Genomic DNA, 72,089 nt, shown 5'->3' with positions numbered 1-72,089 from the left:
ATGTCAAGGCAGCTGGGACCATAGTCACCAAGAAAACAATTGGTAACACACAACACCGTGAAGAACTGAAATCCTCCAGTGCTGGCAAAGTCCCCCTGCTCAAGAAAGCACATGTACAGGTCCATCTGAAGCTTGCAAATGAACATCTGAATGATTCAGAGGAGAACTGGGTGGAAGTGTTGTGATCAGATGAGACCAAAGTCGAGCTCTTTGGCATCAACTCAACTCGCTGTGTTTGGAGGAGGAGGAAGTCTGCCTATGACCCCAAGAACACCATCCCCACCGTCAAATATGGAGGTGGAAACATTATGCTTTGGGGGCATTTTTCTGCTAAGGGGACAGGACAACTTCACAGCATCAAAGGGACGATGGACGGGGCCATGTACCATGAAATCTTGGGTGAGACCCTCATTCCCTCAGCCAGGACATTGAAAATGGGTCATGGATGGGTATTCCAGCATGACAATGACCCAAAACACACGGCCAAGGCAACAAAGGAGTGGCTCAAGAAGAAGCACATTAAGGTCCTGGAGTGGCCTAGCCAGTCTCCAGACCTTAATCCCATAGAAAATATGTGGAGGGAGCTGAAGGTTCGAGTTACCAAACGTCAGCCTCAAAACCTTAATGTCCAAAGAGGACAAAATCCCTCCTGAGATCTGTGCAAACCTGGTGGACAACTACAAGAAACGTCTGACCTCTGTGATTGAACCAAAAAAGGGTTTTGCCACCAAGTACTAAGTCATCTTTTGCGAAGGGGTCAAATACTTATTTCACTCATTAAAATGCAAATCCATTTATAACTTGTTTGAAATGCGTTTTTCGGGATATTTTTGTTATTCTGCCTCTCTGGTAAAATAACTCGACCATTAAAATTACAGACTGATCATTTCTTTGTCAGTGGGGAAAACATACAAAATCAGCGGGGGGATCAAACGTATAAAAAAAAAATACAAAAAATGGGCAGACTCAATGGACTATTCAGTCTTTTTTCTGTCGTCAGTTTTCTATGTTTCTATGTTCTTCTCTGTGCACAAGCACCGGGGGATGGGGACACTTTAACATATTTTTTTTTAAATTCTTATTTATTTTATGAAAATTGTTTTATTTTTACACTATCCATTTATTTTTTTCATCACTTTTATTGCTGTCATAAGAAATGTAAACATCCCTTGTGATAGCAATAAAGCATGACAGGTCCTCTTTATGGAGAGATCAGGGCTGATTCACACCAGGTGATCAACACAGACTAAGGGCCGCTTCACACCATAGAAACGCCGTCCGGAACGCTTTTCAGATGCTTTGTCTGCATGCGCATTTGTGATGCGTTCCAGTGCGTTTTTGGTGTGTTTTTGGTGTGTCCAGTGCATCCCCCCCCCCCTCTTTTTTTATTAACCTTAAATAAGAACATGTGAGTTCCAGTGCGTTTTTTTTATTGCTTTTTACAGCATTCCAGTACAGTCCAGTGCAGGAAAAATGCAGCAAGTTCTACTTTTTTTTTTCTGGAATTGGACAGCCCTGGAACTGAAAGCACTGGTGTGAACTATGCCATTGAAAACCATATAACCTACTACTTTCCATGCGTTTTTGATGCAGAAAAAGAAGCGCACTGGACTGCATGTGGTGTGAACTGGCCCTAAATGCAAGGACACATAAAAAAAAAACAATTATTGTTTACACCATACAAGTGTATTGCAACCTGCTTTAGTGCACAGATTTGAATGGAGTGTGCGTTTACTAATTGTCAATAATGTTGATGCAAACAGTGAGAGCTCAGTGGCAGTTAGGTTGCCATGGTGATGCCCAGGGAGGTGGTATAAGAAGGTGAAGGCAGAGCAGAGCTCGGTGTTATATAAGACTTCAGTATAATCCGGGATATTAGTACAGAAACATGGGGGGGAATTATAACATAACAGCTGCTCCATAGACAGACAGCAGAAGGAGACTGAAAAGTGACAGTTAGAATCGGTTGGCTCTCATGAGATTAAAAAAAATAACTAACTGTCAGTTGGCTAATAAAAAAAAACAAACTCTTTATTCCTATATTAACTACTTGCTGTCCAGAGCAATTTGGATAATCTCCCATTATCAGTATTTTTTTTCTATATGCTAGAAACATACTTTGAACCCCTCAGAGTCTAATGAAGTGTGCGTTTGTTCGCTTTAAATAAAGTTGAAAAATTGAAAAAAAAAAAAAAACGGTCCGGTGATGACATCACAGAGGAAGGCTTGATAAACAGCTCCAGGGAGGAGCAGAGCTCAGTGTATTTTCTGACTCCGGTCTGTGAACACACCTCTTTGCTTTCTGCTGCAGAAAGTGCGTTTTGGATTGCGTTTTTTTAAACCGATCTTTTCCTATTTTGATCTTCATTCATTCTACTCATTCAAGTAAGTCTTTTTTCATCTTTCTATATTATCTTTATGATTTTTTTTTTTTTCAAATTTTTTTTTTTTTTTTCAAATTTTTTTTTTTTTTCAAATTTTTTTTTTTGTCCTTTTCACACCAAATACACTCAGACATCTCATCTGCCTGGCAGCACAGCAAACCCAATCACCCTCCCACAATACACAGGGGGCATCAAAGTGACAGTTATATCCAATGAGATTTGAAATGAGCAAAAATATGAATATAAAAATCTTTCTTCCTATATCAAGGATTTCCTAATGAGGTCTATAGTGATTTTAATGAACCAGAGTAAGCTGGGTTTTTAGTAAAGATTCAGAAACATTATGGCTGCTCCATAGACAGACAGCAACACTCCAGCAATGGGACTGAAAAGTGACAGTTATAGTCAGCTGACTCATGAGATTCAAAAAATAACTGTCATCTGGCTATAAGAAAGACTCCTTGTTCCTGTGATAAAGTCTATTTATAGCCCCCAATCAGCATTAACAATGAATTTATTCACCCCAAAGTATTAATTCACCTAATTCAATTAATTCATTATTAATTACAATTAAATATCAAAAATAATTCTAATTAATATTAGAATTATTTTTGATATTTAATTGTAATTAATAATGAATTAATTCTTAAGTATTATTTACCTAATTAATAATTAGAATTATTATTCATATGTAATTGTAATTAATAATTGATTCACTCTTAAGTATTTTTTACCTAATTATAATTTCAAATTATGGATATTTAAATGTAATTAATATTTGATTCACTCCTAAGTATTATTTACCTAATTAATTTATTATTATTATTCATATTTAGTTGTAATTAATAATTGATTCACCCTTAAGCATTATTTACCCAATTATTAATTAGAATTATTATCACATTTAATTGTAATTAATAATTGATTCACTCTTAAGTATTTTTTACCTAATTTTAATTTAAAATTATGGATATTTAAATGTAATAATTATTTGATTCACTCCTAAGTATTATTTACCTAATTAATAATTAGAATTATCTTTCATATTTAATTGTAATTACTAATTGATTCGCTCTTAAGTATAATTTATCGAATTATTAATTCAAATTATTATTCCTATTTAATTGTAATTAATAATTGAGTCATCCTTAGATATTAATTGCGTACATGGGCAATTTTAAAGTACTTTTTTGTCCGTTTTTACACAAAAAGTGCCATAGGGATCCTCTTTGGGGCAGGATTGCGTGCACTAGTGCAAATGCACCGATAGTAAAACCGGAACCTTCAGACTTGGTTCACATATGTGCGGGCTGCTTTGCAGTGCGATTTCATTCAGCGGTTCAGGTGCGATTCTGAACTGAAAGCACTGGTGTGAACTATGCCATTGAAAACCAATACAACCTACTTCTTTCCATGCGTTTTTGATGCAGAAAAGAAGCGCACTGGACTGCATGTGGTGTGAACTGGCCCTAAATGCAAGGACACATAAAAAAAAAAACAGTTATTGTTTACACCATACAAGTGTATTGCAACCTGCTTTAGTGCACAGATTTGAATGGAGTGTGCGTTTACTAACTGTCAATAATGTTGATGCAAACAGTGAGAGCTCAGTGGCAGTTAGGTTGCCATGGTGATGCCCAGGGAGGTGGTATAAGAAGGTGAAGGCAGAGCAGAGCTCGGTGTTATATAAGACTTCAGTATAATCCGGGATATTAGTACAGAAACATGGGGGGGAATTATAACATAACGGCTGCTCCATAGACAGACAGCAGAAGGAGACTGAAAAGTGACAGTTAGAATCGGTTGGCTCTCATGAGATTAAAAAAAATAACTAACTGTCAGCTGGCTAAAGAAAAAAAAAAACTCTTTATTCCTATATTAACCACTTGCTGTCCAGAGCAATTTTGATCATCTCCCATTATCAGTATTTTTTTCTGTATGCTAGAAACATACTTTGAACCCCTCAGAGTCTAATGAAGTGTGCGTTTGTTCGCTTTAAATAAAGTTGAACAATTGAAAAAAAAAAAAAACGGTCCGGTGATGACATCACAGAGGAAGGCTTGATAAACAGCTCCAGGGAGAAGCAGAGCTCAGTGTATTTTCTGACTCCGGTCTGTGAACACACCTCTTTGCTTTCTGCTGCAGAAAGTGCGTTTTGGATTGCGTTTTTTTAAACCGATCTTTTCCTATTCTGATCTTTGTTCATTCTATTCATTCAAGTAAGTCTTTTTTCATCTTTCTATATTATTTTTATGATTTTTTTTTTTCAAATTTTTTTTTTTTCAATTTTTTTTTTTTTCAAAAATTTTTTTTTTGTCCTTTTCACACCAAATACACTCAGACATCTCATCTGCCTGGCAGCACAGCAAACCCAATCACCCTCCCACAATACACAGGGGGCATCAAAGTGACAGTTCTATCCAATGAGATTTGAAATGAGCAAAAATATGATTATAAAAATCTTTCTTCCTATATTAAGGATTTCCTAATGACGTCTATAGTGATTTAAATAAATCAGAGTAGTAAGGGTTCAGAAATATTATGGCTGCTCCATAGACAGACAGCAACACTCCAGCAAAGGGGGCTGAAAAGTGACAGTTATAGTCAGCTGACTCATGAGATTCAAAAAATAACTGTCATCTGGCTATAAGAAAGACTTCTTGTTCCTGTAGTAAAGTCTATTTATAGCCCCCAATCAGCATTAACAATGAATGTATTCACCCCAAAGTATTAATTCACCTAATTATTAATTATAATTATTATTGATATTTAATTGTAATTAATAATGAATTAATTCTTAAGTATTATTTACCTAATTAATAATTAGAATTATTATTCATATATAATTGTAATTAATAATTGATTCACCCTTAAGCATTGTTTACCCAATTATTAATTTTAATTATTATCATATTTAATTGTAATTAATAATTGATTCACTCCTAAGTATTATTTACCTAATTAATAATTAGAATTATTGATCATATTTAATTGTAATTAATAATTGATTCACCCTAAAGCATTATTTACCCAATTATTAATTAGAATTATTATCACATTTAATTGTAATTAATAATTGATTTACTCTTAAGTATTTTTTACCTAATTTTAATTTCAAATTATGGATATTTAAACATAATTAATATTTGATTAACTCCTAATTATTATTTACCTAATTAATAATTAGAATTATTATTCACATTTAATTGTAATTGATAATTGATTCAACCTTAAGCATTATTTACCCAATTATTCATTAGAATTATTATCATATTTAATTGTAATTAATAATTGATTCACTCTTAAGTATTTTTTACCTAATTTTAATTTCAAATTATGGATATTTAAATGTAATTAATATTTGATTCACTCCCAAGTATTATTTACCTAATTAATAATTAGAATTATCTTTCATATTTAATTGTAATTAATAATTGATTCACTCTTAAGTATAATTTACCTAATTATTAATTCAAATTATTATTCCTATTTAATTGTAATTAATAATTGAGTCATCCTTAAATATAAATTGCGTACATGGGCAATTTTAAAGCACTTTTTTGTCCGTTTTTTTTTACACAAAAAGTGCCACAGGGATCCTCTTTGGGGCAGGATTGCGTGCACTCGTGCAAATGCGCCAATATTAAAACCGGTACCTTCAGACTTGGTTCACATATGTGCGGGGCGCTTTGCTGTGCGATTTTAAAGCCCGGTACGGTGCAATTTAATTCAGCGGTTCAGGTGCGATTCTAATGCGAATTGTAGCGTATGGGATTAGAAATCACACCTGAACCGGACTGAAATCACACAGGACTCTTTTTCAAAATTGCACTGCGGACGGCCCGTACAAATGTGACCGTACTGTAAAAACTCACTGAGACGCACATGAAAACTGATATCTCTGTAAGTGAAATCTCTGCGGTTTTCCCATCAGTTTTCATGCATGTATGGTGTGAACGAGCCCTAAAAAGACAGTCACATGACACTAAAAATAGGCATTGGTAATTGGTATTGGCGAGTGCTTGAGAAAAAGTATCGGTACCCGTAATCGGTCTTATAAAATTGGTATCGGTGCATTCCTATTAAATATTGATTATTATTACAATTAAATATGCATAATAATTCTAATTATTAATTAGGTAAATATGTTGGAATTTATTAAACTCCTCAACTAGGAAAAATCAAATTTTTTAACACACTAGAAACCCTTTTTTGTTATAATTTCACATGGTGTAAAATCACATTATTAATCTTGTCTCTCTTCTCTCTATCCCACAGAATGAATAGAATGCGGTTGGCCACCATCTTTCCTGCACAAATGTGTTACGGAAAGACCAGGCGGATTAAGACCAAAAGGTCTTCGTGCAAGAGAGGTAAGTAAATATTTTAGACTTTTTTTTTGGCATTATTAATATCTCAGAGCTGATATGTAAGCAATAACCTCATCATATCACGTGTGAGACTGAATTGTATTATTACTAGACATGTGCAATTCCTTTCGTTCCGAATTAGTTTTTTAACGAATTTCGACAAATTCGTTAATTCGGAAATATTAACAAAAACCTATTTAACAAATTTTTCCGAATATTCGTAAATTCGAATATTCGAAAATTTGTAAATTCGTACATTCGTAAATTCGTATATTCGTAAATTCGTACATTCGCACATTCGTAAATTCGTACATACGTACATTTATAAATTAGTTGATTTGTAAATTCTGAAATTTGTAAATTTGTAAATTCAGAAATCTGAAATAATAATTAACTAATAATAACGTAACTATTACTAACTATTAAATCATAGGTATTGTAATTTCCTTTCAAATGTGGCTGTTTGTGAACGTAAAAAATCAAGAAACATCGCGCTTGCTCTGTCAAAGCAGCTCACACACAAAAAGGAAATTTGTAAGGAATATGGATATAAATAGTGTAGCGCTAATATTGAACAGAATCTCAAAAAGCATAATATCCAACTATGACCACCATAGATCTAACAAGTACTACCATAGAGGTTTCAGATGAATGTATATTCACCTCTAAGGAAATCTAAAAACCAATAAAAGCTCAGATTCCAATGGTGATGTCTGTACATTCCATAGCTAAATCAAATGGGACAGTAGGCAGAAAAACAACAAAGAGAATATATATGTGGCCATTTGATTCATAACTCTATATATTCTAAATGGTACTGGAAAGAGTCTCTATAAGTGTCTAATTTATATAGAAACTGTAGAAGTCCAAAATGGGTGATGATATCCCCACGTCACATAGAATAAAAAGAGATGGTAGACACTGATGGAGGCTTACCGGAACCGTTGGACTCACAGAGATATATATCCCTTGAGTCAGAAAAGCTTGTGTTGCCACCGGGCAATATAGTGAGATGTCACGCTAGACCAATGCGGAATCCGGATGCTGTGTCCAAAGCTCCTATCAGACTTCTTCCGTGCTTGACCAAATTTCGTAGTGGCTCATAGAAAGTAAAAAAGGGGGCCACATAGTGTAATACCGTTTAAAAGAAATAAAATTTATTGTGGTAGAAAACTTACATGTTCCATGATAAAAAAAGCGCTTGAATTAAAATTAATGGCAGGCAGTGGAGTCTCCCGACGCGTTTCGTCTCATTAGACTTCCTCTAATGAGACGAAACGCGTCGGGAGACTCCACTGCCTGCCATTAATTTTAATTCAAGCGCTTTTTTTATCATGGAACATGTAAGTTTTCTACCACAATAAATTTTATTTCTTTTAAACGGTATTACACTATGTGGCCCCCTTTTTTACTTTCTATGAGCCACTACGAAATTTGGTCAAGCACGGAAGAAGTCTGATAGGAGCTTTGGACACAGCATCCGGATTCCGCATTGGTCTAGCGTGACATCTCACTATATTGCCCGGTGGCAACACAAGCTTTTCTGACTCAAGGGATATATATCTCTGTGAGTCCAACGGTTCCGGTAAGCCTCCATCAGTGTCTACCATCTCTTTTTATTCTATGTGACGTGGGGATATCATCACCCATTTTGGACTTCTACAGCTTCTATATAAATTAGACACTTATAGAGACTCTTTCCAGTACCATTTAGAATATATAGAGTTATGAATCAAATGGCCATATATATATTCTCTTTGTTGTTTTTCTGCCTACTGTCCCATTTGATTTAGCTATGGAATGTACAGACATCACCATTGGAATCTGAGCTTTTATTGGTTTTTAGATTTCCTTAGAGGTGAATATACATTCATCTGAAACCTCTATGGTAGTACTTGTTAGATCTATGGTGGTCATAGTTGTATATTATGCTTTTTGAGATTCTGTTTGTGAACGTAACAAATACAAATTTGTCCGAAATAACGAATGCCGTATCCAAGCGAATGGAACGTAATGAATTAATAATAATAAATAACAATAATAATAGTAATAAAAACTTTTTATTATTATTATTTATTATTAATTTGTTCCGTTCCATTTGTTTATATGTGGCATTCATTATTTCGGATGATTCGTAACTTGGGATAAATTTGTTTTTGTTACGTTCACAAACAGCCAAATTTAAAAGGGAATTAAAATACCTCTAATTTAATAGTTAGTTACTATTTCAGATTTTCTCATTTTCGGATTTTCGAATTTCCAAATTTCCGAATTTTCAAATTTACGAATGTACGAATTTACGAATATACAAATTTTCTAATTTACGAATGTACGAATGTGCAAATGTACGAATTTACTAATTGCGATCATAACGAATGACCCTAAAATCGAAAAAAAAAAAACAAATAAAACGAAAACAAACTATTTTTTTGGCAGTGCACATGTCTAATTACTACATTTGGGCCTCTACCTAGAACAGGGATCTTCAATCTACAGCCCTCTAGCTATTGCGGAACTACACGTTCCATTATGGCATTGTAAAACCGACATTCACAGACATGACTGGGCATGCTGGGAATTGTAGTTCTTGAATAACTGGAAGGCCATAGTTTGAAGTCCCATGACCTAGAAGAATGGAAAATCTAAGCGGATATTCACTTAAAGGAAATTTTTGCTGAGGGAAATATATTGGATGTTTTCACTGAACTCCTTATGAAGATGCTAATCACCTGTTTGTCATGTCAGAGGGCAAATATCCCATCAATTGACATTTTCAAAAGTTTGCAATGAAAACCTACTTTACTGTCTCAGCACAGGCTTCCTTGAAATGAAGGAACAGGAATGTAAAACAACTATCATTGTTCCAATGAGAATTTTGTGTATCATGAAGAAAATTGTATCATTGATTCTTATAGGAAAATGTTTTCAGAGTTACCTCAGAGTTTTCTGCATAGGCGTGCGCAAGGGGTGTACCAGGTGTGCCTGGGCACACCCTAATCCTGGGGTTGGCAACCTGTCAATGGTGGGCAGGTGACGGGTAAACCACAACCCTTCCTTGCCGACCCTCAGAACCTGGACAGGAGAGGTGGCGTGGGTGGAATTTAGTAGAACCAATCCGTATTTTCCTCCTACAGCAGCTGAAAGTAGGCTTCTCCTCTCCCTTTTGTCAACATTCAGTTGCCACAGGAGGAAAATATAGGGGATTGGTACTAATATACCCCTTATTTCCCTGTTCCTCTTCCTTCTGTTGCCCGGGTCTCCCATGTGCTCCCCCTTCCTCCCAATGTTTCAGGATGGAGAGGGAAGAGGCCGGTAAATATGTCAAACGCATATGTGCTGGAGCTTTGGGTTGCACACCCTAATGCAAAAGGCTGCGCACACCCATGGTTCTGTGATATACACCCGGGCCTTGAGTTTTAATACAATTGGATTAGATTGTGTGCATCCTCCAATATTCTTGTAGTTTATAGGAGGGGGCGCAATCTTCTTAACATAGAAATACTTAGAATATGAAGCCAGTATCATTATAGATGTGTCTGTACAGTTCCAGATTGACTGATCTCTTGTTTTATCCGATTTTGCAGGAAAGAAACAACCTTCCTCCAGCACAAAACTACCACAACGTGAAGCTGCTGTCCATTTAACACTCCAGGAGGACAGCGCCATTCTTTCTACCGTTGTAAATGTACCATCACTTTTTGAAACAGCGGCTCCACAACATCAAGCCATTGAGCACCCAATTATCCAGGAGGACAGCGCCATTCTTTCCGCTGTTGTGAATGTACCATCGCTGTCCGAAACAACAGCTCCACAACATGAAGCTGCTGTCCATTTAATACTCCAGGAGGACAGCGCCATTCTTTCAGCTGTTGTAAATGTACCATCACTTTTTGAAACAGCGGCTCCACAACATCAAGCCATTGAGCACCCAATTTTCCAGGAGGACAGCGCCATTCTTTCTGCTGTTGTAAATGTACCATCGCTGTCCGAAACAACAGCTCCACAACATGAAGCTGCTGTCCATTTAATACTCCAGGAGGACAGCGCCATTCTTTCAGCTGTTGTAAATGTACCATCACTTTTTGAAACAGCGGCTCCACAACATCAAGCCATTGAGCACCCAATTTTCCAGGAGGACAGCGCCATTCTTTCTGCTGTTGTAAATGTACCATCGCTGTCCGAAACAACAGCTCCACAACATGAAGCTGCTGTCCATTTAATACTCCAGGAGGACAGCGCCATTCTTTCAGCTGTTGTAAATGTACCATCACTTTTTGAAACAGCGGCTCCACAACATCAAGCCATTGAGCACCCAATTTTCCAGGAGGACAGCGCCATTCTTTCCGCTGTTGTAAATGTACCATCGCTGTCCGAAACAACAGCTCCACAACATGAAGCTGCTGTCCATTTAATACTCCAGGAGGACAGCGCCATTCTTTCAGCTGTTGTAAATGTACCATCACTTTTTGAAACAGCGGCTCCACAACATCAAGCCATTGAGCACCCAATTTTCCAGGAGGACAGCGCCATTATTTCCGCTGTTGTAAATGTACCATCGCTGTCCGAAACAACAGCTCCACAACATGAAGCTGCTGTCCATTTAATACTCCAGGAGGACAGCGCCATTCTTTCAGCTGTTGTAAATGTACCATCACTTTCTGAAACAGCGGCTACACAACATCAAGCCATTGAGCACCCAATTATCCAGGAGGACAGCGCCATTCTTTCCGCTGTTGTAAATGTACCATCGCTGTCCGAAACAACAGCTCCACAACATGAAGCTGCTGTCCATTTAATACTCCAGGAGGACAGTGCCATTCCTTCAGCTGTTGTAAATGTACCATCACTTTCTGAAACAGCGGCTCCACAACATCAAGCCATTGACCACCCAATTTTCCAGGAGGACAGCACCATTCTTTCCGCTGTTGTAAATGTACCATCGCTGTCCGAAACAACAGCTCCACAACATGAAGCTGCTGTCCATTTAATACTCCAGGAGGACAGTGCCCTTCCTTCAGCTGTTGTAAATGTACCATCACTTTCTGAAACAGCGGCTCCACAACATCAAGCCATTGACCACGAGGACAGTGCCAGTCTTTCTGCTGTTGTAAATGTACCATCGCTTTCTGAAACAGCGGTTCCACAACATCAAGCCATTGAGGAGAGCGTGACTCTTCCTGCTGTGGAAATTTGGCCTTCACTTTGGGAAGCAGCAGCTCCATACCATCAAGCTGCCGTCTACCCAGTCTTCCAGGAGGAGAGCGCCACTCTCCCTGCTGTGGATATTTGGCCTTCACCTTGGGAAGCATCAGCTCCATACCATCAAGCTGCTGTCTACCCAGTCTTCCAGGAGGAGAGTGCCACTCTCCCTGCTGTGGAAATTTGGCCTTCACCTTGGGAAGCAGCAGCTCCACACTATCAACCTGCTGTCTACCCAGTATTCCAGGAGGAGAGCACCACACTACCTGTTGTGGAATACTGGCCTTCAGCTTCGGAAACCGCAGCTCCACACCATCAAGCTGCCATCCAGCCAGTCTTCCAGGAGGAGAGTGTCATTTTCTATGCTGTGGAAAATTGGCCTTCGCCTTGGGAAGCAGCAGCTCCATACCATCAACCTGCCATCTATCCAGTCTTCCAGGAGGAGACCGCAACACTCCCTGCTGTGGAAAACTGCCCTTCAGCTTGGGAAGCAGCAGCTCCATACCATCAAGCTGCCGTCTACCCAGTCTTCCAGGAGGAGAGCACCACTCTCCCTGTTGTGGAATACTGGCCTTCAGCTCCAGAAACCGCAGCTCTACACCATCAAGCTGCCATCTATCCAGTCTTCCAGGAGGAGAGTGCCACACTCCCTGCTGTGGAAAACTGCCCTTCAGCTTGGGAAGCAGTAGCTCCATTCCATCAAGCTGCTGTCTACCCAGTCTTCCAGGAGGAGAGCGCCACTCTCCCTGCTGTGGAAATTTGGCCTTCATCTTGGGAAGCAGCAGCTCCATACCATCAAGCTGCCATCTACCCAGTCTTCCAGGAAGAGAGCGCCACTTTCCCTGCTGTGGAAATTTGGCCTTCACCTTGGGAAGCAGCAGCTCCACACCATCAACCTGCTGTCTACCCAGTCTTCCAGGAGGAAAGCACCACTCTCCCTGTTGTGGAATACTGGCCTTCAGCTTCGGAAACCGCAGCTCTACACCATCAAGCTGCCACCCACCCAGTCTTCCAGGAGGAGAGTGCCACTCTCCCTGCTGTGGAAATTTGGCCTTCACCTTGGGAAGCAGCAGCTCCATACCATCAAGCTGCCATCTACCCAGTCTTCCAGGAGGAGAGCGCCACTCTCCCTGCTGTGGAAATTTGGCCTTCACCTTGGGAAGCAGCAGCTCCATACCATCAAGCTGCCATCCACCCAGTCTTCCAGGAGGAGAGCGCCACTCTCCCTGCTGTGGAAATTTGGCCTTCACCTTGGGAAGCAGCAGCTCCATACCATCAACCTGCTGTCTACCCAGTCTTCCAGGAGGAGAGCACCACTCTCCCTGCTGTGGAAATTTGGCCTTCACCTTGGGAAGCAGCAGCTCCACACCATCAACCTGCTGTCTACCCAGTCTTCCAGGAGGAGAGCACCACTCTTCCTGTTGTGGAATACTGGCCTTCAGCTTCGGAAACCGCAGCTCTACACCATCAGGCTGCCGTCTATCCAGTCTTCCAGGAGGAGAGCGCCACACTCCCTGCTGTGGAAAACTGCCCTTCAATTTGGGAAGCAGCAGCTCCATACCATCAAGCTGCCGTCTACCCAGTCTTCCAGGAGGAGAGCGCCACTCTCCCTGCTGTGGAAATTTGGCCTTCCCCTTGGGAAGCAGCAGCTCCACACCATCAACCTGCTGTCTACCCAGTCTTCCAGGAGGAGAGCACCACTCTTCCTGTTGTGGAATACTGGCCTTCACCTTGGGAAGCAGCAGTTCTATACCATCAAGCTGCCATCCACCCAGTCTTCCAGGAGGAGAGCGCTTATCTGCCTGCTGTGGAAATTTGGCCTTCAACTTGGGAAGCAGCAGCTCCAGACCATCTACCTGCCGTCCACCCAGTCTTCCAGGAAGAGAGCGCCACTCTCTCTGCTACCACCGGACACTACGTTACTGTTTCCACAGCTGGCCAACAACTATTCTATATGAATGGGATAATGCCTGGTCAGGCAGCGTAGGAGAAGAAAGTGATTTCCATAAAAAAGGTAAGTAGATATTTCTGTCCAACAAAAATTAAAATTTTTGGGGTTTGAAGAATTTCGATATCATGGTGCTGATATGTTAGCATAACATTATCACATCACATGTGAAAATTATATTATTACAACTGTACCTCTGCCTACAAGGATAAAAAATCTGAACTGTGATAATATCATTGCTGACCTCCTCCTGGCAATGCTGATGGCCTGCTGTTCATGTCATAGGGCAAGTATTACAGTTCATTAATTAGCATAAAAGGAGAGGTCAGCAATGACAACCTACGTAACTGTCTCAGCACAGGTTTCCATCAATAAAGTATTGTTACAAAGTTAGTTAGTTTATTTGGTTGAAAAAAGTCCATCTATTTCAACCAATAAAAGGAGAAAAACAAAACAAAGCAAAAAAAAAGTTTACAATCCAGGAGAAGGAAAAAAAAACAGCACAGCATGATCTAGTTTACTCCAGCAGGGAAAAAAATCCCTTCCTGATCCCCCAAGAGGCAATCAGATATTCCCTGGATCAAGCAATGACAATGTATAACAACCAGCATTGTTCCAAATGGAGTCTTGTGTATTATGAGGAATAATGCATCAGTTTACTCTGATAGGAAAATATTCTCAGAGTTCTGTAACATACATCTAGCCCTGTGTTTTATAATCACCTGAGTGCGACTTCTAATATTCTTGTATTTTAAAGCAGGGGGTACATTCTTCACAATATAAAATTAGTACACAGTATAATAAGTCAATATCTTTACAGATAGGCCCATGAAGTTCCAGATTTGAACATTTCTTCTCTTGTCTTCTGCAGGAAAAACAACATCCTTCCAACAACCGGACAAGTCCATTGTCTCTATAGAGCCACAACTCATGTTCATCAGTAAAATGATTCAAGTAGATCGTTCCATCGCATCAGTTTTCACACTGAGCTGGGGGGTTTGCAGCTTGTCAACTGGAGGGGTTGGTGTGGTGGTTGCAGCCTGTCACCTCGAGGGGGAGAATGCAGCTTATCACCTGGGGGGGGGGGGTGGTAGTTGCAGCCTGTCACCTCGGGAAGGGGAGGTAGCGGTTGCAGCCTGTCACCTTGAAGAGAAAGGGGGGGTTACAGCCTATCACCTCAAAGGGGGAGGGGTGTGGTGGTCAGTGGCGTAGCGTGGGTTGTCAGCGCTCGGGGCAAGGCAAGTAATTAGTGCCCTCTAACCTGCAGACTTTTAGCACGTTCTGAGTCCCTTCCCTTCCTACAATAGTACTGACCAGCCAGTCTGTAGTGTAGTGGTCAGTGTAGTGTAATGGTCAAACCCCCCCCCCCCCAGTTGACAAGCTGCAAACCCCCTCAGCTCAGTGTGAAAACTGATGTGATGGAACAATCTTCTTGAATAATTTTACTGATGAACATGAGTTGTGGATCTATAGAGATAATGGACTCGTCCGTATGTTACAAGTTTGGTTCCATTTCACTCGGGGCCAGCAACACTCGACTCTCGTGAGGGAATCTCTTCTGCTTTTTGTCTTTCATCTGTCTGGAGGAAAAGGAGAAGCAGCGGGCCAATATCTATCCTGTACCAATGTATGAAAGAAACAACCTTCCAACAGCCAGAAGAGCCACGACTCCTGTTCTTCGGTAGAATGATTCAAGAAGATCGTTCCATCTTATCAGTTATCACACTGAGCTGTGCCATCACTTCACGTCTACAACAGAATTGGACCAGGAGCTCAGTGATAGCTACGGACAATCCCATCGTTGCTGCAATAACAACTCCCTGCTAGCCTTTAGGGGGTTTACAGTACATTACTGTTCCGCAGCTGGCCAATATCTATCCTGTACCAATGTATTAATGCTGGGCCAGGCGGCATAGTGGAAGAAAGTGATTTGTGCAAGAAATGTAAGTAGATATTTCAGGCCAACAAAATTGTTTATTTTTTTGGTTTGAAGAATTTTATTATAACAATGCTGATATCTGTTATGTACAGAAAATAGATAGTAATTTTTATATGCTCTTCTCTCCTGCAGGAAAGAAACAACCTTCGAACAACCGTAAGAGCCAGAAGAGCCACGACTCCTGTTCTTCAGTAGAATGATTCAACAAGATGGTTCCATCTTATCAGTTATCACACTGAGCTGTCATCACTTCACCTCTACAACAGAATTGGACCAGCAGCTCAGTGATAGCCAGGGACAATCCCATCATTGCTGCAATAACAGCTTCCTGCAAGCCTTTAGAGGGTTTACCAGTACATTACTGTTCCGCAGCTGGCCAATACCTATCCTGTACCAATGGATTAATGCTGGGCCAGGCGGCGTAGTGGAAGAAAGCGATTTGTGCAAGAAATGTAAGTAGATATTTCAAGCCAACAAAAATGTAAATTGTTTTGGTTTGTAGAATTTTAATATAACAATGATGATATCTGTTATGTACAGATAACAGAAAATAGATAGTAATTTTTATATGCTCTTCTCTCCTGCAGGAAAGAAACAATCTTCCAACAACCAGAACAGCCACGACTCCTGTTCTTCGGTAGAATGATTCAAGAAGATCGTTCCATCATATCAGTTTTCACACTGAGCTGTGCCATCACTTCACCTCTACAACAGAATTGGACCAGCAGCTTAGTGATAGCCAGGGACAATCCCATCATTGCTGCAATAACAGCTCCCTGCTAGACTTTAGGGGGTTTACCAGTACATTACTGTTCCGCAGCTGGCCAAAAGCTATCCTGTACCAATGTATTAATGCTGGGCCAGGCGGCGTAGTGGAAGAAAGTGATTTGTGCGAGAAATGTAAGTAGATATTTCAGGCCAACAAAATTGTTTATTTTTTTGGTTTGAAGAATTTTATTATAACAATGCTGATATCTGTTATGTACAGATAACAGAAAATAGATAGTAATTTTTATATGCTCTTCTCTCCTGCAGGAAAGAAACAACCTTCCAACAACCGGACAAGTCCATTGTCTCTAAAGAGCCACAACTCCTGTTCTTCGGTAGAATGATTCAAGAAGATGGTTCCATCATATCAGTTTTCACACTGAGCTGAAAAATATTCTGCATTTTGCAGAGCAGAGTAGAGACTGCCCAGAGAGGGATTACTTTGATATAGTTGGCCAGCTTAAATATGGACTGCAATACATGTGAACTAAAAATCCCTGTTTTTATGTAAAGTTTGCTAAAAAGGACGTATGGCAGTGTGCAGAGGGTTCATTCAGAACTTTAATGCCCTGTACACATGGTTGGATATTCCGACGGAATAGGTGCGATCGGAGCTTGTTGTCGGAAATTCCAACCCTGTGTGGGCTCCATCGGACTTTTTCCATCGGAATTTCCGACACACAAAGTTTGAGAGCATGCTATAAAATTTTCCGACAACAAAATCTGATCCTTTAAATTCCGATCGTGTGCAGACAAATCCAACGGACAAAGTGCCACGCATGGTCAGAATAAATTAAGAGACGAAAGCCATTTGGCTATTGCCCCGTTTATAGTCCCGACGTACGTGTTTTACGTCACCTCGTTCAGAACAATCGGATTTTCCGACAACTTTGTGTGACTGTGTGTATGCAAGACAAGTTTGAGCCAACATCCGTCGGAAAAAAATCCTAGGATTTTGTTGTCGGAATGTCCGATCAATGTCCGACTGTGTGTACGGGGCATTAGTGTGACCAGACCTGAACCTGTAGCTTGCCTACATCTTGTGTTTATTTGCCCCATATTGGCAATATATCCACTGAAGTATGCTGAAAGCAATTAAATATTTTGCAAAGTAGAGTAGGGACTGGCCAGAAAGGGATTACTTTGACGCAGTTGGCCAGCTTAAATATGTATTGCAATGTATGTGAAATACAAATTCCTGTTTTTATGCTTGCTAGAAAGGGTGTATAACAGTGTGCTGAGGATTCATTCAGAATCAGGAGTATACAGTATCTCACAAGTGAGTATACCCCTCACATTTTTTGTAAATATTTTCTTCTATCTTTTCATGTGACAACACTGAAGAAATGACACTTTGCTACAATGTAAAGTAGTGAGTGTACAGCTTGTATAACAGTGTAAATTTGCTGTCCCCTCAAAATAACTCAAAGCACAGCCATTAATGGCTAAACTGCTGGCAACAAAAGTGAGTACACCCCTAAGTGAAAATGTCCAAATTGGGCCCAATTAGCCATTTTCCCTCCCCGGTGTCATGTGACTCATTAATGTTACAAGGTCTCAGGTGTGAATGGGGAGCAGATGTGTTAAATTTGGTGTTATCGCTCTCACTCTCTCATATTGGTCACTGGAAGTTCAACATGGCACCTCATGGCAAAGAACTCTCTGAGGATCTGAAAAAAAAGAATTGTTTCTCTACATAAAGATGTCCTAGGCTATAAGAAGATTTCCAAGACCCTGAAACTGAGCTGCAGCATGGTGGCCAATACCATACGGTGATTTAACAGCACAGGTTCCACTCAGAGCAGGCCTCGCCATGGTCGACCAAAGAAGTTGAGTGCACGTGCTCAGCGTCATATCCAGAGGTTGTCTTTGGGAAATAGACGTTTGAGTGCTGCCAGCATTGCTGCAGAGGTTGAAGGGGTGGGGGCCAGCCTATCAGTGCTCAGACCATACGCTGCACATTGCATCAAATTGGTCTGCATGGCTGTTTTCTCAGAAGGAAGCCTCTTCTAAAGATGATGCATAAGAAAGCTTGCAGTTTGCTGAAGACAAGCAGATTAAGCACATGGATTAGTGGAACCATGTTCTGTGGTCTCATGAGACCAAGATAAACTTATTTGGTTCAGATGGTGTCAAGCGTGTGTGGCGGCAACCAGGTGAGGAGTACAAAGACAAGTGTGTCTTGCTTACAGTCAAGCATGGTGGTGGGAGTGTCATGGTCTGGGGCTGCATGAGTGCTGCCAGCACTGGGGAGCTACAGATCATTGAGGAAACCATGAATGCCAACATGTACTGTGACATACTGAAGCAGAGCATGATCCCCTCCCTTCAGAGACTGGGCCGCAGGGCAATATTCCAACATAATAACGACCCCAAACACACCTCCAAGATAGCCACTGCCTTCCTAAAGAAGCTGAGGGTAACGGTGATGGACTGGCCAAACATGTCTCCAGACCTAAACCCTATTGAGCATCTGTGGGACATCCTCAAACGGAAGGTGGAGGAGCGCAAGGTCTCTAACATCCACCAGCTCTGTGATGTTGTCATGGAGGAGTGGAAGAGGACTCCAGTGGCAACCTGTGAATCTCTGGTGAACTCCATGCCCAAGAGGGTTAAGGCAGTGCTGGAAATAATGGTGGCCACACAAAATATTGACACTTTGGGCCCAATTTGGACATTTTCTCTTAAGGGTGTACTCAATTTTGTTGCCAGCGGTTTAGACATTAATGGCTGTGTGTTGAGTTATTTTGAGGGGACAGCAAATTTACACTGTTATACAAGCTGTACACTCACTACTTTACATTGTAGCAAAGTGTCATTTCTTCAGTGTTGTCACATGAAAAGATAGAATAAAATATTTACAAAAATGTGAGGGGTGTACTCACTTTTGTGAGATACTGTATATTGAACAACATAACACATAGGGTACAGAGGTAAGGAATGGGTAACATACAGCACAGCATACTGGGTGCTGCATTTAGATAAGCTTTAATAGATACTTAGAGCCATAAAGTAGGTCATTGGATGGAGACATCTTAAAGGGGTTGTAAACCCTCATGTTTTTTCACCTTAATGCATCCTATGCATTAAGGTGAAAAAGCTTCTCACACTAACTGGCCTAACAGCCCCCCCGTTTTACTCACCTGAGCCCTTCTCAGGGTTCTTGGCTCTTGATTGGACAGATTGATAGCAGCACAGCCATTGGCTCCCACTGCTGTCAATCAAATCCAATGATGCGGGTGCCGGGGGCTGGGCTGAGTCCGGCATTCTGTGTCTATGGACACAAATGCTGGACTCTGGAGCGCGCCAGCAAGGAAACCACCGGGAGAGCGTTTCTCCCAGGGGGTTTACCTATGCGAGGAGGAGCCGCGACCCCAGAAGAGGATGATCGGGGCCACACTGTGCAAAACAAACTGCACAGTGGAGGTAAGTATGACATGTTTGTTATTTAAAAAAAAAACTGAAAGTTTATAATCACTGTAATGTTGTTGAAAGGCACGTTTGTCATTTGTATTCATAGTCCATCTAATCCAATGGAATCATTCAGTGGTAAAGAATACCTCAAGGCAAAAACCTTACTTAGTTTTGGATAGAGTGGAGAGAGATTAGAACCCGTCACAATGTTACTGTTCGTTTGTTAGGGAGATTCACCCTCTGTCATGTTTACCATTATCACCAAGATTGAAAGAAAATCCCAAATTTTGGGTTGTCGCCAGAACAGGAAATGAGTGGAAATCTTGCAATTGGGGATATTAGTTCTGGTGACAACCAGAGATTTCCTGTTACTTCCTGTTTTGGCTATGGGACAGGAAGTAAAGAGAAATCTCCCCAATGGGACACAAATGGTAAAAACACTGATAGGGGTTATTACCCACCTTTACCCTATACAAAATAAAAAAAAAAAAAAACAAGTTTTGACTTTAGTTCTACTCTAACCTACACTTCCATCAGGCAATCCATACGCCATTAAAGCATTTACTGTATGCTTTGTTCATCATGTCCAAGGTTTACAACCACTTTAACCACTTCAATACCGGCACTTTCCCCCGTCCTGCCCAGGCCAATTTTTAGCTTTCAGCGCTGTCACAGTTTGAATGACAATTACTCAGTCATGCAACACTGTACCCAAACACAATTTTTATCATTTTGTTCCCACAAATAGAGCTTTCTTTTGGTGGTATTTAATCACCTCTGGGGTTTTTATTTTTTGCTAAACAAATAAAAAACGACTGAAAATTTTGAAAAAATAAAATGTTTTTCTTTGTTTTTTTTATAAAATTTTGTAAATAAGTACGTTTTCTCCTTCGCTGAAAAGGCACTGAAAAGGCGACACTGATGAGGCACTAATATGCAGCACTAATGGGCACTGATAGGCAGCACCGATGGGCACTGATAGGCGGCACAGATGGGCAATGAAAGGCGGCACTGATGGGCACTGATAGGCGGCACTGATGGGCACTTATAGGTGGCACTGATGGGTGGCACTGATTAGGAGGCACTGGCAGGCATTACTGAATGTCACTGATTGGCATCTATAATGGGCACTGATTGGCACCTCTAATGGTAACTGATTGGCATCCCTGGTAATCATGGGTGGGCATCCCTGGTGGGCTCTAGTGGGCATCCTTGGTGGGTCTGCACTGATATTCAATGTGATGATTATCAGCGCAGACCCCCCTGTTAAGAGAGCAGCCGATCGGCTCTCCTCTACTTGCCTCTGTCAGTGCAAGTGGAGGAAAAGCCGATAAACATCTTTACCAGCTGATCACATGGTAAAGAGCCTACATCAGAGGCTCCTTATCGAGATCAGAGATGCGGTGTGTCAGACGGACACGCCACACCACAGATCGCCGGGCTGCGCGCCCCCATGGGCACGCAATCGTGGCTTATCCTGCTGGATGTCATATGATGTCCACTCAGGATAATTAAACCACTTCGGTCATATTGCTATATCGCGGACGGGAAGTGGTTAAAGTAGAATTCCAGTCAAATCCTAACCTACTCCCACCCCCCATTCTATCTACCCTGTAACAGGAGGGATGTCTATACTTACCTATTCTGAAGTCACTTCGGTCCGGTCACATGATCTCCCCAGCAGGAGAAGAGATCGCAGACAGCGGCTGCACAGCCTGGGAGATGACGTCACCCATAGGCAAACTATGGGGCATCCATTGTCAGCAGTTCCTCCTCTACACTGAAGCCGCCGCTGGGACCCGACCATGTGACCGAACCGGAGCATCATCAGAACAGGAAGGTAAAGCCATCTTTCCTTTTCAGAGTGGATAGGATAGGCTTTGAATTTAGGTGGGAGCAGATTTAGGTATAGTTAGCATTTGACCGTAATTCTTACTTTAAGATTATTGACTCCACGCCAATCACCACAGTTACCATGATCCATACTTGTGAAAAAAATCAAGACAAGGATAACATCCCTGGCCCTTGTGTTGTTGTTGCAGTGACCAAGTTGTGTGTCGTTGCCCTCAAAGACCACCAAGGTATAGAGAAGTTTTGGTTGATGGTTATTTTAAATGTTATTTACTTAAGTTACGTTAATTGTTAAATAAAAGGTCGTAAGGCCATTTTACTCCAAAACCTTGTCACATCATTTATCAGGTAATTGGGGGGTTTGGAGGTTATTGTATAACAGGTTGGGAAAGAAAACTGGAGGTATCTGTCTGTGACAGAACGTCCCACACTCCGCTTGAGTGCTTCCGTCAGTATATCGCTTCCTAAGTCCTGGAACACGAGTCCAATGGATCTGGCTATAGGAACCAGACAACACCAGTCTTGGAGTATATCAGGAATAGCCTTCTTTATTTGAGATCTCACACAAATATATGCAGCAGGATGACAATACAAACTGTAAACAGAAACCTAATTAACATGAGCTAATTATCTAATCCAAAATCCAGACTAGGTGACTCAGAGAAATTACTTTTAGGACAGACTTGTGGTCACCGAGCTTCACACAGTAGCAGAGTTAATTACAATTAACAATACAAACAGTGATCTCCTCTCCTCCTCAGCCTAGTAGGCAACAAAATATAGTAGGAGTAGACTGTCCGGCTCCTACCCAGTTCTAGAGACCAATGTGATCAGCTCTCTCAACTACTAAAATGTTGAGTTCAGAATCAAACAACCCAAGAATAGTCTTTACATATATCCTGGGAGATATTTATTTTATTTTATTTATTTATTTCAGGTACTTATATAGCGCTGTCAATTTACGCAGCGCTTTTACATATACATTGTACATTCACATCAGTCCCTACCCTCAAGGAGCTTACAATCTAAGGTCCCTAACTCACATTCATACATACTAGGGACAATTTAGACAGGATCTAATTAACCTACCAGCATGCCTTTGGAGTGTGGGAGGAAACCGGAGGAAACCCACGCAGGCACAGGGAGAACATGCAAACTCCAAGCAGGTAGTGCCGTGGTTGGGATTCGAACCAGTGACCCTTCTTACTGCTAGGCGAGAGTGCTACCACTACACCACTGTGCCACCCCATATTGTGGATAAATATTACTGTCCCAGTAATCCAAGATATATTTTCTCACTCACCCTGTGCCAGGATGGCACAGGGTGACTTAGACATAAGAGCTGTATGGGGAGCTGAAACATGGGTTTCCCAACCTTTCCAAGGGATTCTTGGTTCCATGGGCCCTCCCGTCACATCTCTCCCCTTTCGGCAGAAGACTAACACAGGAGGAGACTCCAGGTGGGTTGACTTCGAAGTTAGTCAATAGTTCCAGTCCTCTAATGCCTGTGCCCACACAGTACCCCAAACAAATTGTTCCAAACAGAGTATTACTCACCCAGCCAACCTCTGCCTCTCTCATAGAACATACTCCCTACTGGGGGGAAGTGCGGACTGGTCCTTCCCCCTGGAGTCCCTTTAGCTGCTGGAGAGAAGACAGGGTGTCTGGGCTCAGTCCGTTATGCTGTTGGGCATCTGGGCCGACTGCCCAGCATCCCTGGGGTATACAGGTGGAGACTGAAGTCCCATCCACCTTTACAGGCAATCCGTCCTCTGTTAGTTGAGGGCAGAGGCCAACAGCACTCTGCTCTGTTGCCAGCCCTTCTGCTGGAAACCGCACACCATCTGCTCTGACTAACTGTTGGGGAGGTAGGCTGACTGCCCCGGCTCCCTTGAACTCTGTAGTTGTTGCCGGTGCTGGGCAGAGGTTGGTAGCACTCTGCCCAGTTGCCAGCGCTTCAGCTGGGTTGGTGTCATCATTCTGGGGCGCAGTCTGCTGTTGGAACTCCCTTTCACTGGTGTTGTCTCCCAGGCTGCTTCTCCTCCCTACATCTCTGAAATCCACTGGGAAAGAGGAACCATCACCTTCTCACCTCGGGCCTCCGAAACTGCCACAGGTGTGGGGTAGAGGTCTTGGACCCTCCACATCATCCGCTTCAGCTAGGATGGCACAGGGTGACTTAGACATAAGAGGTGTATGGGGAGCTGAAACATGGGTTTCCCAACCTTTCCAAGGGATTCTTGGTTCCACAGGCCCTCCCGTCACACTGTTCTTCATGTGTCATGTCATATGCTCTAAAGCAGGGGTAGGCAACCCCTAAGGAGGTGGAGATCTACCTGCACAACATTGGAGAAGTCAAAGATCACCGGTGTCACCTCCTCACACCTGATTTAAAACTCTAATTGCCGCACTACCGTGTCACAATCGGCAATTATGGGTTTAAATCAGGTGGTGAGGAGGCAACATATCACCTCCTAACCACCTGTAAAATACACTCAGATCACTTTTCAGAGGAGCAGCAGGGCTTGCTGCACTTGTGAATGAGCCCTTAGTTGCATTCAGCAGCAAAACCCTTAGGGCTCGTTCACACGTAAAGTTGAGGGGGGGGGGGTAAATTCTGTGGTTGAGTCGCGGTTTTACTGTCCCCAGTCCCTACCCCCTTTAGCTGTTGAGGCAGCAGCCAAAGGTGTGTACACATGCCACAGCAGGAATTAAGCCCCTTGTTGCTTTTGTTGGGTGCTACCGCCTGTGCCAATCACGACCCATTCAAGTAATTGGGGCCACTCTGCAAGTGCCCCACAACTGCATGCTTCTGCGGGGTCCAAGGGGTTAAGGCAGGTGGTGAGAAAGCAACACAACGCTGCCTGCTCTAACCCATTGTGTGCTGTACTGCACAAGGTTGCGGGGCACTTGCAGAGCGGCCTCATTCACTTGAATGGGTCATGCTTGGCAGGTGCTACACCCACCAACTATGATAGGGTGTATAACTCCTGCTGTGACATGTGTACAGCCCTGACCACTGCAGCTAAAGGGGCACGTTTGGGGCAGGGGTAATAAAAAAACATCTTAACTGTGGGGTTTTACCACCCCCCCCAACTGCAAATGTAAATGAACCCCTACTGTCTTGAGCCCCCTATAAGGCTGCTTTCACACTGATGTGCTGCAGTTTACCAGCACTCCGGGTGCAGTGCGGTGCATCTGCAATGCTCCTGGAAAGCTGTGCTTTGCCATAGACTTCTATTATATCCTGCAGGCGTTGTGCACTTTCTGACAGCGCACCAGAACTCCTGCATGCAGAAAGCATAGCAAACCCGCAGGAAAGCTGCAGGTACACTGCACTGCACCCATGGTGTGGGTAATCTGCAGCACATCAGTATGAAAGCAACACTATACTATTATGCCTGGTGTATTGCGTCACACTGATCTGAAGATCTCTTCTTACCTGCTGCTGGCACCACTCTGGAGACCACTAGCCGGGATAAGAGGTGGAGTGCAGTTGGTATCCCTCCCCATGGGACAGGAGCCGGCACTACAGAGGAGGCATCGGCTTATGTGGCTCTTGCTCCCTACTACACCTCCAACTTTACAAGTAGCCTCTCTGAATTGCACTCTGTTTGATGCTCTGGGATGGTGGTTCGGCAAGCCCAGACCGCAATCTACCAGTCACCTGTCCGCGATCTACAGGTTGCTGACCCCCCACCCTAAAGGCAGCCATTAAATACTGCTTTGGAAAGCCACAAAGGCTGCAGCAGGCCCACTAAATGGATGCTGCCTGGCAGTGCCAATAAACAGGGCAGGATGAGGCTCTTACCTGGGCATGTCTTCAATAACCGATTAAACTACCTGAGCCAATAAACTGAAATTCCACAACTTACAAGTGATCTCAGGTATAAACAGTAGAAGTAGAAAGAGAGAGAGCGCCCGATATCCAACTGAGTGATTTGGTAGTGGCTATGCTGCTGCTGCAAACACAGCGAACACGATCCTACCAATCCTGCCACAGACACCACAGGTTGGGATCCTTCTGGCTTTACCCCCAACAAAACCTGATGAAGCCATGATGAAAGGGGAGTCCTTTTCCCCAAAACACGTTGACTTGATCACATGTTGCTACGTTCAATAAACAACTACCAAATCACCTCTCAACTTGCACTCCATTGGATATCAGACGCTCCCTTCTCTTTCTACCTCTATTAGTATACGCGGGAACATCTTAAAGGGTGCGGCAGCAGCCCAAGCCCCCAAAAAAGGGTTCACCCCCCTCGGTGTAGATGGACAGAATACGTCGGAAGAGAACTCTTCCAATCCACCCCCACCACCAAGTAAACACTCACTGTATGGAACGTATCCAAAGAGAGGGAGACAAGAGATCTGTGGATTGAAGGAATCCTGAACAGTATAAACAGATAACAACCTTATTATAACTAAGGGGTGATCGATGAATGGTGAGTGTGCACCTGAGTGGGGTGGAGGACACGTGAGAGCAAGAGAAGAGACACAGAATTGTTAACGCATGTCAGCAAAGATTGAACTTTATTCACAGAAGATACAGTGGGGCAAAAAATTTTTAGTCAGCCACCAATTGTGCAAGTTCTCCCACTTAAAAAGATGAGAGAGGCCTGTAATTGTCATCATAGGTATACCTCAACTATGAGAGACAAAATGTGGAAACAAATCCAGACAATCACATTGTCTGATTTTTGAAAGAATTTTTTTTTGCAAATTATGGTGGAAAGTAAGTATTTGGTCACCTACAAACAAGCAAGATTTCTGGCTCTCACAGACCTGTATCTTCTTATTTAAGGGGCTCCTCTGTCCTCAAATCATTACCTGTTATTTATTTTCTGATTAATGAAATATGAACTTTTTATATATTTGTTTTTCTTTGCACAAGTTATTTGGTTTTGCACATTGATTTATAAGAGTTACAAACCTTTGGAGAATTTTGGTTTATAATGTATTGCACATTTTTGCTTTATTATCTTTATAATTTATAAGAGCTGGATAGATTGACTTGCACCAAATTCAGACATCCCAACCTGCAAAAACTCATTTCAGGGAGGTGGCTGCATGTCACCCCCCCCCCCACCCCACCAATTTAACACAACTAGAGGATGATCAAATTAAATGGAATCAGTATATAGTGGGGCAGAGCAGTATACAGGGGAGAACAGTGAGCAGTATATGGGGATGGCAGTGGGCAGTATACAGTGTGGGGGGAGCATTGAGCAGTATATGGGGATGGCAGTGGGCAGTATACAGTGGGGGGGACCATTGAGCAGTATATGAGGATGGCAGTGGGCAGTATACAGTGGGGGGGACCATTGAGCAGTATATGGGGATGGCAGTGGGCAGTATACAGTGGGGGGGAGCAGTAAGCAGTATATGCCTATTCTGGGGCCACTCCAGTCATGTCACATGATCAGGTTGCACCACCGACTTCAGTGTAGAGGAGGGGCAGCCGACAATGGATGCCCCATAGTTGGCCTGTGGGTGACGTCACCGTGCAGGCATTTGCAGCCATTGTCTGTGACCAGACCGGAGTGGCGTTGGAGTGGGTAGGTGTGAAGGTCTTTTCTTACACAAGGTGGAGGGAGTGGTCCTGGAGTGGGGGTGGGAGTAGGTTTGGCCTTAGGCTGGCCATACACAGTTCAAATCTCGGCCAGTTCAGCAGGAACTGGCTGAGATTCGATCCGTTAATGGGCAGGCTGAAAGTACCAAGTTGATCAATTGATCAGCTTGGGTACAACCGGCCTGCTGGATTCTTTTGCGATTATTGCTGGCGGCTGCTATAACTGCTAGCGATAATCATGGTCTTCTGGCGGGGACAGCTTCTGCTGCAGGCCATTCCTGGTGTACATTTACTAATATACTTTCAGCAGGCAGACAGGAAGGCAGGTGATTCAGTGATCTGCAGTGCATAAAATATATATACAATCTCCTACATATATATCCACTGCATTCCAGTCTAGCCAAGCCTATATCTGACTGCAGGCCATTCCTGGTGTACGTTTTCAAATAAACTTTCAGGCAGGCAGGCAGGCAGGTGATTCAGTGATCTGCAGTGTTTTGAAGGCTCCGATGATGGTACCCAGGTTGAGGAAGGCAGTAACGTGAGCCCAGAGAGAGAGGGGGTGCCCAAGAAGGACAAGAAACTGGCAGTCATGTTACCCCAGCTGCAGCATACTGCCAGGTTTGCTCCAGTGACTAGGAGGGAGGGGATGATGAGGTCACTGACTCTACGTGGGTGCCTGATAGAAGAGAAGAGGAGGAGACACATCTCCAACAAGGCAGGATGCCCTCCTGGGGCCAGCATAAGGGCAGCCACCTGACTGCATCACACCGCAGAGCTCCGCATGTGCAGGGCGCTGCTGACTCCCCGCGTATTTTGAAAAGTTCTTTGGTGTTGGCCTTTTTTGATACATGTGCAGCAGATCGCACCATTGCTGTTTGCAGCATATGTCTGAAGCATATCAAGCGTGGCCAAAACAGCAGCCGCTTGGGCACCACATGCTTGACCAGACATATGTCGACCTCCCATGCAGTCCGTTGGCAACAGTACTTAAAAGACCCACACCAAAGAACAAGGCGGACCTCTTCTTGCTCCTCATCAGCTGGGATCTCCAACCCCACTATACCTTCAGTCCTCTCAGAAACCTGCACTGAGAGGAATGAAGGTGTAGAATTAGGTGTGCCAAGTACTTGCAGGCAATCTGCTATTGCTACACCAACATCCAAATGTAGCAGGCAAATTTCCCTACCCCAAACCATCAAAAGAAATTCAGGTCCCAGTCATCCACTTGCTCAGCGGCTGAATGCTAGCTTGGCTAAATTGCTAGCACTCCAACTGCTGCCTTTTCAGCTGGTAGACTCTGCCCCCTTTCACAAATTTTTGGCAGGTTCCCAAACGCCATTTCTTTTCACGGAAGGCCATTCCGGCTCTCTACCGACATGTGGAAGGCAATGTCTTGGCCTCGTTGGACAGGTCGGTCAGCGGTAAGGTGCATATTACATGACTCATGGTCCAGCAGGCATGGACAGGAACGTTACCTTTCTTTCACGGCTCACTGGGTAACTCTGCTGGCAGCTGGGAAGGATGCAGGACAGGGAGCCGTACTGTTGGAGCTAGTTCTGCCACCACGCCTCCAAAATGCTAGTAGTGGTGATTCTGCCACACCTCTCTCCTCTATCCCCTCCTCTTCTTTTCCTCTATGGTCTCTTCCTCTGCAGATTTGTCCTCGGAACCAGCGGTGCTCCGTAGGCGTTCAAGGAGCTACGCAAGCACTCAGGCAAAAACATGCCATGCGGTGCTTGAGTTGGTCTGCTTAGGGGACAGGAGCCACAATGGGGCAGAGATTCTGTCAGCTCTGCAGCGGCAGACTCAGAGGTGGTTGACGCCACGCCAGCTTCAGCCAGGAAAGGTGGTTTGCGACAATGGCACCAACCTCCTCTCCACCCTCCCAAAGGGACACTTGACCCATGTTCCCTGTTTGGCTCACGTCCTTAATTTATTCACTCTTGAGAAGAGGAGAATAAGGGGGGATATGATCAACATGTTCAAATAAATAAGGGGTCCATATAGTGAACTTGGTGTTGAGTTATTCTCTTTACGGTCAACCCAGAGGACACGGGGGCACTCTTTATGTCTAGAGGAAAAGAGATTTCATCTCCAAATACGCAAAGGTTTCTTCACAGTAAGAGCTGTGAAAATGTGGAATAGAGGTGGTTCTGGCCAGCTCAGTAGATTGCTTTAAGAAAGGCCTGGATACTTTCCTAAATGTACATAATATAACTGGGTACTAACATTTATAGGTAAAGTTGATCCAGGGAAAAATTTGATTGCCTCTCGGGGGATCAGGAAGGAATTTTTTCCCCTGCTGTAGCAAATTGGAGCATGCTCTGCTGGGGTTTTTTGCCTTCCTCTAGATCAACTGAGGGTATATAATTGGGTATATTGGATTGTACAATATTTTTTATTTTATTTATTTATTGTTTTTAAAGTTGAACTGGATGGACTTGTGTCTTTTTTCAACCTGACTAACTATGTAACTATGTAACAAGAGACCCAGGTCGATTCGGAAGGACGATATCTAATCCCAATAGGAGAACTTAACAACAAACCCTACACTATTGTTAAACTTTATGCACCTAATTCCTATCAAATCCGCTTTCTGAAGAAAGTGTTTCATAGAACTGCTGCAATCCAAAAAGGTTCCCTGGTAATGTGTGGAGACTACAACCTTACGGCAGATTACACAATAGACACTACCTCTAAATCCAAACGTCCCCTACCCACGCTACAACCTCTGCTCAACACCGAGGATGTTTATGATGTCTGAAGATGCCAACATTGCAAATGAATAAGACTACACCTTCCACTCATCCAGACATAACTCATACTCAAGAATTGATTTAATATTAGTTGATACAATGCTGTTGCAAGCAGTGCCCTCCTCCAACATACATTACATTTCGTGGTTCGACCATACATCTGTCTCTATAACAGTGAAGGAAGGGCACACTCCAAGCCCTGCATATGTATGGCGTGGTAACTCCCGTGTACTTCAAAAACTCATGCTGCCACCATTACCAAAAACCTAACTGAATTTTTTTCATTGAACACTCACTCTGTATCTGACTCTGCTATGTTGTGGTGTGCACATAAAGCTTTTATTAGAGGGATTATTTTCCAATTCTGTTCACGAGAGAAGAGGCAGAGGACACAGAAATTAGACCGACTCTTTGGTGAAATTAAGACTCTAGATTCCCTGAACAAAACTACTGCTGACACACACATAGCAGATAAACTCTCCCAACATCGCTCTGATCTCAGGCTCCTGCTCATTGAACAGTATGACAAGCACATTAACTCCCTCAAACTATAACACTACTTATCTGGTAACCGAGCAGGCAAATTTCTTGCTCAAAGACTCAAAGAGTGTAAAACTCAAAAAAAAAAAAATCCCATACTTAATTCATCCCTCAGACAATAAAAAAATTTTCAACCCAAAAGATATAGCAAATTAATTTGCTGAATACTACTCTTCATTCTACAATCTTGAGAAGGACCTTAATACCGCACAACCTACAGGTGAAACTATACAAGCTTTCTTGACAGGTATCAACCTCCCTTCTCTCTCACAAGCACAACTAGCATCTCCCAATACTCCCATTACGAAAACTGAGATTATAAAAGCGATAAAAACTCTACCCTCTGGCAAATCACCAGGGCCTGACGAATTAACAAATGACTATTATAAAATTTTCCAAAACACTCTATCCCCAACACTACAGTCAGTCTATGCTAATGCAGTGTCCTCTGCCTCATTTCCCTCTGAAATGCTCAAAGCCTATGTTGTTACCATTCCTAAACCGAGTAAGGATCCCACTACCCCTTCACATTTTAGACCCATCTCATTACTTAATACGGATGTCAAATTGTATGCCAAAATCTTGGCCCATAGACTTCTTCCCATCTTACCTACTGTACTCTCATCAAACCTGACCAAACAGGTTTCACCTCAGGTAGACAAGCATCCGATGCCACGAGGAGAGTCATCAACATCATACAATATGCTAAGACCTGTCGGGTGCCTTCTCTGCTCCTCTCACTGGAAGTTGAGAAGGCATTTGACAGGATACACTGGGGCTACATGACACACACCCTCCAAAAATTTGGCTTCACAGGACCCATCCTCTCTGCCATCCTGGCCCTTTACTCATCCCCCTGTGCACAGGTCTACACATCAAATATGCTCTCAATCCCCTTTGCCATATCTAATGGTACAAGACAGGGGTGCCCCCTATCCCCCTCAATTTTCAATCTTCTTATAGAGCCACTGGCTGAGAGGATTAGATCCCATCCTAAAATAACAGGTTTCCCCCTCCACGACAGACCCCACGACATAAACTTATTCGCAGATGACAGCATTTTGTTCCTAACCTCCCCAGCCACATCACTACCTCATGCCCATACTATCCTCAATGAGTTTAGTCAGATCTCCTTCTATAAAGTCAGCTTTACAAAACCACTCATTTTGGAATTAGGTATCTCACCACCCCTCTGTTCTCAGCTACAATCAGCCTTCCCTTACACATGGAGTAAGTCAAACATATCGTATTTGGGACTACAATTAACGGCAAACCCCCAGAAATTAGCGGATGCCAACTACTTACCCTTGATAGATAGAATAACTAAAGAAACAAAAAACTTATCTAGAGTAGAAATGTCTTGATCTGGCCGTTTGGCCTCTTTTAAAAACTCTCCTACTGCCTCAAATATTGTACGTTTTCCGGACACTTCCCATCCCACTGCGTAGTAACCATCTTAGATCTTTAAATTCCCTTCTTACGCAATTCATCTGGTGCTCAAAACAACCACGATGCTCCAAAGCTCTCCTGGTCAAACACAGACTTGCGGGGGGGTATGGGATTAATAGATATTCAGGATTATCTTCGAGCCTCCATTCTCCCTCAACTTAAAAACTGGTTTAATCCCTCCCCTGATATTCTTTGGAGTAGCATTGAGCAGGCTTTAAGCAAAACTAAAAACTTATACTCTCTCTTGCTCCTGGATGCATGGCAACCATTCCCCATACAACACCTCCTACCCACTATACAAGCCCCCCTGCTGGCTTGGAGGGACCTTCGCAAACTACCACTTCCAACCTCTAGTAATTCAGATATCCCCATACCCTTCACTATCCTTGCAAATGTGATTCCAAACTTCACAACCACAAATTGGCAGAATAAAGGCATAAAGTGGATTGCCGATCTATACCACAACGACACCCTTAAACCACTTGCCAAAAACAATTCAATTTAACACCCGCAGATTGCTATAAATATAACCAAGTTTCCCATCTCCTGAGATCCATCAAAACACACCATATATATCTCCCAGAAGGGATATGGCAGTTCTATACTACAGCCCCACCCCCTCCCCCCCCACACACACACCTCTCAAGGGTATATCCTGCTTTTACAATTTCTTACAACAAAAATTCACCTTCACCAAATCTCACCCTTACCAAAAATAGGAATCTGACCTAGGCATACCCATCACAGCCTCACAATTGCAATACGCACTTAAATCAACCTACAAAGCCTCCAAATGTTTAAACCACTGGGAACTATGACAAAAAATAGCCCTTAGATGGTATCTTACGCCTTACAGACTGTCAAAACTGCCAACTGCCAAACCAACTCCCCATTATGCTGGAGGAATTGTGCTGCAGTAGGCAACCTTCTCCATATGTTCCGGACCTGCAAACATTTGGATTAGCATATTTCGCTCCATCCCGAACATTACAGGGATCCTGACACCCCCCAATTCAAGCTTGGCAGTACTGAACATAGGCATTGAAATATTCCCCCCTGACTTTCGCGTTGTGACTACACACATTCTTCTGGTCGCTAGAACATCGATAGCGAAACACTGGAAATCTGATAAGGCACCCAACGCTTCTGACGTATGCAAGACTACTCATTCCCATTTTGTTTTGAATCCTTACTGGCTAGTAGATGCGGTACTAGTAAAAAGTTTGATACACAATGGAAAATATGGAAAAACTGGTTTAATGTAAAATGATGGCTCACCCTTCGATGATAATATTTTCGCCCTATGTTTCATTTATATAAATTTATTTTTCTTTTATACATTTAATTTCTAAATATACTTAGCTATTGACATTCTGAGATTATCATTGTTTAGTACAGATCCTCTCTCGACCATTGGTAACCTACTCTCAGGTTAATGTATCTTCTGCAACTATTTGGTTCTAGAAGTAGTTAATCCAATGGCTGTTGAATATTAATATATTTGTGCCTTGTGAGGATACCTTTACTATTACATACAGCTGAATTTACTGTATATCTTCATACTTTTGTACTACTTGTACTCTATGTTGTATCATGAAAATGTTTCAATAAAAAACAATAAAAATAAATAAATTGATATGTGTAAAAATTAAATAATGTGAAACAAAAAAGTTGTATAGTTGAACAGCCCTTAAAACATATGTGAACATATGACCAAAAATTAGTCCAAATGTAACAAAGTCCCCAAAAAAGAAAACTTGTATTTTTGTGCAACAGAGGTACATTACTGGTATATTAGTACATAGGGGAGCTGGATTTTAGAAAAAAAAAAGCCTTTAAAACAAGAAAATCTTTATATTGGAAGACAATTGTTCTGATGACAGGGTACATTTTTTTTTGACAAAGGTGACTTTGAGTTATCACAATACCCATATAACCATCAGCCTAACCTTTAGCTTGTTTACTAACTATTTTTCTGCTTGAGCTCTACCTGCTATATCTGCTGGTGGGGTGATCCTAAAGAATGCAACCTGGTAATAACACGCAGCAAAACATATTCATACATATTCATATTTCCCCCAGCCATCCCAGTAGGAGGTTCAAGCCACTGGGGCATGATGCGGGAGGGTATGAATATTTGGGGAGGTCATGTGCTAGCTCTTTTGCCTTAGGCTGAGGCTTGAGAAGTTGCTGCTGGACTGTCTATGCTGCTAGGCCTGGAAGCCTGTTAGGGGCCTAGCATGTGCTGGTATACAGCCCTACACATCTGGCTTAGGAGATTCACCAGCTGGTAAAGCTGAAATCTCTGAAGGCCTTGATGCTGATCTACATTGATGCTCATCAGGGTCCCGGCTGTGGCAGAGCCACCCCTGAGACTTCCCTTGAGGATCCAGTCTACTAACATTTCACTAGAAGTCCACAGGAAGCTAAGCCTAGAGAGCTATTTGGTGGCCTTTTTTTTTTTTTTTTTTATATATTAACAGATTTATTGTGTTAAAAAGACAAATGACAACTCACATTGTAAGAGTTATAATCAGGCTCATCACATAGTAAGGGCTTCCGATGGACAGTCTTACAACAACAGGGAACCTCAGATCAAGATAGGAGTACTGGGTAGATGGATACACACGGGAAGAAGAGATGGCACTTTTTGTATATAATCCATGAACGGTAGGCTCAGGCATCTGGGATGGGAAGCTACTCCCTACACTTTGCAGCCTGGAATGTCTGGGCATCAGGCTGGATGACAGCTTAGATGAGGCAGTGGAAACCAACAAGATGGCGGAGAGCTTCTTGTGGGATGCAGAGCGAACCAGAAGTGATGTCATCTGGATGTCGGGGGGTGGAGCTATGCATTTCAAGACTGTCCAAGCCTCTTTCTCAAGCTAACTTTAGGGTTAACCTCAGGGTGGATCCATGGCCACAGTGAAAGCGTTACATGACAAGGAAGGGCGCCAGTCACTTTAGTACTTTTGAAGTTTTATTGCTCCAGCTTCACAGTGACTAGGGTTAGATCTCCATTAGCAACAAGAGCTTCCAGACAGCATTAGTCCAAGGGAGAACCAGGATCCTCTGAGGACGGACACCAATCTCCTCCAGCAGACACTAATTGGGCTCTCCCAATTTGGAAAGCACAACCTCCTTGACCAGGCAGGGCAGTATAAAGAATCCTGTGCTAGGCCCCAAAGGATTCAGGCCTACACAGCTCAAACACTTGCACAACCCTCCCCAGACCAAAGCCCAAGAGAAAGAGAGCATTTGCTGGGCTTTTAAGAAAAAGATTGTTTGCTAATCCAGGTGATGTAGGTGCTGTAAGGATATAAGGGCCAGTGTAGCTTTACAGGGCACAGCCTTTATAGTGTCCTTGATTTGGCCATTCCTTCTAGTCTCAGGGATTAAGAAGCGCTATCTGCAGGACAGTGAAGTTATTATCTTCCTTTTTGGAACTCTGCTGCTCTGGTTATTTATGAGCTCTCTCAGCACCTTCTGGGCACACTTCCCCTGGAGTCCCATAAAGATTTAGGCTGCATGCCCTGTTCTTCCTCCCACTATATTCTAGAATTCTCTAGAAAACAGGGGGAAGTAACAGAGCAGCAGCCTATAAAACACTGAGCACCCCTAAACATTCAAACCCCTGCTTCCCTGATTACAGTGGAGCTAACCTAATTTACCTAGCTGCCTACTCTACAGTAGAAGGGTGCTACACATGCTTAATCATCATCCATCAGTGTCCCTTTTGGGGAAACCGCTACAATTAAAAATTCAAAACTAGACAGCTAAACATACCATATAAACCCTAGAACAAATGTGTGTAAAATAAACGCTGTATACAAATAATTACACAATGAAATCTTCTCTTGAAAATGTGTAAAAAATAAATACAATGAAACTAAACAATTGACCAAAATATGACCCTTTAGTGTCAGGAGATGTTTAGTGAATGCACAAGGGCAAAGGTACTCTGTAATCTAGGGTCAAGTCTCAGAAGGGGGTTTCAATTTTGAAATGGGATATATTTTTTTATAACAAGAAAAACCCTTAAGCCCTGGTTCACATTGACACTACTTTGAAATCGCGCTTCTTCACTTGAAGTAGCGCGATTTCAAAGTAGCAAGGTCATCGTGATTTCAGGTGCCACTTGATAGACATCTGTGTGGCTTCATGCCCAGATGTCTATTGAAGTCACACCTGAAATTGGCAAAAGTAGTGCAGGAACTACTTTTGCGAATCGGTGCGGCGCCGCAAAATCGGTATCGCACCGATTAGAACAGTGTCATTGCCTCCAATAGGCTGCGACTTGTCATGCTATATGATCTCTCAAATCGCATGACAAATCCCTCTAATGTGAGCCTAGGCTAAAAAAATTTTGTTTTTTTCATACCTGCAGAAGGATTCCATTAATACCAAATTTTTCCAACAGAAAAATATTAAAAAAAAAATAACAACAATTAATTTTATCTCATGTTCATAAGACGCTAAACATAATTGCAGTTATAAAAATCCACAAATTCTAGTGAATACCAATAAAAACTAATGCAGAGTGAAATAATAAAAATAAATGACGGACATTGCAAAACAATGTACCGTATTATTACCACATTATCCGAAAATAAACACATAGCTTCTTTAGAGAACGAAAAAAAAAAATTAAAAATAAAAGGAAGAAACCATGTTAATTGTTCATAAATTACTATCTTGTGGAGTAGATTTTTCTTTGTTGATAAAATGAAAGAAATACAGGTAAAATAAATAAAACATGGAGAAAGAGACACAGCTCTCTCAAGAGGGTTATGGGATTTTAGAGGGAGGTAGTACCGTATGTCTGTTCTTTAAGGTGAGCACCGACAACAACAGTTAGTATAAAAATATTCATTTATTGAGAAATGTCAAATAAAAACAACACAGCCAAAAATGTCAATAGATAAGTAAACAAAAAGAAAAAAAAACCCAAACAAATATGAAATGTGTATGAGATAATTGAGGATTCTCAAATTGTGAACGTTTCTACTATTGCCCAACTCTCCTGTTTCTGGAAGGAGTCATTCTGGGGTTGATTTACTAAAATTGTGCAAACTCTGGTGCAGCTTTGCATGGTAGCCAATCAGCTTCTAACTTCAGCTTGTTTAATCAAGCTGTGACAAAAAAAAAACCTGGAAGCTGATAGGTTTCAATGCAGAGCTGTACCAGATTTTGCACATTATAGTTTTAGTAAACCAATCCCATTGTGACCTTTGAGGAAGCTAATGTCACTATAACGCCAGCAGTTGAACATACATATGTCCTCTTTGCTCCCTCACCCTTGTGTTTGGCCTCCATGAGCAAAGGGTGGAAGACCTATGTGAGCGTTAGGTTGGGATTTGTAGCTTACCCAGGTCTATGGTCTTTCCCACACTTATGTAACAGTGCTAGGTGCCTGTGAAGCCAATCTCCACACTCTGGCACTGTCTCACTTTTGTTGCCAGCGGTTTAGACATTAATGGCTGTGTGTTGAGTTATTTTGAGGGGGCAGCAAATTTACACTGTTATACAAGCTGTACACTCACTACTTTACATTGTAGCAAAGTGTCATTTCTTCAGTGTTGTCACATGAAAAGATATAATAAAATATTTACAAAAATGTGAGGGGTGTACTCACTTTTGTGAGATACTGTATAACCCGAGAACCTATATACACAATGTTGTGATTTCAACATTTTGTGTTTGGAGGATATTTAAAAAAAAAAAAAAAACTAGTACAGTATAAGAATCCATTAACAATTAGGCTCAAAGTAAACACCTAAATAAAATAATGAAAAAAAAAAATAAATCATGAACTTAGAGTAAGACTGGTAAGGTAAAGAACATGGCAGTGCTGAACCACAGAACCAGACTTGCACCGGACAATGCGCCTAGAAGCAAGTGGGGTATATGTAGCACAGTGTGGAGACACCTGCTGGTGGAAATACAGACTGATTAACTTACAGAGTGCCGCCAACAGGTAAAACATGGCATGACAGGTTAACCTTAATATAATATAAAATAACATAATGTAATGTATATAATATAATAATAGAAGTGTTTTTTTAAATTTTTGTGTTATTACTGCTGCTTTTATTTTGCTTTTCAATTCCGGTACCTTGCACAGTGCCACCAACAGGTAAACCCTAATATAATATAAAAGAATATATAACATAATGTAATATATATAATATAATAATAGAAGTTTTTTTTAATTTTTTTGTGTTATTACTGCTACTTTTATTTTTGTTGCAACTGTTTTTATTAATAGGGTAAATTCTAAAATAATAATAATAATCAGGGCTTTTTTTTCTCAGAGAATAGGTGCAGGAACTCCCCCCCTTCTAAGTCACCCCTTGTCTCCGCCCCCTACCCACCTCCGAGCACCGTCCCTTGGTTCCACCCCCTACCCACCTCCCAGTACCACCTCTTTTAGAGAATACAGAACCAAGTATCATGCTGTGGTGCTAAGTAATTTGAATAGAATTTGCAAAATAGATCCCCTGCAGCCAGCAACAATAGATACCCCAGCAACAATAGTTCCCTCACACAATGCCCCCGCAACAAAAATCCACCCCAGCAACAATAGACCCCCAGCAGCAACAACAGATTTCCCAGCAGCCAACATCAATAGACCCTCCAACAGCCAGCAACAATAGACATCTCTCTCAACAGTAGATTCCTCTCAGCAACAAGGGACCCCCCCAGGAATATAAAACCCCCTCCCAGCAACAATAGATCCTCCACCAGCAAAAATAGAACCCCACCAGCGTAGATGCTACAGAATATAGATCTCCCAGAGGCAATCATCAATAGACCCTCCAGCACATCCCCAGCACCCCTTGCCCCTTACATAAATTTAGTGCTGGAGGTGCCAGAACTGCGTTCCCCCTGAAAAAAAGCCCTGATAATAATGATAACATAATAATAATAATAATTCTTGCTTTTAGATTACCTTGCAGAGTGCCATCAACAGGTAGAACATGACAGGACAGGTTGACCCTAATATAATATAAAACGTAATGTATACATGCATAATGCAATGTATATAATATAATAATCATTTTTTTTTTCTTTTATTACTGCTGCTTTTATTTTTGCCACCAACAGGTCAAAAAAATGAGAGGAGAGGTTAACCCTAATGTAATAAGAAAAATATATAATATAACATAATGCAATGCAGGGCTCAAAATTTCAAGTCCCGAGCTACTAGCCAGGTCTCAAGGGTTACTCGCCACCAGTTGCCCCACCCAACCCTTACCCTGCCCTACATGTGTCCATCAAAGCCGCTTCACCTGTGCCCAACAATGCAGTCTACCCGTGTTTATCAATGCCGCTTTACCTGTGCCCAACAATGCAGTCTACCCGTGTTTATCAATGCCGCTTCATCTGTGCCCAACAATGCAGTCTACCCGTGTTTATCAATGCCGCTTCATCTGTGCCCAACAATGCAGTCTGCCTATGTACATTAATGCCGCTTCACCTGTGCCCAACAATGAAACCTACCTGTGTTCATCAATGCTGCTTCACCTGTCTCCATCAATGCTGCTTCACCTGTTTCCATCAATGCTGCTTCACCTGTCTCCATCAATGCTGCTTCACCTGTCTCCATCAATGCTGCTTCACCTGTGTTCATCAATGCAGCCTCACCTGTGTCCAACAATCCAGCCTACCTGTGTCCATCAATGCTGCTTTTCCTGTGCCCATGAAATGCAGCCTACATGTGTCCATCAATGCTGCTTCACCTGTTCAGGGGAAGAGAGGAGAGGAATTGGATTGCCGTCCCGGGATTGTACGGGTGTTATGTCTATCAAAGTACCCGGGCCAGGAGGCGGGGCTGTATGTGACAGCGAGTACGGAGAACACATGGCAATGCAAATGAAAGCTTTTACAGCGATGTTCCCCACTCTCTGATAATCCGGCTGGCTCCCTCTTCCCCTCAGTGATCGCTGGGAGAAAGACTCCCATTCAATCCCGCCTGCTGGCGGTGCTCTCACCCCCCCCCCCCCCCCCCCGCTCCCAGGCAGCCCACACTCGCCAACCATCATTTTCCACTTGCAAAATGTGAGTAGGCGAGCAAAAAATTTGAGGGCTGATGTAATGTATATAATACAATAATAGTTTTTTTTTTCTTCTTTGTGTTATTACTGCTGCTTTTATTTTTGTTGCAACTGTTTTTATTACTAGGGCCAGTTCTAAAATAATAATAATAATATTCATGATGATAATAATAATATGTTTTGCTTTTAGATTACCTTACACTTGTGCCACCAAAAGGTAAAATAATGGGAGGACAGGTTAACTCTAATATAACAAAAAATAATATATAATGAGATTATGTAAACAATATATAATAGAGTTTTTCTTTTTATGTGTTATAATTGCTACTTTTAGTGTTATTGTACTGTTTTTATTACTTGGGTCAAAATAATAATAATAATAATAATAATAATAATAATAATAACTATTCTTATTCCTCTTATTATTATTATTATTATTATTATTATTATGAGTAGTAGTAGTAGTAGTATTATGCCGCGTACACACGAGCGGACTTTACGGCAGACTTTGCCCGGTGGACTTTTTGACGGACTTTGCGACGGACTTTCTAAATGAACGGACTTGCCTACACACAATCCACCAAAGTCCGTCGAATTCGTACGTGATGACGTACGACCGGACTAAAATAAGGAAGTTCATAGCCAGTAGCCAATAGCTGCCCTAGCGTGGCTTTTTGTCCGTCGAACTAGCATACAGACGAGCGGACTTTTCGACCGGACTCAAGTCCGTCGGATAGATTTGAAACATGTTTCAAATCTAAGTCCGTCCAACTTTTGAGAAAACAAAGTCTGCTGGAGCCCACACACGATCGAATTGTCTGACGAAATCCCGTCCGCCGGGCAAAGTCTGCCGTAAAGTCCGCTCGTGTGTACGCGGCATAAGTAGTAATAGTAGTATATTTTTTAAAGAGGACTTGCTATTTCACATGTTAGATGTGCCCATTACAAATGGGAAAATTTCAATACAATATAATATAATGCCATATGATAGTGGAAGGGTTTTTTCCCTTTTATTGTGTTACTACTGCTTTTATTATTGTTGCAGTTGTTTTTTTTTTTACTAGGAGCAGTGCTATCAGGTGTACCATTTTAAAATGCATCTTGATATTTCACTGGCTGAATGAAACCCATTACAAATTGCTGGTTCAGCCCGGAATGTGCAGCCATATCATCCATTATCCTACAAGATATAATCCTGAACCACTATGAAGTGTCATCCCCCCTGTTCTCAGATGAATGGATGTCTCTTGTAAATTGCTGTCCAGATTGATCGGAGAGGCGCAGTGCTGCTGGAGGCCTGGGGTGGGCTTCATGAGAGATGGCTGAACATTTCCACTGGATAGTGATTGCTTTTTACATGACAGCTCCACTCATCTCATGGAAAGATGGAACACCGCACCCTGGAAAGCCTGCACCGCTCCGCCATGTCATGGCAGTGGGAGTGTGTGCATACTTATTACACACATATGTATTTAAAGCTGAACGCCATGCAAAGTTGAACTACATACCAGATAGCTGTTTTGCCCCGATAACAGGTTTGTGCTTTTGTCCATCCATATTTGAGATTTACACAGCTCTGCTATACAGCACATCCATTTCTGGGCAGGGCAGGAGACCTGCTTTTTTCTCATCTACAGATAAGTAATACTTACAGGTCTTGTCCCTCCTCTGGCCTGTGAATGGACAGTGAAAGGAGAATTTGTAGATGAAACTCTCATCTCACTTAGCCTTCTCCTGCTATCAGCATGCCCATTGTTATTACATAAGCACTGCAGCATAACTGGTTTGCTCCTGCTACTATTTCTTGCAGTCTGAGCTCTGCTGTACAGTGGACTGAAAAAGGCTTATACAATAAAACCTTGGATTGCGAGCATAATTTGTTCCGGAAACATGCTTGTAATCCAAAAGCACTCGTATGTCAAAGCAAATTTTCCCATAAGAAATAATGGAAACTCAGATGATTTGTTCCACAACCATTTATTCATAAATCCTTCAGTTTATAGTCCATATAAAAAGATTATAGCAATGTGATAGGTTGTGTAACTATTACATTTCCACCCACAAATGGTGGCCTCCATAAGTATAAAAGAGAAGAGAGGTGCCTCTACATGTAGCAATTAAGGATGAGCCGAACACCCCCAGGTTAGGTTCGCACCAGAACATGCGAACAGGCAAAGAATTTGGACGAACATGTGGACAAAGTCTATGGGACACGAACATGAAAAATCAAAAGTGCTAATTTTAAAGGCTTATATGCAAGTTATTGTCATAAAAAGTGTTTGGGGACCCGGGTCCTGCCCCAGGGGAAATGTATTAATGCAAAAAAAAAAGTTTTGAAAATGGCCATTTTTTCAGGAGCAGTGATTTTAATAATGCTTAAAGTGAAACAATAAAAATGAAATATTCCTTTAAATACCGTGCCTGGGGGGTGTCTATAGTATGCCTGTAAAGTGGCGCATGTTTCCCGTGTTTAGAACAGTACTGCAGCAAAATGACATTTCTAAAGAAAAAAAAGTCATCAACATGGGGACAAGGTGTTTTGGGGGGCTACCCCAAAGCACCCTCCCAATGTGGAGGGCTTGTGGCCTGGTACGGTTCAGGAGGGGGGGGACGCTCTCTCGCCCCCCCCTCTTTTCTTGCGGCCTGCCAGGTTGCATGCTCGGATAAGGATCTGGTATCGATTTTGGGGGGCCCCTACGCCTTTTTTTTACATTTTGACGCAGGGTTCCCCTTAATATCCATACCAGACCTGAAGGCCCTGGTATGGATTTTGGGGGGACCCCCACACAATTTTTTTTTTAATTTTTGGTTCGGGGTTCCCCTTAATATTCATACCAGGCCCGAAGGGCCTGGTAATGGACTGGGGGGGGGGGTTCATGCTGTTTTTTTCAATGAGTTTTATCTATATTGCCGAGACCCGACAATTCATTACAACCACGATCAGTTTTAAATGACTTTTTTTCCTTTAGAAATTTCATTTTGCTGTGGTACTGTTCTAAACATGGGAAAGATGCGCCACTTTACAGGCATAATATAGACACCCCCCAAGGCACGATATTTAAAGGAATATTTAATTTTTATTGTTTCACTTTAAGCATTATTAAAATCACTGCTCCCGAAAAAACGACCGTTTTTAAAACTTTTTTTTGCATGGATACATGTCCCCTGGGGCAGGACCGAGTTCCCCAAACACTTTTTATGACAATAACTTGCATATAAGCCTTTAAAATGAGCACTTTTGGTTTTTCATGTTTGTGTCCCATAGACTTTAACGGTGTTCCGCGGCTTTCGAATTTGCCGCATACACCGCATAATGTTCGTTGTTCGCTGAACGTCCGCACAACCAAAGTTTGGCCCGAACTTATGCTCGAGCCGAACCGTTCGCCCATCCCTAGTAGCAATACGGTTACACTTAATGAAGGTACAACATTTAGCAACTCACATGGTTGATAATTATAACAGACACATCTAAGTATGCAGGCATCCAGTTTAAAGCCCTCCACATAGACTGTCCTCCGCACTGCTGTCAGTCTGCAATCATGACCGGGAAGACTACCCTGCAGTAGAGCGATCTGAAAGTGAGGATGTGGAAGGGATGACGTAGATGGCGGTGCGGTGGGTTTGTCTATGTGAACAGCTTTACCCCGGGCCTGTTTTAATCATCAGCCATGTGACGTGAGTTGCTAAATGTTGTACCTTCAGTAAATGTAATCATGTTGCTACACTTAGAGGCGCCTCTCTTCTCTTTTATACTCAGTTGTGATATGACGCTACTCGTATATCAAGACATCACTTGTAAATCAAGACATTGCTTGTTTATCAAGTCAAAATTTATAAACAAAGTTTACTTATCTTGCAAAACACTCTCAAACCAAGTTACTCTCAATCCAAGGTTTTACTGTACCAAGTTAAATTCAGGCAAAAAATACATTTGGGGTTCATTTGCATTTTTGAGACACTATTGTGAGTTACCTTGCATTGTGGTGAACTGCAACACATGGAGGTTGATTTACTAAAGGCAAACAGACCATGCACTTTGCAAGTGCAGTCACTCCAGAGCTTAGCACATAGAGGTGAAGCTTTACTTTGCAAGGGATAACCCGATCACATGCAAGGAAAAAATAAAAAAAACAACATATTTGCTTGCATATGATTGGGTAATGGAAGTCAACACAGCTTGCCCCTTGTTTACTAAGTTCTGGAGCAATTGCACTTGCAAAGTACACAGTATTTTTGCCTTTAGTAAATCAGCCCATGTAGTACATTAAGTGCATTGACGTGCCATTCAAAATGAATGGCAAGGCAACGCAGCAACATATGAAATGCAATAGTGTAAATGGGCCCTTAATGATGTATTAATGAATACAGAGCTGTGTGTAATTGGTGCCTTTAAATCTGCCCTAGAGATCAGCTTTAATGAAGAACTCTTAACTATTTTAAAAGATATGTATTATTTATTAGTTATTATTACTTAATTTTCTTTCTTTCCTTGAAATTGGAAAGCAGCTAATATGCTAGCAAGTTTCTTACACCTTCTCCTAATTTGGGACCAAATTATAAACAGGACAAATGATCATGTGGTTTTAGAGATTGTATACTCCATAGTGAAGAGTTATTGAACTGTTATGTTTTCAGAAGAAAGAAAGAAAGAAAGAAAGAAAGAAAGAAAGAAAGAAAAGAGAAAGAAAAAAAAAGAAAGGGAGAAATAAAAAGAACGTAAGAAGAAAATTAGGAATGGAAGAAAAGGAATAAATGAAGGAAGGAAATAAATGTAGCGCTGGTAGATTTTCAATCTACCGCTGATAGGTAAATTCTCGTGGGTTACTTGTTAGGTGAAGTTAGATTTGCCTCTGTTCCAGCTTGGCTGAGTTGCGTGTAGTTCAACACTGTGCCAGTGAGTGTCGTTGTCACCATGGGCTGGTGTTGGAAAGGCAACGTGTTGAAGCGTATGGGTGCTCCTCTGTCCCGGAGACAACTCGGTGGAGGTGGTTCTCCGAGCATTCTGGGAGAGGGTATTTATGGGACAGACGCCATGTTTAGGGGTTCGTTTTTAGCCACCTGCTGGCCCTCCTGGCCGACAGGTATGCGTTAGGAGTACCACCTCGTGGTCCTCCGATCGGGAGGCCCACGCGGCTGCAGCGTGTGGGTGGGCCCAGAAGTCTGTCTGGGGCCTACCACAGCAGCAGAGGAATGGTCCTGAGCTGTCTATCCTGAGAGAAGAAGCTGGACAACCGAGAGGATCCCAGGGGAGGACCCGTCATGGAAGGATCACGCAGAGTGCTGGTCTGGAGAGGGGCCTGGTGACTCGGTTGGAGGACGCATCCTGAAGTAATCTTACTGCATAGTACTGCCGGGTTGGCTTAAAGGTTCAAGTACTGTGTCTGATATTCATCGCAAACCAATACATCCTGTGGCATAGGATCGTACGGGTTTTATTCCAAACAAGTCTGTGGCAGAGACTTTTGTTCGTGCTACATGCTGGCTGCTAGACAAGTGAGAGAGGCCTATCCAGGCGGGCAAAGATTGAATCCCACAAGGGGAGTGCATTCAACTACAAGTGTTCAATTCCAAAGAATGTTCTAAAGAATACTAAGGAAAGGTATTTGAGCTTCCCTGCAACTTTCCTTCTGCCTCTTTCCTGCTACTTCCTTTATTATTTGTTCATTAAAGCATTGGAAAATATACTCAAGTGTTTGGTGTATACATCGTCCAGAGGTAAACTCAACGGAACCCTAGACCCGGTGCCGGTGAAACAGAGGTATCGAGAGTGAAGGTAACAGCCCGCTTTAAACCAGCAGCTCCACCGAGAGTTAGTGCTACATAGAGAAGGAGAAAAAGAAAGGAAAAAGGAATAGATTGAAAGAAGGAAACAAATTAATGAAGAAAGGAAAGAAAGGAAGAAAGGAAAAAAAAAAAAAGAAAAAAGAAGGGAAGAAAGGAAAAGAAGAAAAGGGAGAAAGGAAGGAATAAATGAAGGAAAGAGAGAATTACTGAAAGGAAGGAAGGAAAGGAATGAAAGAAAGGGAAGGGAAGGGAAGGGAAGGGAAGGGAAGGGAAGGGAAGGGAAGGGAAGAAAGAAAGAAAGAAAGAAAGAAAGAAAGAAAGAAAGAAAGAAAGAAAGAAAGAAAGAAAGAAAGAAAGAAAGAAAGAAAGAAAGAAAGAAAGAAAGAAAGAAAGAAAGAAAGAAAAAAAGAAAGGGAGAAAGAAAACAAAGAAAAGGAAGAAAGCAAGGAAAAAAGAAAGGACAAAAAGAAGGCAGGAAAAGAATGAAAGAAAGGAAGGAAAGGAAGGGAAGAAAGGAAAGGAAAGAATGAGAGAAGGAAAGGAAAGGAAAATCAAAGAAAGGAAAGGAAAGGAAAGAAAGAAGATGGGTTTGAGTGCAGCAATGCTCAGATCTATTTTCAGAACACCAATGCTAATTAGTTAATGTGATGGAGATATTGACGATCTGGTTAATCATTATCACACAAGGCTGTTAAAGTAATCAGGTAATTTGATGTACAGTATTGGGGGTTAGGTTGTTCAGTACCATGCACTGCAATGTGCTTCTAGGGTTAATATCACGTAACTGTCAGCTCTATGAACACTATTTAATACAAAACTGGATGGAACATGTCTGTGTTTGTATAATTAATGTTTTCTAGTAAATTACCAAGAGTGCATTAATAACAGAGCATCGATGGCCGTCAAGTACAAATCCCTCATATCTACCATCAGATGAATGGAGCTGATTCATAACAGTCAATAAGAAATGATTTTGTCTGGTTCTGAACTGTGACCCAGAATGATCGCTAAGTGGTTTGTACTTTTGTTTTCCTGTGTCGGGTTCATGAGTGCAGCCACCATCAGCATGGAGTTTGCATGTTGTGTGGGTTGATGCTCTCAATAATAATAGAGTAAGCACACCATACATCTTTTAGTATTTTTGCAGGATTTATTTTAGTAGAAGTTGAATGCTATTCATTTCTGACATATATAACATATGCACAGTGTTCCAATGCAGTCTAAATGTCACCTTCACTATTGAGCTCATCTTAAGCCATCAGCAAAATGAATCCAGATTTATTATACGGATGCAACGTTGCAGGATCAGGTATAGATTGTTTGACCTGGTTATAAACAGAAATCCCAGAATAAGTTCATATGTCAATGTCTTTCCAAATGTCTCTTCCTCAGTCCTTACACAACTCACTAAATTGTTTAATGATCAAGAAAGAGAAATAAGGAAGGTTCCCAAAGCTTGCATTTATTTTGACTTAAAGCAGAAATTCAGCCAAAAAAAGAAAATGAATATCGTTAAAAAATAAAATAAAACCAGCTTTTGCTGCAATTTTCCTCCAGAGATTTCCTTTGCAATACTTTCTAATGCCCTGTACACACGGTCGGATTTTCCGATGGAAAATGTGTGATAGGACCTTGTTGTTGGAAATTCCGACCGTGTGTGGGCTCCATCACACATTTTCCATCGGAATTTCCGACACACAAAGTTTGAGAGCAGGCTATAAAATTTTCCGACAACAAAATCCGTTGTCGGAAATTCCGATCGTGTGTACACAAATCCGACGCACAAAGTGCCACGCGTGCTCAGAATAAATTAAGAGACGAAAGCTATTGGCTACTGCCCCGTTTATAGTCCCGATGTACGTGTTTTACGTCACCGCGCTCAGAACGATCGGATTTTCCGACAACTTTGTGTGACCGTGTGTATGCAAGACAAGTTTGAGCCAACATCCGTCGGAAAAAATCCTAGGATTTTGTTGTCGGAATGTCCGATCAATGTCCGACCGTGTGTACGGGGCATTAGATGTCCTCAGTCTGATGGTCATCCCGGACGCACCCCCAACCTGTGACTAGACAGTGAAATGAGAGGCAGCACAATGATGTGCCCATCCCTCTATCACATTGCTCTCTTATCCTATCAGCATGCTACTTTTTTTCAGCTTTTAAGAGTAAGAAAATTTTATTTGAAACAACTTAAACCTGCATCTAAATACAGACAAAATCATAAAAAAGTGGGAAATGAAAGCAAGATGTGGTAGTTGTGGTCCAATCTGCTCTGGTAGTCCGATCGTGATGTTCCAATGTTCTTTATAACTTCTTCTACCTCCTCCTTACAGTACATTTTCTTTCCAGGCTCTATCGTTGCAAGCTCAATGTTTGTGGCATTCAATTTTTCTTCCATCACCTGTTTTAGGATAGTGAGCGATGATTTAATGGCTTCTTTCAGAGTCATTGACTTATGATAAACCTCCTCTAGACAGCTCTGAGCCCCTTCAGAAGCAGAGCCAACGGCCCCGGGCATTACACTGAACAAAAGTTCCAGAAGGATCCATGTGAAAAAGCTGAGGCCCTTTCTCATCTGTACCACCAAAAAGAAGAGCAACTCCAAATGGACAATCCATGGCTCCAGGGTCAGCATCCTCCTCTCCAAATTGTAGCGCTAAATTAGAGACTGTCCGTGTGACACTTTCTACAGTCATTGTTTCATTATAAGTAAACCAGTGATTCTGTATTTCAACTCAAGCTTTATTATTATTATTATATTATTATACAGGATTTATATCGCGCCAACAGTTTACGTAGCGCTTTACAACTTGAGGGTAGACAGTACAAATACAATACACTTTGATACAGTAGGAATCAGAGGGCCCTGCTCCTTAGAGCTTACAATCTAAGAATCAATTAAGGTCTTTGCATCTGCAATTAACCCACTCATAGCACAGCCTATATGAGCATCTATATCTACAATCTTCTTAATGCTATTGGTCTCCATTAAAGGTGATGTAATCCACTTCTCGACTGCAAGACATACTCTTTCTGAAGTTTGGATACCAATGGCTGTAGAGCCAAGCTGTCATACTCGGAGCCTATGAGAAACATCCCGCTACACCACTTCAAACCCGACCACAGCTACACGGCCTATCAGCATGCTTCTTGTCAGAACATTAACCGCATGCCGACCAGCCACCGCAGTTTACTGTGGAAGAATGGCGCGGCTGGGCGAAACAAAGTTATCTTATGTTGCTTTGCCTTTTGGCCACTAGGGGCGTGCGCGCGCCCGCAGCGTGTGCCCGGAGCCGATGCGAGTGCCCGTCGGGCGCGATGACCGTCAGGCTCTCATGATCGCTCGTGGCACAGCGAGAAGCGACACACAGATCCCGCTTCTTTCAGGGAAGAGGAGACAGATTTTGTGTTCATACCAAGTATGAACACAGATCTTTCTCTCCTCCTAGACAGTCCCATCCCCCCACAGTTAGAAACACACATAGGGAACGTAGTTAACCCCTTGATCGCCCCCTAGTGTTAACCCCTTCCCTGCCAGTGACATTTATACAGTAATCAGTGCATTTTTATAGCACTGATCGCTGCATAATTGTTAATGGTTTCAAAAATGTGTCCGATGTGTCCGCCATAATGTTGCAGTCCCAATGAAAATCGCAGATTGCCGCCATTACTAGTAAAAAAAAAATAATAATAAAAATGCCATAAATCTATACCCTATTTTGTAGACGGTATAACTTTTGAGCAAATCAATCAATATACACTTATTGCGATTATTTTTTACAAAAAATATGTAGAAGAATACAGAGTAGACGGGAAGACACTTTTGAGAGAAAAGGGAATGGTGCTGCACACCCCATATAGTGGCAAAAAATGGGAAGTTTCCCCCAATGGGGTTTTCTAGGCAGCTAGGGTTAGAATGAATAGTGGTAGATGTAATTCATAAATTATACATTTATTGATAAAAAACCATAGCACAATGACATTGACAGAATATGAGCTCTGTTACCGAAAACTTCGAAAAAATCGATACATGTGGTGCAAACACATTCTATTACACAACATTAGGTCAACAAATGCTTGTAAGTACATGAAAGCTGACGCGTTTCGACCCTTCGGGGGTCATCTTCAGAGGATGGGTTTGCTGTAGGGGAATTACAATAGTAATTCAAATTTGTATTTAAAAAACATTATAATGGTATTAATGAACATCTTCATGCATAATTACCAATCACGTTGTATAGAAAGGTTCTTCTTAACCAGAGATCCTCTAAAGGGTCCTCGCAAGATCCTACAAAGGGTCCCCCGGCCAACCAGCATCTCCAAAACAGGGCGTCCCACCTATCCGTGCGCGGCTTACAATGAGTCACACTATTAGGAGAAATTCCCCACGCGCAGGCGGCGCACAGGAAGGGGAAAGAATCAGCACCTGTAGTAAATCAGCAGGGGGACATTGTTGTAAAATACGTTGTATATTGCACACACACGGTGGTTTAGGTGGAAAATATTAGTTAATTATATTATAGTTATAATTATAAATAGGCGATCAATCACACTTAAAGGCAGAGCCCACATGCACTTATTGGTCTAATACGTATACATGTCATGTATGGCAGTAGGCACAAATATGGTAAAGTAGGAATGCATATTGCATGTAGAGTCGCATCGAGCGCGCCCATGCAGTATGTATGTGGGATCCGGTAATACTTAATAAAGGCCTGTTGTATCTATCTGATGATCAATGGGAACCGACTAGGGATGGGGGAAGGGAAAGAAAAGATAAAAATGAAGGGGAATGGATGTACCAGAGTTCATAGTCTAACTGTCAACGTCATTGTGCTATGGTTTTTATCAATAAATGTATACAGTGCAAGCTCGGATTACGAGCATAATCCGTTCCAGGAGTATGCTCATAATCCAATTTACTCGCATATCAAAGCGAGTTTTCCCATTGAAGTCAATGGAAAGGAAAACAATTTGTTCCGCATTGACTTCAATAGGATGCAATACCGCATGCGTCCATAGGCGGGGGGGCGCCGGAGAACCTCGGACATGGCCGAAAAGACCCAAGGGATACTTCGGCGGACCTCGGCAAACCTCGGAAAGACTCCGTTCACAAGCCTTTCCGAGGTTTGCCGAGGTCAGCCGAACTGTCCTCGGCCCTTTCCGTGCATTTCCGAACGGCGACTTTCGGCTCTGCTCGGCTCCGGCGCCCCTCCACCTTAGACCAAAAGTGGTACTGCACACCGCTTTTGGCCTGAATCCTGCTCATTTTGTGAGACAACACTCGCAAACCGAGTTAGGAATTTTAGAAATACAGTGCTCGGTTTGCGAAACGCTCGTTAACCGCGTTACTCACAAACCGAGGTTCCACTGTAATTTATGAATTACATCTACCACTATTCATTCTAACCTTAGCTGCCTAGAAAACCCCATTGGGGGAAACTTCTCATTTTTTATATAGAAGAATACGTATCGGCCTAGAATGAGGAAAAAAAATATTTTTTTTGATAAAAAAAAATGTGGGATATTTATTATAGCAAAAAATAAAATATATTGTGTTTTTTTTTTCAAAATTGTCACTCTACTTTTGTTTATAGCGCAAAAAATAAAAACCGCAGAGGCGATCAAATGCCACCAAAAGAAAGCTCTGTTAGTGAGAAAAAAATGACGTCAATTTTGTTTGGGTACATCGCCGCACGACTGCGCAATTGTCACTTAAAGCGACACAGTGCCGAATCACAAAAAATGGCCTGGTCATTGAGCAGTCAAATCTTCCGGGGGCTGAAATGGTTAACTGATTGGCTTTTTTTACTGCTTCTTTTTTTTTTTTTGCACAATCCAGGTTTGCTATACAGGGGCTTCAGAAAGCAGGAAAAATGCACTTACACCGTTGACATAAAAAAATACATTTAACGACTATTACAGAGTTGTATCATTTGTGTTTTTATATGTCCCTGCAGTTCAGCTTTAAAGTGGAAGAAAAGCCTAACACTTACTCTTCTTAACCACTTGCCCTCCAGAAGATTTACCCCCCCTTTATGACCAGGCCATTTTATGCAATACGGCACGGCGTTACTTTAACTGACAATTGCGCAGTTGTGCGATGATGTACCCAAATAAAATTGATGTCCATTTTTTCCACAAATAGAGTTTTCTTTTGGTGGTATTTGATCACCTCTGCAGTTTTTATTTTTTGCACTATAAACAAAAAAAGACCGACAACTTAACAAAAAAAAAAACAGTATTTTTTTCTTTCTGCTATAAAACATTCAGTAGAAAAAACAATTAAAAATCTAATTTCTTCATTAATTTAGGCCAATATGTATTCTGCTACATATTTTTGGTAAAAAAAAATTCACAATAAACGTATATTGATTGGTTTGCACAAAAGTTATAGCGTCTACAAACTACGGAATATTTTTATTTATTTATTTATTTTTTACTAGTAATGGCAGCAATCAGCGACTTATAGCAGGACTGCGATATAGCTGCGGACAAATCGGACACTAACTGACACATGTGACACTTTTTGGGGACCAGTGACACTAATACAGTGATTAGTGCTAAAAAAATATGCACTGTCACTGTACTAATGACACTGGCTGGGAATAGGTTAACATCAGGGGCGATCAAAGGGATAACTGTGTGCCTAACTTGTGTTTCCTCACAGTGGGGGAGGTGCTTTCACTATGAGAAGGCATTGATCCATGTTCCTGCTTTGCAGAGACACAGGATCAATGCCTTCCCTACTGACAGAACGGCGATCTGCATTGTTTACATAGGCAGACATTCTGGCTCTCTGCCTAATGATCGACGGGTGCCGGCAGACAGCGAGTCCATGCTACCCCGCAGATCCACTCCCGTTGTGTCTAATCACATCGGGAGAGCTCCCTTACACAGCAGACCCAGATTTTGCGCAAACAAATCAATATACGCTTATTGGGATTTTTTTTACCAAAAATATGTAGCGGAATACATATTGGCCTAAACTGATGAAGAAGTTTGATTTTTTAAAAAAAATTTTATTGGGTGTTTTATAGCAGAAAGTGAAAAATATTGTTTTGTTTTTTTCAAAATTGTCGCTCTTTTTTTTGTTTATAGCGCAAAAAATAAAAACTGCAGAGGTGATCAAATACCACCAAGAGAAAGCTCTATTTGTGGGGGGAAAAGGGCATATATTTTGTTTGGGTACAGCGTCGCATGACCGCGCAATTGTCAGTTAACCGCTTCACATTTTACCCCCTTCCTGACCAGAGCACTTTTTACAATTTGGCACTGCGTCCCTTTAACTGACAATTGCGCAGTCGTGCAATGCTGTACCCAAACTAAATTTACGTCCTTTTTTCCCCACAAATAGAGCTTTCTTTTGGTGGTATTTGATCACCTCTGTGGTTTTTATTTTTTTGCGCTAAAAACAAAAAAAGAGCGACAATGTAAAAAAAAAAAACAATATTCTTTACTTTTGCTATAATAAATACCCCCAAATGTTTAAAAAAAAAAAAACATTTCTTCATCAGTTTAGGCCAATATGTATTTTGCTACATATTTTTTGTAAAAAAAAGCGTATATTGATTGGTTTGCGCAAAAGTTATCGAGTCTACAAACTATGGGAAAGATTTATGGCATTTTTATACATTTTTTCTTTTTTACTAGTAATGGCGTTGATCAGCAATTTTTAGCGGTACTGCGACATTGCGGCGGACAGATCGGACACTTTTGACACATTTTTGGGACCAGTGACATTTATACAGCGATCAGTGCTATAAAAATGACTGATCACTGTGTAAATGTCACTGGTAGGGAAGGGGTTAACACTAGGGGGTGACCTGACCAAGGGGTTAAATGTTGGTGGTACAAGAACACTGTAAGTCCTCACAGTTACTCTTGGTGGGCGCAGAAACGGGCCCTGCTGTGAAATATTAGATCAAGGATTGTAATTACATGTCCCTGTTAAACAGGGGCAGAAAAATTGGGCCTTAGGCAGTGGTGGTGGTGCTGGTGGTGGCACAACACTGTAAAGCTTCACAGATACTCTTGTTGAGCACAGAAACGGGCCCTGCTGTGAAATATTAGATCAAGAATTGTAATTACATGTCCCTGTTAAACAGGGGCAGAAAAATTGGGCCTTAGGCAGTGGTGGTGATAGGACTGACTGGGGAAGGAGACATATCGCTGTTCCTACTTACTAGGAACAAACGATATGTCTCCTCTCCCCTGGCAGAACAGGGATTTGTGTGTTTACACACAGAAATCACCGTGCTGGCTCTCGTGCGCCCGCCGGCCGCGCGCTTCGGGTCCCCACGCCATGCAGCAGGCGCACGCCTCTGGCGGCTCTTAAAGGGAACAACGTACCCATATGTTGTTTTGCCCAGCCGTGTCTTTCTGCCTACGTGAGCCGGTCGGCAAGTGGTTAAAGTATAACGAGGTGCCGTATCACAAAAAAATGGCCTGGTCATGAAGGGGGCGGAGGACAAGTGTTTAATTGAGATTGTTTGACAGCCTCAGCTGTGCATGTCTCTCTATGAGACTGTGTAGAGAGGGATGTGTTCTTTCTCTCCACTCAAGTCTCAGATTATACTCAGCTCTCTGCCTCATGTTGTGCAGTGTCTGACATCAGATCCCAGCCCTCTGCCTTCTGGACCTAAGAAATACTGTGCAAAATGTGTGCTTTAGGAGGCTGCAGTGGGGAGAGGTGCTACAGATAAACAGGTACAACCTATGTAGGAGGATTTGTTTCATCTTTGTGTAACACCCGAAGCCAATCACTTCACTGGGTATATGTAAACGTTTACAACCACTTTAATAATTGTGCGTGACATTTTTACTGTTACAACGTGGCCCTATGTGGCCTTATTGCCCAATCCACTACAGGGAGCCAAATAAAAAGTTGTAATTTACATCCTGAACTTTAAGAAGTACTTAAAAAATTCAGCACTTTTTGCTTGAACAGCCATTTTCAGGCCCAAATAGGTGTTAGATATGGGGGGCTGCAGAGATCACACTATGCCCTAGGCAAGTTTAGACTATGAGGACGTCACAGCTCTCCTCTCATAGGAATGATATGGTAGATGAGGCGGCAGGAGAACACTACACAGTAAGAGCAAGCGCCTTAGGGTGTCTATTACTCAGCCTGACAATTAAGCAAACTTGTACTAAAGCTTACTTGATACTTAAACTACTTAGATAAAAATGTAGGATCTGCCATCGCTGACTTGTGTTTTGAAGGTTTATACTTCAGGACATTTGAACAACTGGACACTCTAATTGGACCTTTCAGCAACTTCACCAATTGTATTAAAAAAATCATGGCATGTTACATTTAATGGCAGCAATATAATTTTTCTAAAAAAAAAAAAGTTAATCAAAAAGCCACCTTTAAACTACAATAAAGTGAGTTTGTCCAGGCTGAGATAATTTAATTGGTTTGTTGCAAGGAGGTAGAAGCATTTCCTCAGTCTCCTCTCCTTTTATAACAAGTCATAAGGTAAGAGGGATTCATCAGGAACTGATTTATGTCAGTCATTTGCAAATGCTCCTAAGAACTACATAAGCACCAGGATTCCAGAAGAATGTTTGTAATCCAAAGCACTCGTATTTTAAAGCGAGTTCCCCCATAGGAAATAATAGAAACTCAGATAATCCCTTCCACAATCACTGCTTGTCTATGCAGTACCACATGTGGCCAGAGGTGCAGGGGTGCCAAAGACACTCAGAAACACTTGGAGATGCTCAGAGACGCTTGGAGATGCTCGGAGACGCTTGGTCCCGAGTGTCTCCAAGCGTCTCTGAGTGTCTCCAAGCATCTCCGATTGCTTCCGAGTGTCTTTGGCACCCCTGCACCTCTGGCCACATGTGGTACTGCATAGACAAGCAGTGGCTGTGGAACGGATTATCTGAGTTTCTATTCTATTTCTAATCCAAAGCACTCGCATATCAAAGCAAGTTCCCCATAGGAAATAATAGAAACTCAGATAATCCATTCCGTGCCACTGCGTGTCTATGCAGTACCACATGTGGCCAGAGGTGCGGGGTGTGGAAGACACTTGGAAACACTTGGAGATGCTCGGTCCCGAGTGTCTCCAAGCGTCTCTGAGTGTCTCCGAGCATCTCTGAGTGTCTCTGAGCATCACCGGTGCCCCCACATCTCTGGCCAAATGTGGTACTGTACACCCCAGAGGCTTGAATTTTGCTCATCTTGCGAGACAACACTCGCAAAGCAAGTCAGTATTTAGCCACATTCCCATAAATATTCAGATCAGCTCCTCCTGGCCTCCACCCACTAGCTTCTAGAAGCTTCTTCAAGCTTCTAGAACCAGGGGGAGGTGCCAGAGCTCTGACCTGCAGAGCCTTCCAGCCTGACCTAAAGTAAACCTTCAGACTCACATCCAGGCTTCTACCAAGTCTTTATCTACACTACTCAACTATGTACACAAGAAGGCACTACATCTATCTACACTATCCAACTATGTACACAAGAGGGAGCTAAACTTGTCAACAGGACAGGACGTAGGGGTACTTCTCAGACTCCCGGACAGCGACAGAAAAAGGAGTCAAAGTTACAATTATTATCTACTTCTTCTAAAACTAGAAAAAACATGGTTTTGGATTGCCATACAATTGAAGGAGGCGTGATCTAGGGTATGTGTACATTTTCATTCCTTTAACCACGGATTAGAGGAAACAAAATAGCTAGATTCCCCTGTCAACACAGTCATTGTTGATGGGGAAATTCCACCCACTCAGCTATTGTATTCAGACAGCGGAAGGTTTTCTAACCATCAGAACACAATGATTACAGTGATTATTATAGTGGCCCGTAGTGATCGCAAGAAAAAACTCGAAAGGCTGGTTGCACTGAAGCTGATCGATGGATCGACTTCAGTACATCCAGTCTGCCCATAGACAGATCAAAATTCAGCCGGTTCCTACTAAACCAGCCAAATTTCTATCCATCTATGGCCTTCCTAAGGGTCAAAGATGTAACTACAGCCATACAAGTCCAGGCAGCTGCTATGGAGCCCAGGGGCAAGAAAGGGCCCAACCATAGTCAAAAGATCTTTTTTTTTTTTCTCTCTTTTTGAAGCTTAACAAAAAAAAAAATAGTTATGCTTTGAAGATGAAATCCAGGTATGGATATTTTTACATGGTTGAATTGGTCCAGTTTGGTCCAATGTAACGATGCATATACCATAACTGGCTGATCCTTCTTGAAGCTGGAAATGACTGTAGTAGGTAGCTCTACTCCAGTGATCTCCATTAGCTTCCAAGTTCCCTGCTGAGTGGCTGCCCTGCCGCTTACTAAACACAGGAGGTTGCCCACTCAGCATGGGGGCCATTCAGAGAATGCAAAGATTCTCTGATTAGATGAAGGGGAGATTGTGACGTCACCATCTTGCCTCTCCACCTCATGCAAATAGAGAGCTCTTTGCATATATTATGAAAATGCTAAGAGATCTCTGAATGGCTGTGGTGCCAAGCAAGGAACCCCCTGTGTTCACAATGCAGTAGTGCAACCGCTCCACATGGAAACTAGAAGCTAATGGAGATCACTGTAGTGGTGGTGTCTACTACAGTGATTTCCGGCTTCCAACGGGATCCCACAGGTATGGTACAGTATATATAAGCTGGACAAATGTAACTATGTAAAAATATCCATAGCTGCAATTCTTCATTAAGCATAGTGAAAATATTTTTTAAGTTTCCAGGTTTTGTTCCATGACAATATATTGTGTAAGCTCCAGTCATCTGGATGGTTCCTTCTCAAGATCTCTTGTTATCCGTACTGGCAGAAACCAATTAATCACGGTGACAGTAACACCACACGGCACAAGGCAACTAAAAACAGCCCAGGAGTCGTTGTCATTCACCGAGCACCTGGGGACATCTTGAATGACTTCACCACCTAGACGTCATGCTCAGGATGTCAAGATGCACACAGGTTTTACAATTGTCCAATGCTGCGGGTTTGATTTATCGTAAACAGTGGCTAGCATCAAGATCGAATTTACAAGCCGTGTCATCAAATGATATACAAACCAAATCGAGAGCAAAGACAAAGAGCCTGTAGTCGCTGCTTTGCTTAGTAGATCAGCATATAAGGTGACAGAAGAATTATGTCAATGATACATTTTTGGGCCTTTTTAGAAAGTTTGACATATTATTATGCTCACAAAACTTCCTTACTATGCAGAGAAAATCAGGGAGACAAATCTGAGACAAAATGCTTCTGCCCCGTACAGGCAGAACTGGACTGTGTCAACTAGCCCTTGGGTGATATTTTAAACAACTTTGGATAACATTTTTCCTTTATGAATCTTTATAAGCCTACTAGAGGTTATGGCAGCAGATAAGAAAAGGCAAAAATGGAATGAGATAAAATGAAAAATAACCTTACTTTTTACAGAACAAAGGTAGAGAAGACTGGTGGATACATAGGAGAAAGCGTCAAAGTGGGGCCCCTCAATCCCATGAGCTCAGAAGCAGTAAACCACCCTGGGTCGTAGTAATGTGTAGGTGGTCAAGGTCAGGCAGGATTTAGCCAAGTTTGTTTGATATCTACAGTTTTAGATTAAACAATGTCAAGATGAATGAGCATGTTAGATGGCCCCCTGGTTGTTACGTGAGTTCCTGAACATAGAAGAAGCCACGGTTCCAACTTTTCAGAGCTCCAACTTTGATGCCCTGCTGGTTCCCCATAGATTACAAAATACCAATTCTATAGTTCAGACCATAGGTCTGTGTAGGAGTACTTAGCACACTTTACTGAAAAGGTATCTTCTGTTCCTGTGGTTTCCGGCTATGTTATATTTGTTGGTTCAGAAAAAGATATGTGGTTTATGTGGTAGTGTGAGGCCCTGCCACTGTGAAAATGTAGGAAAATATGGCACAGGATTCACTTTAAGGGTTAATGCAAAGTTCCAGACTAGCATTTCTGAGTGGAGAAAACTGTGTTTTTTGTTTTTTTCTGGATTATGTAATTCTGGATCGGGGACTAGAGCTTGAAGGTTCCAAAGTGTATTAGGTGGGATGGAACCTTCAATCCTATGTCTGGATTTTACTGGATGCTAGCAGTCTGTGTGAATACACAGGTATGCAGGATCATTGTACACTCAAGCCTGAGGATAGCTCAGGGCTCCAGGTTTGGAGACAGCTCCCATATTGTAGACAGAAGGTCTCACCCAGGGTTCAGAGGAGTCCCAGCCAGGAGTTGGAAGACAGAAGGTCTCACCCAGGGTCAGAGGTGTCCCAGCCAGGAGTTGGAAGACAGAAGATTTCACCCAGGGGTCAGATGAGCCCCAGCCTGGAGTCGGAAGACAGAAGGTCTCACCCAGGATCAGAGGTCTCCCAACCAGGAGTCACAAGACAAAAGGTCTCACCCACGGGTCAGAGAAACCCCAGCCAGGAGACAGGAGGACTTGTTCCAGGAGTCCCTGGGCTTCTATCAGTGTGTCAGGAGAACCCCTATCCAGAGACCAGGAGTGGGCCATGCAGCAGGGCAGTGTGACTAAGGACTAAGAGAGCCAAGTGAACAAGAGCAACACAGTCAGAGGGACTGGTAAGAAGAGCAACAGTGCTGCTTACAAGGGAGCCAGGTGGCTCTGCTTTTTCAGTTGACTATTCATGTTAATAGTGGAAACCCCTGCATGGACAACTGATGTGTATGCAAACTTTCCATTTGTTCAATAAAAGTGGGCTGTCATGTCCTAAAAGACAGTTTCGACTGCTGCAACTGATTGGGAAAAGCATCTGCCACATTAGTATAATAACCCTAATACCACAGCCAGCTATGGGGGCACCCGAGCCGAGCCACTACTCTGTGTGGTCATTCAGACACGGAGCCACGTCTCGGCCTGCCCCCCCTCTCCTCATTGGCTCACTAATTTGGATTGACAGCAGCAGGAGCCAATGGCATCTGCTGTGTGTCTCAGCCAATCAGGAGAGAGCATCCCAGATAGCCGAGTTTCTCATGCAACATCGCTGGATCGAGATGGGGCTCAAGTAAGTATTAGGGGGGCTTAGGGGGGCTACTGCACACAGAAGGGTTTTATCTTAAAGTGATTGTAAGGGTAGAAGGTTTTTTATCTTAATGCATTTTTCACAATGACCTACGATCATTGTAAGGTCGATTTTTTGGATGTGAGCATCCTAAAGGATGAAAATGGTAGCATCACAAGTAAGTTATTTAGGAAGGAAACTGCTGGCAACACTTTGTTGCATGCTAGCAGTTTCCATCCGAAGTCCCTGAAAAAATCTATACCCTTTAGTCAATTCTTGCACATTATGGGGCAATTGTACTACAGACATTGACTTCCAATTGCACTTACCAGCAGATTGTTAGTGAGAGGCTATACAAAAACATGTTTAAAGAGGGCATTTAATCAAGTAAAAAATACCAAAAGACAGGATCTCATTTTTAAACAAAAAGGGAAAAATAAGGAGGACAGACGCGCTGACGTCATCGTTTCCATCCCTCTGTGAACGGGTGCATGCAGGCCGGCCGGCTGTTCTGTATACATGCTTTTAAATCGTACTTCTTTATGTAAGTGCAATTTTTCTTCATTTTGTTAAAATTGATTATGCGGATTCACACTATGGAGAATGTATTTTTCATTTCCTTGGGCTCCCCTTGCTGACCATCCGCTTTCCCTGGACGGGGAGTTCCGGTCATCCGTTTGCCTGAGATGATACAGATGGTGGTGTCCCCGCTGAGTGGATTTGCAATATAAGCTGTTTTAAAGCTTACTTTTGGTGAGCGTACATCTTTATAGGTGGTGGATTTCACTGGGTGTCTACTGATGATGAACTTCTAATCACCATTTGTGGATTTCATTGATCTCAAAGCCTTTTTTTATTTAAGACACTATTTTCATTTAAGTCACCACTATTCACTTACTTATTTTTATTATAGTTTTTTTTACATATTTGGTACCAGGTATCACATATGGTATCCAAGTATCATAATCTGGGTTAGATTATACACTGTGTTTTTATTTATTTAATTTATGGAATCAGTTTTTCATGTTTTTTAGATCACTGTTTTATTCACATCTAATTTATCTGTTAGCACGGTTTCTGTTGATTACCTTGCTTATGTATTTTTGTTACCTACAAATTTGAACTGCAGCTTGGGTTATTGGGAAGTGCAATAATTGTGTATTTTCTGGTAAAAAATACCAAAAGACAGGATCTCATTTTTAAACAAAAAGGGAAAAATAAGGAGGACAGTACTACCAGAATTATTTTGCGACACTCTAATGAACATAACAAAATTAGAAAGATTCTCACAAATCTCACAAAATATTGGCCAATTCTTACTGAGGATCCTATTTTGGGGAACTTAGTAACTAAAACGCCACAGATTACCTATAAAAAAGCTCAGATTGTTCAAAGTGAATATAGAGTGGACTCCAGGGGGGTCCTTGCAAGATCTGAGGTACCTTTCCATGTGGGTCATGTTCTCAATGTCCTGTGATTGGAAGGAGGACACACTTCATATTGCCCAATGGTGATGGCTTCCGGGTGAGGAATTTTGCCAATTGCAAAACGCGAGGTGTGGTGTATCTTATGCAGTGTCAGTGTGGGGTCCTTCTATGTAAGGAAAACCAAACAAGAACTAGGTCAACGAGTTATTAAGCATATGCACAGCATGAGTATTGGTAATCTGTATTTGCTACTTGGCCGACACATAACCAAGGAACACAATTACAGGATGCCCAAAGTCAACTTCACTGTTCTTGATAGAGTCCACATTCCAGCCCGTGGGGGGGATTGGAACAAGATTCTGCTCCAGCGTTGTTTCAGATTTCTCAATGCCACCACACCACCGGGCCTCAATGAATGTGAGAGTTTTAGACCCTTTCTTGAGGTTTTTTGTTCGGGGAAAACAGACTAACTTTTATTGAATGTGAGTCCCGTTTTCCATTCTATGTTTGGATCCATTGATATTCATCATCTGTTGGTTTTATTCTCTCTTGTCTTCTCTCTTTTTTTCTATAGACAACTATTCTGGTTTGTATGATGGGGTTGAGTTGCACAGGACAGGATTCTCCTTCCTTTTCTCCTTCCTTCTCCTTCCTTTCGCCCTGTATGTGAATTTCCTATCTTTAGCTTGAGTTTAGAATAAGATGGTACGTCTTTGGGTTATTTCTTTAAATATTTGCATGTAATGTCCTCATTAGGACACTTTAATTAAGTTGGGCAAATTACATGCCACAAATAGTTTGTAATAGCAGGGGCACTGCTGTTCAATGTACAAGAGACCCTTAATTTCATCTACTGTTAGTTTTTTTTTTCTTTTTCAGCGATCTTGGCAATAGGGTACTGGTCATCTTGTTTTTTCCTATGCTTGTTCGCTGTTCACATCAAGATCTTTCTTGTTTGTCTCCATCATGGCCACCATCCTGGTCTCCGGATGTTGTCATCCTGGAGACAGGATATGATCTGGCAACACGGGGTACAATGATGACGCAATCGCGTTGGTTAGACGCAATTTGCGTCATTTTTCCGCACATGCGCAGTACATCAGGAACGCCGTTTTTTCATACCGGCAACATTCCTTCCACTAATGTGGAGCCTTGCCATACAGTGAGTCAGTGAGCCAATGAGGAGAGGGGGGGCGGGGCCTAGCCAGGACTCTGTGTCTGAATGGACATGTGAAGCTACGGCTCAGCTCAGGTGCTCCCATAGCAAACTGCTTGCTGTGGGGGGCGCTCTTCAGGAGGGAGGGGCCAGGAGAGCCGAGGGACCCGAGAAGAGAAGGATCCAGGCTGCTCTGTGCAAAACCACTACACAGGGCAGGTAAGTATAACATGTTTGTTATTTTTTAGCAAAAAAAAAAAAAAAAAAAATGAGACTTTAGTATCACTTTAATGCATAGAATGCATTACGGTATTTAAAAAAAAAAAAGCATTCTGCCTTTAGAATCACATTAACAGAGTGTGGAAGGATTAGCCCTTTGACAGGCTTTTATTGCTGTACTCATTGAGATGATTGCCTTTGCTTCCGATGTCATCAACAGGAGAGGAAGTGAGTGAAAATCTCCCTGGACAAAAAGAGTATTAAAAACGCATACAGTAGCTATAACATAACCATAACTAATTTATATTCTATAGAGAACTATAAAAAGTTTTTTTCAAGTGTTCCGGGTATTGTAAATAAGGAAATGAACACAACAAATATTGCCAAATACACATGACACAAATCAAATCGAATCTAGTTTTTCATTCACTTTTCCTGAAAGGAAATCACTTTCAGTAGAATTATTAATGGCTTTTTTTTGTAATTGGATTCTGACTTATAAAGTATTTTTAAAGAGATTGATTACATAAGGCAACAGCTTACATATTTTAACACAATTAAATAAATCAGGAAAGCACATTAATTCATTTTTAATATTTGTTATTATCCCCTGGTAATGTAAGTCTCTTTTGTATTTTTTAAAGATTGCATTGTAATTCAAATGATTAAGTCTCTGGTTTATTAGTTATGATGTAGATATTGGTAATCCTTTTTAATGATGAACCGCTGTGTACTTTGCGTAAGTGCCCATTTTTGAGCCGCATTTTTTAACTGCTTTCCATCCGGGCCAATTCTGACACTTCACTCCTTCATGTACAATTCTCCTTCTTTTTTTTTTTTTTTTGCTAAAAAATTACTTTTTTTAAGTACCGAAGTTTGGCGCCATTCCACGAGCATGTGCAATTTTGAAGCGTGACATGTTAGGTGTCTATTTACTCGGCGTAACATCATCTTTCACATTATGCAAAACAAATTGGGCTAACTTTACTGTTTTGTTTTTTTTAAAGCATGAAACAGTTTTTTTCAAAAAAAAAGGAGTTTGAAAAATTGCTGCGCAAATACTGTGTGAGATAAAAAGTTGCAATGAGCACGATTGTATTCTCTAGGGTCTCTGCTAAAAAAAAAACATATAAAATGTTTGGGGGTTCTATGTAAATTTCTAGCAAGAAAATGATGATTTTTACATGTAGGAGAGAAATGTCAGAATTGACCTGGTTGGCTAGTGGTTAAATATATATTGTTTGCATGTATTTGGATCACTATATACATGAAGTTTTTGATTTTGTTTTGTTTGCATTTTTGGGAGTTTTCATGGAAACAATTTATATATTTATTTTACCAGCACGGAGGCACTTTATACATTTCAACACATATGTGGATTATAAGGTTTGTGATGCTGTGATCACGCGCTCTATGGTAAAAAGACTTTGTCTGCACGTTAATTTTTTTTTTTTTACTAATAATGACGGCGATCTGCGATTTTTATCGGGACCGCTACATTATGGCGGACACATCAGACAATTTTGACACATTTTTGGGACCATTGGCATTAATAGAGCGATCAGTGCTATAAAAATGCATTGATTACTATAAAAATGTCACTGGCAGTGAAGGAGTTAACACTAGGGGGCGATCAAGGGGTTTAATTTTATTCCCTGTTCGTGTTTCTAACTGAAGGGGGGAGGGGACTTTATAGGGGAGATGACAGATCGCTGTTCATACTCTGTATGAACAGACGATCTGTCACTTCTCCCCTCAGAGAATCAGAAACTGTGTGTTTACACACACAGATCCCAGTTCTCCGTGTGCCAGTGGCGATCGCGGGAGCCCGACGGTGATCGTGACCGCCGGCACTCACATCGGCTCAGGGGACGAGCAGCAGGCACGCGCCTTTGGTGGCGCGCGTGTGCCCCGAGTGGCCACAGGAGGAAGCGACGTAACATAACGTCGCTTTGCCCAGCCGTGCCATCCTGCCGCAGTAAAACTGCGGCGGCTGGTCAGCAGGTGGTTAACGAATTAGCAAATCATGCCAAATTCATTTGTTATTTTCTTTATAATTTCTTTCATATTAGTTTGTTCGAAATCCGTTATTTTTTTCTGAATTTGTCCAAATTTCGATTCGTTACAAAACAAATTGCACATGTCTGTCTTCTAATTCTGCTGGCCAAGCTCCTTTGCTTCTTCCCTCATCCACCTACATACATTTTTATGTAGCTCTCAGGTGGAGGGGTGAAGGGGAATACTATGGCGCGTCACTCGAGTGACAGATCTGAGTCTGCTGGGGCTGCTGACATCACATTCAAGATGGCGGCACCCAGCAGCAGTCTCTGGATTCTTGGATGTCTACATAAAGGAGGATTTTACAGTTAAATAACATGAATGAAATATAATAAATGCCAACATAATATTATAGGAAGGTTGCTGTTGAAAAAATTAGTTTGGCGACACGTTCTCTTTAAGGATCCAACTATCCCAGACCTGTTTTTGTATTAGCATTATTATTATAAAATAATCTTTTATTTTTAATTTAATTTAAATTTAAATAAATAATTTTAGAAAATATATGTTTTTTTTTCCCCCAGAAAGAAATAACAATACATTGAAAAAAGATAAAAAAAAAAATAATAATAAAGCAATAGTACACAGATAATCATCAAGTGCACAAAAAACAGGGGAAAAAAAACACAAATACAAAGAAAACTTAGAGGTTCTTTAAAACACTAAATTTGCCTGGCAGTCCCCCGTCACATTCACACTACGTACATACGATGAATGTACACCAGACACATGTTACAGCCAGCTGAATTTCAAATGTACAGTATCTGTGATGACTTGATTTTTGCCTGCAGGCGAAATTGCCAGCGATAGCTCTCCATGGTGCTGAAACTGTGTTTGTACATGGGTTTTAGCACTGGGAGGAAAAACTGTCACTCTTCATTTGAAAAAAGCAAAAAAAAAAAAGCCTCCTGCCTAGAGCCATACAGTGCTACATACTAGGCATGAGGGCTGGCACTCCCATGGCAAAGTGTTGATACTAGACCGCATGATCTACAGCATTGGGATAGGTGCTTTGAGAGGGGTTTTCCCAAACAAAAGAGGTCCCCTTTCCAAAGCACCGATGGACACTGTGCAAGCAGTATTGGGGATGTCCAAGAGCACAACTGCCCAGTGCCAAAAAAAAGCATGCATTGGATTCATTAGGCTTTAAATGCCCCCGGAGGATTCCAGAAGTCCTTTTCCATTTTTCTACTATTATTTTTCAACTTTTTAAAAATGAACTCTTATGCCGCGTACACACGGCCGGACTTCCCCACAGAGAAAGTCCGATGGGAGCTTTTGGTCGGACATTCCCACCATGTGTATGCCCCATCGGACGTTTTCTGTCGGCATTTCCGATGGACTCAGATATAGAACATGTTCTAAATCTTTCCGTCGGAAATGCCGACGGAGTTTAGCCCCTTGGCAGGTCCGCTCATGTGTACATGGCATAACTAATGCCGCGTACACACAGTTGGACTTTTCGTCTACAAAAGTTACATATAGTTACATAGTTAGTCAGGTTGAAAAAAGACACAAGTCCATCCAGTTCAACCATAAAATAAAAAAAAAAAAAATCGTACAATCTAATATACCCAATACTATACCCACAGTTGATCCAGAGGAAGGCAAAAAACCCCAGCAGAGCATGCTCCAATTTGCTACAGCAGGGGAAAAAATTCCTTCCTTATCCCCCAAGAGGCAATCGGATTTTCCCTGGATCAACTTTACGTATAAATGTCAGTACCCAGTTATATTATGTGTAACGACGGACGCCGACGGACTAAAGCCGGCTGACAATCCGATCGTGTGTGGGTTTCCCCGGACTTTCAGCGGACTTTTCCAGCCGCAAATCTGACGGACTTTAGATTTGAAACATGCTTAAAATCTTTACGTCGTAACTACGCCAGACCCAGAAATCCGCTCATGCTAGTCCGACGGACAAAAACCCACGCTAGGGCAGTTATTGGCTACTGGCTATCAACTTCCTTATTTTAGTCCGGTGTACGTCATCACGTACGAATCCGTCGGACTTTTGTGTGATCGTGTGTAGGCAAGTCCGTTTGTTAGAAAGTCTGCCGCAAGTCCGCCAAAAGTCCGCCAAAAGTCCGTCGAAAGTCTGTCGGACGGGCTGTCGGACTTTTGTAGCCGAAAAGTCCGACCGTGTACGTGGCATAATAGTTTTTGTCTTCAAAAAAACTTTTGGATTTGCCTGAGGAAGAAAAAAAAATGCACATACCAGACACACGGCTGGTATTCCCATAGGAAAGGAATTCAAGCATTTTAGCTCCCCTATTTTGTCGATACCATTTTTTATGCCTCTCAGATTTGGGGTAGGTGCTTTGGGAGGGGTTCACCCGAAAAATAGGGGTCCCTTTTTCAAATCACTGATGTTGATGGGCACCATTCTCTTGGGTATTTGGGGTGTCCAAGAGAATGGTGTCTCTGGTGTCCAAAAGCATGCATTGGGGTCTATGGAAAGGTGAAAGTTAGATGGGTTAAAGGGTGAAATTGGATTTAAATGCCTCCTAAGGACCCTTTAAATGTTTTTAGGGGTTTTTTTTTTACTTTTTTTTTTTAAATAAATTTGTATTAGAAGTTTTCTCTTTAGGTTGATTTTTGGTAAAATGATTTGATGTGTCATAAATAAGGTGTACCTCAAAAGAAATGCACTGCTAGCTTAAAGTGACATGGCTTTATTGATAATCTGTTGATTCATAGCTTTGTTTATATCGGTGCTGACAAGGTGATCACATGTCTGGCTATGTCTTTCAAATAATAATTAAAGTTAGTGTTAGGTTTAGAGTTAGGGTCAATGTTAGGGTTGGCTTTGTTTATCACTCTTGAACTTGCAGCATGTGAGGTCAAGCAGGTAAAGCAGAAGTTTGGAAATTGAAAAAACAGACACACATACTCACCTCTATGCTGCAGCCTTGGTCTGATTCTGCTGCAGCTGTCCCCTGCCGGCTCTAAACCTCTAAGGCTCTAAGTTCTCTGAGAACTTGGCGATCACATGACCACTGATTACTCAGTTCTCAGTCTGCTCCAAGGAGAGAACAGTGACTGTCAGTCACCACTCTCTGCTCTGCCCCTCCAGCGCTCACTGGAGGGAGGGGCAGAAGCTGCTGGCTCGGACAATCAGTGGTGCAATAAGAGGCTAAGCCAGCTGCCAATCAGGCATCTGGGTTGATCCTGACAATATTGTTGGGATCTTTCCAGAGCCTGGAGTGTAATGTCAGCTGACGATGGGCTTTGGCGGGCTACAAGCTGATTCTGGGTAACAGATGAGTGCAAGTAAGTGTACTTCTGTGTCCCACAAGAGAAGTATGGTGAAAAAAGCTTTGGTCATTACTTCTTTCATAAATGGGAATTCCAAGTATGGCTTTTTTATTCATAATTCAGTTCATTCAGCTTGGGTCAATGTAACTGTGTACAGTATATAAAATATCTAGCCATTTGGAGGGAGCATTTTTCGGGCCGGCGGCGTTCCTTGATCACCGCCGCATGGTCAGTGACGTTGCGCGCAGGTGCGGGCCAGCCGTGCATGTGCGTGACGTCATGACGTCACGCAATTACATCGGAGGTGACAGCGAATGCCGGGGCTTAGGCCTTCCGGAACGCTGAGGGGGGGCTACGCGGATGCCGCAATCATGGCGGCGGGGACTGCAGGGGGAGGGGTGGGGAGCAGGTGAACACCTGCAACTAATCGGCACAAAATTTGGATACGATTTAAACTTGCAGCTTCCAATGGATCTTGAGGTGATCACTGGAATGCTGTCAACATATACAGGAAGGACTGGAGTACCAAGTAAATGCTGCTGTTGGACATACCAGACTGGCCGATATTTGTACCATACTGAATATCTTATTCACTTACATTTTTTAGCACTTAGGCTTTTTATAAATCAATTAATATATTGATATTTCAATTTAATATAGATATGGCTTCATCACTTTGAACATCTGTTTTAGTGCCATACATGCTTGTTTGTCTGGCACTTCATATCTCACCTTTGGTCACCCAATATGGGGTTCTTTTCATCAGCAAAGGTAAAAAGTGTTCACTATTATGTTTTTGTACATGTTTTTGCACCTTCAGTATTATCGATTTTCACACACCAGCTCCTCAGTGTCACTTATCACATCAGATTACAGTCCCATATTTTCTCAATTGTATTACTTTTTTCATTCTCATACACACCACTTCCTTTAATAGCATATTCACCATAATAATTTCACTAATTAGGTCACAACACACAGCACACTTATTTTTCACCTTATCAAACTAATGGCAATACAATTTATTTTATGAATAAACCAGCAATAAATAAATGAACAAACTATAAAATAAAATAAATTAATAATATCAATCTATATAATTTTAGTACTTGACTGAGTATCTACTAGTCTGGTGTTGCAAAAGCAGTACTGAACCGTCACAGAATATCTACTGTTTACTCATTGAGATTTTTGAATACCAAATTGCAGGTGCCTCGTCCCCCCTTTTCCTCTCAAGGTCCAAGAGCTTTTAAGCCCTGTGGACCATGGACTCACCTGGTGGGTGCGGAGGGGACATGAGGAGATCTGGGGACAATTCTGGTTGTGCAATACATTCTCACCTTTCCATCATCTGAATGGTAAATATATCACCACACATATGGAGATGTATTTTTGCACAATATTAAATGCCCAATAATGCTTTGTTTTCTGCAAAATGTCAATAATGTTGTCTAAATAAGGCATTTTTCTTGATCTATTTCCCTAGAATAAATCCCCCTGAAGAAGATCACAAATGAAAGGGTCGAAATGCGTTGGGGTATCCATGTGAATAGCAGTGTTGTAATGTATTTTGCAAACCATGGTCTCCTTGGTGCATCGTTTGCTATGAGTGATGGTTCATGTTGTTGTTTATGTGTCGCTAACCAGAGCCTATATTTTAAACTCATTGTACATTAGAATTAATTTTTTGACTTAATAAAAGGTCTTTAACTAATTATCTCTTTTTAAATATCCTGTTGCTAAAAAAACCATTGGGGAAACTCTTCCATTTTTTGCAATTTTTGGGGTGTGCAGCATTGTTGATTCCCATATCTGCGTCCTTCCATTTCAAATGTCTTGACAATGCCCCTGGAAGCTGGATATCTGTGAAGTAGTCACAAGTACTCCAGTGATCTCCACTTGTTTCTGGGTCCTGTTCTGAGCAACTAGCCTACTGCATTCTTTTTTATTTTTTACATGTTTTTATTAATTTTAAATAGAATAGAAATACGTATTGAAAAAGATATATACAAAAACATTAAAACGCATACACGACACAAGAGGAAGGTCAATAACATACATACAAGGGGGTGTATATCTTAAATCCCTGTTCTATTATCACAGCATCCCTATTCGTTCTCCTTAAAGGGAACAATAGGAGAGGTGGAAGATCCCTAAATTTTGAGTACATATTGGTGCACCTAGGCTTTTTCAAGAGAGTTCTTGGAGCTACCAAACCTTACTGCCTAATCTCCACATCCCTTCTATCACCCACTCTCCCCCTCCCACCATCTTCCAACCACCACTTACTTCATGTGTTATTGCTTTACAAAATCATCTCAATTGTGATATTTGATATAGTGTCCCCCCCCCCCCCCAAAAAAAAAGTAAATCTAAATACCCCCCCCCCCATCCTAACCTCCCCCCTCTACTTCTGCTTTGGCCTACTGCAGGGGTCTCCAAACCTTTAAAACAAAGGGCCAGTTTACTGCCCTTCAAACTTTAGGGGGGCCGGGCTGTGGTTAGTGTCCTAGGAAATGCCCTGGAATCGGTGGGAGTAAACAATGCCATAAGCTTAAAGGTCAAAGGAAGTAAAAAAAGTTACATCATTAGTGTTAGCGAGAGGAACCGTGCCCCTATCGTTGGTGTCAGTGGGAGGAATAGCGCCCCCATCGTTGGTGTCAGTGGGAGGGACTGTGCCCCCATCGTTGGTGTCAGTGGGAGGAACCATACCGCCATAGTTGGTGTCAGTGTGAGGAATAGTGTCCCCATCGTTGTTGTCAGTGGGAGGAACCATGCCCCCCATCGTTGGTGTCAGTGGGAGGGACTGTGCCCTCATCGTTGGTTTCAGTGGGATGAACCATAGGAACCCAAGGGCCAGATAAATGCAAGCAAGGGGCCACATCTGGCCCACAGGCAGCAGTTTGAAGATCCCTGGCCTACTGCATTCTGAACAAGGAAGGCCGCTCGGCACAGGCACCATTCAGAGAATGCTTTGCATTCTCTGAATGAATGCAAAGTGTTCTCTGATTGGACAAGTTGGGGAGTAGGGGCAGTGACATCATACTCTCCACCTTGTCTAATCAGAGAACTTTTTGCATTCATTCAGAAATAATTCTCTGAATGGCGCTGATGCTGACTGGCCAACATCCTGTGTTCACAAGGCTTCTGGCCAATCACTCAGCACAGGACTTGGAAGCTAGTGGAGAACATTGGAGTAGCAGTGTCTACTTCAGTAATATCCAGCTTCTAGGTGCAATGGCCAGCTATTATATATACAGAGTTACATTGGTCCAAGCTGGATCACTGTAACTATAAAAAATATCTTTGCCTTGAATTCTTCTTTAAAAGCTATGTTCACTTTTTTTTTCTAAATTCCAGCACCCATATCTAATATAGCATTAATGTACTTCTTTTGCAGAAATAACAAAGCTTTCCATTTATTCTACACAGGATTACCTCACTGCTCTCATGGCTGTTTAAAAACACTTCTCCATTACTTCTGCCTTACTTCCTGGACAGACTAAGGGGTCATCTTTACACAAGTACATAGGAGGGATTGGACAGAAACACTCAACTGTCAGGCCCCGTTCACATTTCTGCTTATCAGGAATTCACATTTCCACATGTGTTCTTTTTTTTGGGGGGGTGGGGGGGGTGTTTTGGAGCATTTTCACTTGTCAGTCATAGGGCAGCCCATCCACTTGAACTGGCGCTGAGTGATGAATAGCTTGTTTCTTTTTCTTTTTTGGATCATCCTTTTGAATGGGCTGCCCTACAAGCAACAATCGCCCCAAAGAAGCTCCAGAAAGTTTTTTTTTGTTTTTTTTTAGAGTGGAGCTTGGTGCGTTTTTTACTGTGTTTTTTGGTGCAGCGCGTTCCTGAAATGCAAGGCAAAGCGTGCATTTTCTGTGCAGATTTCCATGCGTTTGTAAACACACAGATGTGAATGAAGCCTCATTG

General features: G+C 41.9%; 1 pseudogene; it reads right to left on the bottom strand.

The window, feature by feature from the left end:
• Window positions 1-48,191: 48,191 nt before the first annotated feature.
• Window positions 48,192-49,032, bottom strand: LOC141112945 (proteasome subunit alpha type-5-like; annotated as a pseudogene).
• Between the last annotated feature and the right edge of the window lie 23,057 nt (window positions 49,033-72,089).

The sequence above is a fragment of the Aquarana catesbeiana genome, linkage group LG11, assembly GCF_042186555.1.
Source record: "Aquarana catesbeiana isolate 2022-GZ linkage group LG11, ASM4218655v1, whole genome shotgun sequence".
Taxonomy (NCBI): domain Eukaryota; kingdom Metazoa; phylum Chordata; class Amphibia; order Anura; family Ranidae; genus Aquarana; species Aquarana catesbeiana.
Note: the sequence above shows the minus strand (reverse complement) of the source record. Positions and strands in the feature narration are given on the sequence as shown.